This window comes from Gigantopelta aegis, chromosome 7, assembly GCF_016097555.1.
Source record: "Gigantopelta aegis isolate Gae_Host chromosome 7, Gae_host_genome, whole genome shotgun sequence".
Taxonomy (NCBI): domain Eukaryota; kingdom Metazoa; phylum Mollusca; class Gastropoda; order Neomphalida; family Peltospiridae; genus Gigantopelta; species Gigantopelta aegis.
In genome coordinates, this window is record NC_054705.1 from 1,192,922 (window position 1) to 1,248,815 (window position 55,894).

General features: G+C 37.3%; 1 long non-coding RNA gene across 1 annotated transcript; it reads right to left on the reverse strand.

Moving 5' to 3' along the window:
• Positions 1–14,957: 14,957 nt before the first annotated feature.
• LOC121376800 lies at positions 14,958–17,447 on the reverse strand. Its single transcript, XR_005958530.1, has 4 exons — positions 17,333–17,447; positions 16,806–16,879; positions 15,509–15,553; positions 14,958–15,023 (listed from the first exon to the last, which is right to left on the reverse strand). It is a non-coding gene; the product is annotated as an uncharacterized LOC121376800 (long non-coding RNA).
• Positions 17,448–55,894: the final 38,447 nt, after the last annotated feature.

Sequence of the window (55,894 nt, forward strand, 5' to 3'; positions counted from 1 at the left end):
CATTCATGAGTGGTCAATGCAAATTGATTATTACTGTTAATCATAATAAAATTCGAACTGATTCCTAATATGCATGCACATAGCAATTTATAACCAAATCATGTATGTTGTGTTTACACACTCCAGAAAGAAAACAACAAAACTGCATATATAATGTTGAACTGTATTGGAAATGCCAGATTTGAAAAGTTGAAGTGAAAACCGCCATGACTGAAAATTTCTACATTAAAAATGTATGAATATTTCAGTACCGGTACTTGTAAAATTGGATTGTTTTCTATATGTATATATTTTTTAACATTTAATGAACACTGTATAATCACATCATTATTTAATGGAATAATGACGCCTTGATTTGAACTGGGGTTTTTAAATGTAAAATTCCAATAACTACATTGTATTTTTATTAATGGGTGAAAATGTGTTAGACTATTATCACTATAAATTGATGAATATTACAAAACTAATTAAAATATAAATAATAAATCAGCTAAAACAATCATTTCTATTTTCGAAAAGAAAAAGAAAGAAAGAAATATTTTATTTAACGACGCACTCAACACATTTTATTTACGGTTATATGGCGTCAGACATATGGTTAAGGACCACACAGATTTTGAGAGGAAACCCGCTGTCGCCACTACATGGGCTACTCTTTCCGATTAGCAGCAAGTGATCTTTTATTTGCGTTTTCCACAGGCAGGATAGCACACACCATGGCCTTTGTTGAACCAGTTATGGACCACTGGTCGGTGAAAGCGGTTTACACCCACTGAGCCTTGCGGGGTACTCACTCAGAGTTTGGAGTCGGTATCTGGATTAAAATTCATGCCTCGACTGGGATCCGAACCCATTACCTACCAGCCTGTAGACCGATGGCCAAACCACGACGCCGGTAAAATCACAATCAATAACGGACACAAATAAAAATAATAAACCAAACTGTCATGAGGAAATCTATAACAAATAATCAGTTTGATTACTTGTTATCACCTGATGAATGAATGAATGTTTAATGACACCCCAGCACGAAAAATACATCGGCTATTGGGTGTTAAACTATGATAATGGTGATGAGACCATACTGAGAGGTCGAAACAGTTGATAACTAAATGATGCCACACTTACACTTGTATACAAATACCCATACCTTTATCACAATAAAATTAGAGCGCAGCTAAACAAAATAGACACACAAACAATAATACAACTAAAGAACAAATACAACTAAAGAACAGACACAACAAATCCCATCCCTATAAATTAAACAATTGTTGGTGCCTGCTAACCCTAATTCGTAGCAGGGACCTACATATTGCTTTTCAATTTTAGTATGCCGAGAGTAGCTCGTTACTGGGACCTCGCCCTAAGTTGCCGATAGTGGCAGTCATCTTATAGTGGCAAACTGTTTGATCGCAGTTGTCCGTCCTATACCACACGCGGCCCCCCAATCACATTCAGTGCCCATACAGTAAACCTTACTTCCATTACTAACGGCTACTATGCCCTCACCCTACTCCAATCACATTTGTATAGTGCCCATAGAGTAAAACCTACTTCCATTACTACCGGCTACTACACCCTACCCACAATCACCATCGGTGCACAAACAGTAAAATAGGCTACTTGATATCAGTGGCAGTCCTCTTAGATTGGCAACCTGTCTGATCAGTTAACCGCCCTACAGCCCACATCATATTCAGTGTACAAACAGTAAAACTGTCTTATATATGTACATGGCGAATAGTCAAACTAAGATGTGTATACATTACCACTGGCTACGAGATATGTTTATGGTTCATAGTTAAACTGAGAAGTGCATACACATTGGTGAACAATGGCGGTATCGCAGTCTGTTCTACTTTAAAGCAAAAGCGTAACAAAAACCGGTCGTTTCCCTCTCTCTGTCCTATTTATCATAAGTTATATTCTCGTCGTTGATTTTTCATTTGCGGGTTACGACCAGTTTGTTGCACAATTACTACTAATATATTAAAAATATATGTTTCTAAATATTATAACATGCTTCATATTAATTGCGGGATATTTACATCATTTTTGGTAAAATCAGATGTGCTATATTTGTGATAGAAACTAGGTCATACGCCGTTAGTACATGGCTTTCCGCAGTGGCTGTATATACCGTACCGTGTCTATTAGCTGACGATGGATGGCTATTTACACGGCATGCATGCACATTAACTAAGCAAGTGTAATTAGTAGGCTAGTCTCTTGCCGGTCCATCCCGAGGAGAGGGGATATAGGTAATTAGTAGGCTAGTCTCTTTCCGGTCCAACCGGAGGGGTGGGGATATAGGTAATTAGTAGGATAGTCTCTTGCCGGTCCAGCCCGAGGGGTGGGGATATAGGTAATTAGTAGGCTAGTCTCTTGCCGGTCCAGCCGGAGGGGTGGGGACATAGGTAATTAGTAGCTAGTCTCTTGCCGGTCCAGCCGGAGGGGTGGGGACATAGGTAATTAGTAGGCTAGTCTCTTGCCGGTCCAGCCCGAGGGTGGGGATATAGGTAATTAGTAGGCTAGTATCTTGCCGGTCCAACCGGAGGGGTGGGGATATAGGTAAATTACTAATTAATAGGCTAGTCTCTTGCCGGTCCAGCCGGAGGGGTGGGGACATAGGTAATTAGTAGGCTAGTCTCTTGCCGGTCCAGCCCGAGGGGTGGGGACATAGGTAATTAGTAGGCTAGTCTCTTGCCGGTCCAGCCCGAGGGGTGGGTATATAGGTAATTAGTAGGCTAGTCTCTTGCCGGTCCAACTCGAGGGGTGGGGACATAGGTGATTAGTAGGATAGTTTATTGCCGGTCCAGCCGGAGGGGTGGGAACATAGGTAATTAGTAGCTAGACTCTTGCCTGTCCAGCCGGAGGGGTGGGGATATAGGTAATTAGTAGGCTAGTCTCTTGCCGATCCAGCCCGTGTGGTGGAGATATAGGTAATTAGTAGGCTAGTCTCTTGCCGGTCCAGCCCGAGGGGTGGGGATATAGGTAATTAGTAGGCTAGTCTCTTGCCGGTCCAGCCCGAGGGGTGGGGATATAGGTTTCATCTCGGTCTGTCTGACCCACATAGTTATTATTATTTATTTTTTTAACGACACATTTGATTATCTGCTATTTTTGGAACCGGCGTGACCTCACACGGCCTAATTGCCTAATTCCGATCATCCGGGTATTTGGGGGTAAAGCAAAGCCTTGGTGATTACAGGTTTACAGAGAATAAAGACACTATTAACCTTTTGCATGCCGGTGTCGCGAATATATTCGCCCCCCTAGAAAATCGCCGGCCGGCGGATTTCGCCCCCCCCCCCCCCCCGCCCCCCCCATAGGGATGTTCGCCGAAGCAGGAAATGACGCAGTACGGCGCATGCGCGTAAAACTGGTTGGCAAGAACCATTTCTTTCATTACAGCAAATAGTAGTCGGTTCACAAAGGAATTAGTTATGAATGACCCTCTATCACCGTATGCGAGTTCCTTGGGCAACGAAGCGAAACAACGGTATTACAAGAAGCTGCTTTATAATGGCGAAACGAAAACGTTGCCAGATCCATACATTTTAACTGAAAAATGGAGCACGAATCCCAGCAACTGGCCAGATTTGACTTTTGGTGATATTTACCTGTATTTAATCGACACGCCGTCCATTTACAACAAAGATTCCATGAAAGCCAACAAATCGTTGGACGCATACAAGTAAGTATTAACGTAAATATTTAATATGTCCGTTTATTAATTTGATTTTAATGATTTTTATAATTTCATTTCCATAATGTCTATTTTAAGTACTTGGTTACACAAATTATAGTAGATTTTATACATAATTGCAGGAAAAAGATGTAGATACATGTGTAACACACTTTGTTAAAGATACATAACCTCTCCCCCCCCCCCCCCCCACACACACACACACATTGTACTAACCTATTACTAAATCTAGCAGCCAACTTCAAATACCAACGGCATGTGCGTTTTGAGAATTATTAAAACATGCTCTTTTTTTTGGGGGGGGGGGGGGGGACTGAATATTCTAAACAATACACTGTAAGTTGAAGTATAAAAAAATGGCTCTGATCTTGAAAAGTTCTTGGTTTGCAAATATTGTATTTAATTTTATGTTTTCATTTAACTTGTATTCAATTAATCGTTATATATATAATTCTTTTTATAGGTATGTTGTTAGTGGGCATGTGCGTGCAGGTTGTGCTGTCGAATCCAGTGGACGATAAATTCCCATTCATGGCAATGAAAGCAAAGGTGACTCCTTCACAGAGAGCGAGAGACAAGCCCCATGAGCCATGAGTTTACTTGGAGAAAAACAGTGGCACAGTTTACTGTGCACATTGTACCTGTATGGCCGGGTATGATCTTTGTTGTCTAAATACCATAGAAAACATATATGTGTTCTGAATATTTTATTAACAAAATTAACAGGGTTACACAACACTATAGACCACATAAGATATTTACAGCAATGATAATGTATACATAAATCACTTAATATTACATGTAGTACATTTATTGTCAACATTGTTTTATGGTCTTTTTTAAAATTATAGTAAAAGTTCATTTATTCTTTTGTTAAACTTTCATTCCTAAATGGATAAAATGAGTGTCTTGCTTTTTTAAAATAAATATCATTTGTATCTTTTCTCTTTGAAAATTTTGTTCCATATAAACTGATATAATAATAGGTATACATTTTATGTAGCATATACATATATCGAAAGTGTTATTAGTATGCGAACAAACAAGGTTTTACATATATTTTCTTATTGTATTTTAGCTTAGGTGAAGTGTGCAGCCATGTTGGAGCACTCTTGTTTAAGATTGACATGGGTGTCAAGATGGGTATGACTCAAACCAGCTCAACTAGTCAGGCCTGTCAGTGGAATAGTACTTTCCGAAAAGAGGTAATTTGAGCAGAAACTTTCAGGGTTGGATATTTTATATTTGACTGATTGCCCGAGGGCTGCAATGTATCTGAAATGTTATAGCCTAGCAACATGTTATGCTAATCTAAATTTTAAAGATATTCAAATTCATAGAGCACTCTTTTACCATGAACTATAGCATATGATAGCCCACTGGGCTTACAACCTTTACATTAGTGTTTGCTGGGTCATATATCTGGTAGGCCCCAGGCATTTTACAAACTATGTTGTTAAGGTATATTGTAGTATTTGGTTAAAATATAGTATTGTTTTTTTCTTTGATATTGGATTTACAATGTATTCCTCATGTCTTTGTGGGTCATTTATTTTCAGGTAATTCCGACAACAATCACTGACATATTTCACGACATTAAAGGCAAGAGGACAAAGGAGATCCAGACAGTTCAAGCAAGTGGATCTGCAGCTTTACCACCTTCCGAAGATCTACACAAGTTGTTTTCCCCGAGTCCCAAATGCTTCTTTTTTCACATCAGTCTCCATACCCGGTCTAACAGATAAAAATCCCCCTATTGATCAGAATCCCCAAACTGCAAAATACCCTAAATTGCTAACAAGTTTCAGTGAACCAACTTCAGAAAACAATACCTTTGATTCCTACAGGATTACTAAGCAGCAAGCTATCAATCTGGAAATGGCAACCAAAAATCAAGCTATCAGTCCCCTTTGGTTCCAGCATAGAAAAGGCAGGGTTACTGCATCTAAAGCGCATGATATTTTGACCCGTAGAGAGAGCACATCCCCAGATAATCTCGTAAAACGTATTGTCGGTTATTCAACCTATGATTTATCCAAAAAAGAGGCGGTGAAGTGGGGAATTGACCACGAGGAAGAATGTAGAATAGACTGGGTCACATGTCAATTTTCATTGTAATGCATCGGGCTTTATTATTAACACTGATCACCCATTTCTTGGAGCTAGTCCTGACGGCATGATCAATTGTCAGTGTTGCGGTAAAGGTACGTTGGAAATTAAATGTCCTTTCAAACACAGGGACAAGACTATGCAGGATGCAGCAACAACCGATAAGGACTTTTGTCTAGACACCTCACTGCACCTTAAAAGAAACCATAGGTTTTACAGTCAAGTGCAGCTTCAGATGTAGATTGCTGAATGCCAGTATTGTGACTTTGTTGTTTTCCTTAAGTGTAAACCAGCTCCAAGTATGGTCATCGTAAGATTATCCATTGATGTAGACTTGTCAAAGCATGATTACAAAATGTGAGCAATTTGTAAAGAATTTCATAATAAATGAATTGGTTACTTGCGAACTTGAAAACCGGACTGTATCTACATCAAGCATTAAGCAAGTTGACAATGGTGATCAGACATGGTGTATCTGTTCCGAACTGGAATATGGTAGGATGATTAAATGTGATAATGACGACTGTCCCTACCAGTGGTTCCACTACAAGTGTGTGAACATTCACAGAAAGCCTAGGGGAAAGTGGTTTTGTGCCAGCTGTGACTAAATCATAACAATAGCAAATGAAATATGCCAAACTATTTATTTAATTTATATTTAAAAAAATGCAATATATTCTTTTTCTGTTTAAGTTACATTTATTTAGTCTCATTTCATGCAACTAAAAAGGAGAATTACAATATGTACCATTTGAAAGCATAATACAGGTAAAAACCTAAGAAAGAAGTTTAGGTTGTAAATTACATAATGCTGAACAGATTGCGACTATGCTGTCTGCATGTGGAACCATGTATAAACTCATGCTGCTACTCAAAATATTAGTTTTTCAGTCTTTCAATGGCTCGTTCCACATGTATCCGCACATTTGCTATTTTTCTGGTCTGCTCAACCTCTCTGGCACTAAGTTGTGACTTTCCCCTAGTGAAGGCTGGTATTACTAGTGTTGCATTACGGTTTGCTAAATCTTCTGCTATCAGAAATCCTCTGTCTGCTAAAACTTGATCCCCATACTCCAATTTATCCAAATAACCACTTCTCTGAGTAATAACTTTATCCGATGTCCTACCCCCAAAAGCCCGTGATACATAACAATTTGCCCCCGTTGGTGTTATAGACACAAGAAATTTAATGGTGTTGTTATGTTTATAATTTGACCATGTTTGAGCCCTAACTGTAAGTTGACCGGGTCTCTGAATAAAAACTTCAAAACAATCAATGATGCTCACACATTTTGGGTAGGTTATTTTAATAGCATTAGGCATGTTTCTTATGAGACTGTCTTTATCAGGCCACTGAATCAGAAATGAAAGTTTTTCTGCTAATTTTGGCAGTCCCTGGTTAAGAATGTCGGATATTGTGGTCACAGACACACTGAACCTATACGCCAAGTCCTGGTGCTGGAGATTCAACCTAAGTTTCATCATTATACACATCATTACACATGTTGGGCTTAGAACTTTGCACACTGGAAGTGCCGGGGAGCAAAATGACAGCAGCCATACAAATAGAGCTTTTGACTGTAGACCTGTATAAAACTGAATTCTTTGATCACTGGATGTCGATCTGCTCCTCAAAACTCAGTCGACTTTCATTCTGTTTTAAAATCGCATTCTCTGTTTGAAGTCTCCCTAACTCTTCATATAGCTGCTGGTTTTCTATTCGCAGGATAGCAATTTTTTTAATACAGCCACTGTGTATGTCGACATGTGGCTGCAATTCTGAAAAAAGAAATGTATGTTATGGGATTGATAAAGGTAATACTTCAGTATTATGCAAATCCTAAAATACACCTCAAAATACCTATTATACATTGTATATTATTCTACATTTTCACCATTTTGTTAATAAATGAACTATATACATGTTACTTACTCACAAATGTATTATCCCTTCCTGGTATCTCGTCGACGGTTGACTATCGCCACGTGATCGCAAATCTGGTAATTAAAATATATTAAATTTAGTAAGATGTAGTCATTGCAAACATTGATCATTTCGGTTGAACCCTGAGAAAGCCTACAGGCCTTGAACTTAACTTTTTACAGGTAGCCACCCGGGCTACCAGCTTATGCCTTTTGGTAGCACTGAAACAACATATTAAGTCAGTGATTTTAAAAATGCACTGGCTCAGACTGAAAATTCACTGACCCATAATATATTTGATCATATGCATGTATACCAAAAATAATTTTTAAACTAATACAACTCAATACAAAATGTATCAGTTAATATACGTTTTGATAATATAATGCTCTTTTTTTTACCAAGGAATATTTTAAAATATATATATTTTTAAGAAATGTTTCGGGTTTTTTTTTTAATTGTATAGTTACGTATTACAGCACAATGCTTGTCTACGAAGCAGCAAGGCATACCATAAATTAATTACCTCAAATATGGATCCTCTGTGCTTAATGTCGTATCGTTTCTTTTGTTTCTTCTGGGCATCTGATATGTTGTCCTGGGCGGTGTCACGATGCTTGGTCAGGTCTGCCAGCTGCTTCATTCTGGTGCCGACATCATCCATGTCCACATCACATGTTGCATCGTCTACCTGGTATTCTAGGTCGACGGGGAGTCGGGGCTTCTGACCATAAAGCAATTCAAATGGCAAATACTTTGTAGAACTCTGTTTGTTTGTACGGTAGGCGAAGGCTATGGCATGTATGTACTGATCCCAGTCGTTGCACTCATCGTTTACCAGCTTCATAAGTTGAGTAACCATGGTTTGATTAAATCGTTCTGTTAGACCATTTGTCTGAGGATGATATGCCGATGTCACTGTTTGGTCCATGTCCATGATATCGCACAACTCTCGCACTAGTTTATTGCAAAACTCCCGTCCTTGATCGTGCAGCAATACCTCGGTTGAGCCGTATCTGTATACCAAACTCAATAGAAAGGCATGGATACTCTCGGCAGATTTGTTTTCTAATGCTACCTCGACGCATCTTGTCAGATACTCTGTTGCGACGATGACGTAACGCTTTCCGTCGGAGGTCTCCTTCAAGGGTCCTACAAGATCAATCCCCCACCTGTGAAACAGTCCTTTCACAGGAACAGGGTGAAGCTTATTACTTGCATTCGATCTCTGACATCTTTGGCACTGTTGACAAAATGTTTTAATATTTGCCGTCATCGTTTTCCACCAGAACCTGTCAGATAATTTCTTGATGGTCGCGTTTTGGCCAAAGTGACACCCTCCTATAAGGTGACTGTGAAGGGATTGCATTAAGGTCATTTTTTCTTCTTCTCCGATAACCTTCTGACGCTTTCCATTGTGTCCTATGTGGTACAGCGTACGGTCTTCAAGTGTAAACACCTTTGCCTTTTCTCGCAGACGTCGCTTTTGACTCTCGGTATAGTCTTCTGGATAGTAGGACAAAGCAAGATAGTTGATCAAAACCCGAGCAGCAGTGGAGTTCATATTGCGTAAGATAATTAGCTTCACATACAGCAGCAGCAAACGTTGGCAAAATTACATAAGAATGAGTGATGTATTGTGAACAAAATTTTACCTTCCTTATATAGGAAAATATTAAATAAGTTTAGTTACACTGTATCAGTCATTATCCTTGATATTTTCTAATTACTACATTGTATATCTAACATCAAAGTGGACAGGAGTGTTCGTGGGTGTGAAATTGTATTTATTGTATCACGCTTTGGAGTCGGTACCTTTGATCTTACCCGTGGTGTATCCTATAGTTAAACAATGTGCGCGTCTAACCTATTTTTAACATTGTTTCAAAGTACGCTAGGAACTCATGAATGAAAAATAACATAGTAATACAAATCCCATTGAACATAACTGAGACGTGAAATAGAACATTGCTTTTAAATGTAACAATGACACCGACATTGCACAACAATATAAATAGGTAAATGATTTATGTTTTAAAAAAACATTAAAACACAAAACATTCGGTCAGATGAAATCCAAAATTAACGGTAAACGAAAGTTCAAGGTTTAATTATTACACTTCAAACATTGTACATGTATTCAAATGTGATACTCATTTCCTCCTGTGGGTGTTAGAAACCATTCTTATAGTTCTCATTTTTAATATGTACTTTTAGTTCGCTACATCTGACCTTAAACAATACTCATGGAATTATACTTATACATGTACGCTGTAAAATATCATCTAAGAACATCATTTTAGTAGCGTTATAACAGATATAAAATGTTTAGTACCACCACATTAAGACAGGTGTTTGCAGAAAGGAAACAAACAATTCTTGAAGAAGTATCTAGCTATAAACTTTCATTATATTTGCTTACAAATATTTGACAATTCAAATGCATAATTAATAGGCTACATTATTCCAGTAACTGAAGTTGGATGTGTGCGTGTGTTTATCTTTGCGAGGGTCTGTATCATATGTGTATATGTATGTATATGTGCGTGTGTGTGTCTATGTATGTGTGTGTGTGCGCGTGTGTGGCATGCTCACGTGTATAAAACATAACAGTGATATAAATATGTTCAACAATAATTTACCTGAATATTGTTCATTAAATGACAGAATAACTAAAAATGAGTAAGGGGCGAATATTTTATGGGGGTGATTCTATTTCGTGGGTCAGGGCGATTCTATTTCAAGGGGGGGGGGGGTTATTTCGAAATAGATTCCATGTGTGTACCATGACCATCTCATTTGATGTTTTTATTTGAGTATATGTTACCCCTGCGCGTGCTGTAACCTCACCGTGGTGCAGGGGTGTAACATTCTCTTTGAGAATGGCCAATACAGCACAAATTGAAGTTTAGAGTAAAATTCGGTGTCCGTAAAATTCTGTGATATTTGTATTTGTATTTTTGCACAGTTCTTTACACTGTTTTTGTTTAAACCTTGAATTTTTATATTGATGTTGATCATCACTTTATTTATTTGCATTACCATAGTTTGACACCCAATAGCTGGGGTGTCGTTAAACATTCATTCATTCATTCATTGAGTATATGTTAATTTACAATGCAAAAGTCAAATAATAAAACACAAGTACTCCAACTAAATAGCCCAACAAATTGAGCACTGAAACACACTATGTCTCTGACTCCGAGCTACTGTCCTGCTCCTGCTGAGTGGTGGGAGGGGGTAACGAGATGTCGTTGTTCTTATCATCGAGCATGTCACAAAGGCCTGACAGCGATGATGGGCTTGCAATGTTCTCACTTCTAGGCGTCGTTAGCTGAAACATACATGAAATTCAGCATATATAATATTAATTACATAAACATATAGATACCTAAATTAATCTTCAAAGCATGTGTATTATAGTGCAAGAGGTTTAATTAGTATTTATCTGTGGACAGACATCTGGTGGGGTGCTGTGCGACCATGGCTGCAGCGGCACAACCATAGTTTGACACCCAATAGCCAAGGTATTTTTCGTGCTGGGGTGTCGTTAAACATTCATTCATTCATTCATTCACAGAAAACTAAACTGTTCGGTGTTAAAGCCTGATTATTTGGGGGAGGTGAAGGACATGGATTATCATTATTCCCTAGGTCTCATAACTGTCCTCTACAATTGTCACCTAAAAGGTCCCTTTATTTTGGCGGGAAAATGAGTTACTGGGTTTTGCTATTGCAAACTCTTCGGAACATCAGTTGAATTACAAAACATTGCATATTGGAAACATTTAACTGAAATTGGATGCATTAATTCAAAACATATTAAACACAGACATAACACTTATAATATGAGCAGGGTTGCAGGTTGTTGCAAACCTAAACCAATGTTTTACCCTAGAATAATAGCTTTATAAACACTCCAAACTCATAATTAATTAGGTTTTTTTTAGTTGAATTCTGTTTTGGGGTGTTCAAAGCCAGGACGTCCATCATGTCCAATGGAACAGAGTGATGTCTACAATTAATTCTCTTGCGTGTATTTTGGGGTCTAGTCTTAGTGCCATTATCTTCAAATATGGTACATGTATATGAGAGCTGGACGTCTAATACTATCAGCAGGACTAACCTAGACTGAACCGAATAGCGACTCAAAAAGATCAGCGACATCGTTTTCAGGTAAATCCATCCAGAACAATGTTTTTTTGTGGAAGGAGCAGCATGCATCAACTTAAGGATGGCTTCTATGTTTGAAGTAGGGATGCCTCTAGGTTCTTTCGTTTTGGTAAGACTTCACAAAATCTACTTCCTTGTATTCCTCCTCGAAATCTTCTTTGTAGAACATGCAACGTTTACCTTTAACAAACTTGACCTCACACAGCTTGCCTAAGATCGGCATCTGTGTTCTCTTGCCACTTCGAGCTCGCTGCTGGCCACTGAACTCGAATAATTCTTTGTGACTTAGAAGAATTGGTGTGATAGTTTTTGAAGATTTGAAGCAAATATCTACGAAATTATCAAATGAATATATATATATATATATTATCAGTTGATTTCATCCTTTTTCCAATCGAACCATGAATTGAATCGGCTTTCATGCACGTATGTCAATTTAGGAGGGTATATTTCGTGAATTTTACCTTCTTTTTTTTTTAATATCGCGTTTTTGCCAAAATCGTTAAAACACTACCACTTTAAATTGTTATTTTGAATGAGATACCTTTAAGATATTGTCTACAACATAGTGATACAAAGATAAAACCAGAATATAAGTCTGTCATCCATTGGCAGAACCTAGTAATTCACATTTTATCAAAATTAAGTTCACAACAATTTTGTAGTTACTAGCTTACGTGCTAAAAAAATCGTTATTTGGCTCTTTTTTAATTTTTATTTAAATTCACACACATTTTTTTATATATTTTTTTAATGTTTTCACAACTTGTTTTCCTTTTTGCCTGCATCGACCCAAACTAAAATAATAATAATAATAAAATTTCACAGACGGCCGCTGTTATCATCAGTATCCAAGCTGAAGAATCACTCACCTCACTTTTTCTAAGGCCAGGGCCACTAATCTTTCACCCCTGCTTGACCAACAAGTCATTCTTTCTAAATAACTTGATTAAGTTGCTTAAAGAAACACAGATGCCTCACTGTACCACTTCATGGGGCTGTCATCTTGAATTCAAATGACCAATGCTCTAATCTGATTGGTCGGAATAGTTACTAGGTTTGGACATGGCATGAGTACCAAATGAAAGCACTTGCTAGGTTTCAACAGGTTGATGCATGGAAAATGAGTGATACATTTGCAATAAGAATTATGTAAATATGCAGCACGTAACCTAGTAACTAAAACGTTGATATCAACTTAATTTTGATAAAAATGTGAGTTACTAGGAGTAGTATATTTTGTACGTAGCGGGGACAACAACGGGAATACAATAGAAATGCCCCCAGTACAATGGATATGCACCTCCGGAACAATGGGTCCCCCATTCCGGAACAATGGATGTGTGCACCTATTGTTTTTCCGGTTCAGTGGAGCGTATAATTGGTTTTTCCGCTCCAGTGAAGCGGATAATGGGGTTTTCCATTTCAGTGGAGCGAATAATGGATTTTTGAACAAAAGAAGTGCATCTATTGTGCTAGTGGGATGACTGGCATTTTTTGTTGGGTGCGATGGGGTCACTGGAAAAGCGCGTTTTTGACATAAAGTGGCTTTTGAAAGGTGGTATTTATAAATATGTTATTGGTTTATTTATAGGTGTTATGAAATATTATTTTGCATAGGAAATACACGTTATTCAAGACATGTATGCGATAGACCTAACAATTGTGTATGGTATATAGATTAATGATCATAAACATTATGTTTAATTTACGTCAATGCTTTGTATGTAACAATTCTTTCAAAACCATGACCGAACAAGAATGTTTGATAAAGATAACGACGCCTACAACAATTACGATAGTAGATGAAGTGGCAGCGGGAAAACGTTTTTTTTTTTACAAAGCGTCTTTTGGAGAATGCCAAGTTTGTGTTTGATGTAACACCTAAACGCATTGTTTATTGTTACGTGGTATGGCAGGATATGTACACCGACATGCAACACTCCGTTCCTAACATACCGTTTTACGAGGGACTACCAACAGGATGAGCTGTACACGTGGGTAGACGAGGCTCAGCACCATATGGTGTTTGTCTTGGACGATCTGATGATGGAAGTGTGTAACAGTGGGCTCATGTTGAAAGTTTATTCTACTCTTTCACATCATTTGGGTATTACATGCATTAGTTTACAGCAAAGTCTTTACCAATGAGATCAATCTATAGCAGAAGCATATTTTTTTTTAATGGGCATGGATTTATTGGCATTTGTATTATTAAGAGATGTTAAATTATTGGATACCCTATATTATAACGATAAACTACACTTTAAATTATATAGGTGACTGTTAAAACTAGATACATGTTTAAAATAATTTTCAAGTAGTAACCATAAAATTAAAAGAAAATATATAAATTTAAATGATTTTATATTCTGTGTACATTATATATGCTATTTAAAAGGCAGTTGCCTGTGTTTTAATGAATTCAAAGACATTGTGATCTACCTAAACTAATACCATATTGTGTAATATTTGCAGAAAAGAAGTGCTTTCTTCAAAACTTTTATAAAAATATTAATGTTTCATCATTATAATCCTCAAGTATGATATAAAATAACTTCAAACCAATCCATAACCAGTAAAGTAATTTACACAAACTAATAATCCTAAGGTTTTATGAGTGAAATAAAAAATTCAATTAGTTGATACAATAATGAAATGGAAGAATAATATTAATAACTTACATTTCCTCTTTCGGTGTCTGACAACTGTAACTGAAAATCAAATTAACTCAATTTAAAACATATATATTATAATTTCGGTTTACTTGTGATTCAAGCCTATCATTCAAACAATTATCAAATAATAGAATTTATAATATACCAGTAATTGTCTATGTATTTCTAAATATCTTCTTGTTGTTTTTTTAAATATCTAAGCCTCATTTTATTACTGAAGTAATGACAAATTTAGCCATTATTATTTATTTTACTTGTGTACACTTATCTTCATAAGTGGCATACAGCAATTGATAAATTGATTTAAGTGCAATAGAAAGTCAATTTTTTTTAGTTGTTGTGATATTTAAATACTTGCCTGGAATGTCATCAGTTTCTGGTTTGTTTATAATCAACACATTTGCTTGATCACTTGTTTCTTCCAAACCTATAAAATGAAAAATAAAATAAAGTAATAATTAGACGAGGCTAAAAGAAATTGTAAGTAATTTGACTCAAGTACCACATGACAAGCAATATGAAAAATGTCATAAACCTGCTAAATCTTAAAAAAAAAAATTATGGTATTCCTTGAAGAAAATGTTATGACTGTTTAAATCTATCATTCTGTTTATGGAAGCTTGTTGTGGATTAAGTATATATTTTTGGACAGAATAAATAATTTTATTGGTTATTTTACCTAATTGTGTAAGTGTATACAAATAACACTGCCAGAATATATATATATTTTTAAACAGTATTGTATTAGATTGCAAATGTTAATAATTTAGTAAAAATATGTCTACTGGAAAGGTAATACCTAGAAACTTTGAATATTTTCAAATTCCAAATGTAAACTTCAACGTAGCAAATACTGTATATTAGAGGATCTATCATTGTTAATCTATACTGCATGTAAATGCTCTGGCTTACCAGAAACGTCCTCAGTTACTTAGTTTTGTCCACCATTTGCTAGTTCTTCCAAAACTAAAAAAATAAACAAGTGTAACCATGTGGGTTTTGTTTTCATGATTTTATTATGCACAAAACACATGGACCTAAACCTTTGGCTAGGAACTGTAGGAACATCCATTTACTTATCTAAATATCTAACCTCTGACCAGGGACAGTGCCGATCAGCTGTGTTTGACCCACTTGGTCATTGTCACTCACCTGACATTCTTTCACCTGTCACGATTTACACAGGCTACATACTCTTGATCTGCATTTGAACTATACAGGGATAATTGACGTTTTGACGGTTTTGATGATGTTACAACCCTAAAGCCCACAGCTCAAGGGTTTGTTTTGACTATAAAACCATATTCTCCAGAATAAAGAAACCTATCTATACCAATCTTCACCGAGTCCAGTTGTCTCTTCGGGAGAAGTAACATAAGCAACAATGACAATTCATTGAAATGGTATTTGTTAGTATGTGCTAAAGTATGTGCTAAAATAGTGATCTGTTTATTTTATCTCACACAAGGCTGAGTGAGAGCAGCAGTTGAGAGAAAATGGGGTATGTACCACTTTTTTGGAGTATGTATTACACTTAACTGCAGAACTCGACTGTCTGAATAAATCAAAGAAAAATAAGGTTATATATTAGTTGTATTAGAATACATTATTTTAGCTTTCTTACACACCCGTTGATGAGAACACCATGCGTTATTTTTTGCAACACATAGTTGTTTACAAATATGTACATGTGTTAACAATTTCAAGACATATGACTGGCTGCTCCCAGGTCGCCAATGCCATACATCCAATAAAAAAATGCACAATTGAAATTGATTATATTGGGACATATAGTTAACCTGACAATCATGGGTCTGTGACGCGTAATGTAACAAATAGAATAATACATTTGTGTCCGGTAGATACCATTTATCTCACAAATCATTTAAAAAACATAACAAACTAGCTTTCGCTCGTTAAATACATTTTAAAACAACTCGTGAGATAAATAATATCTCACGGCCACTCATGTATTATTCTCTATGTACATGTCAGCCTGATTTGTACATCTCTTCTTTGCTCACTTAAGATATAACTAAGGAGTTACAAATTATTCTTAATCACTGACCAATTATCTGTAAATTCTATTGTAATATTTAACATTATCCAGGAAAGCCATTCAAATTTTATGAATATATATATGTACAAAAAAAAGAGTGTGTTTAATTTTTGTTAGTTCATTGAAAACCAAAAATTAGAAACAAATTACTGGAATTTGCTGCTGCTGTTGTATCAACCTCTGTTTCCTGTGGAGCTCTTGCCTTTGATGTTTCAGGTCTGACACTAAAAACACACAAAACATATTGGTAGTCTGACACTAATGTTATATACTATAAAATGCAACCATCACATGGAGTAAGTATGTGTAGAATTTCTTTGCAAACCCTCCCATGTGATAATTTTTGAAACAGCTCTTACATTAGACATCTAAATAATGGACTGTGAAAGTTTAATGTAAATCTTCTTTAAAGTTTAAAGCTATGATCTAGACTTGCCATTTGTACAGCAATCCTGTTCTGTCTTACATGCTTTTCATTTGTGCATCTCAATAATTACTGTTGCATATTAAGTCCATTGTAATAATTAAGGTATTGTAAAGTCATCAATCTTTAAAGATATAAAATTCATTTTTTTTGTGTGAAAATGTAGAAACATTAAGTTTCAATATCCCAAATTATCAAACTAAAAGGAAAAAAAAGAAAAATAGAAATAAACGACAGCCAACAAATTACTAACCTCACTTCAAACTTCAATGTTGAAGAGAAGATTTTCTTAAGTTGAGGCAATGAGTACATACTGGGATTTTTGAATGAAATACCTTTTGGAAGCCCACAAACTTCTACATCAATTGTTTTCTCTAATATGGCTTTGTAGGGTATAGGGTTTTTTTTAATCCAGAGGATACCACTATAAAGAAAAAGAAATTAAAAGTTAATAATTATATCAGTATATTAATATGGACATTAACAGATGCATATGTGACCCAGTTTTGGTAGCACTAACATGTAAGAGTTTATTTGAAACAAGCTAAATGCAGAAACTGAAGTTGACCTAAATACATAAAAACAACTTAATTTTTAAAGTCTGAGGTGAACAAAAATGCCTTTCAACTCAAAACTATTTCTACATGTAATCAGAACTATACCATTTATATTTTATGTACCGTAATTAGGACATACCCAAACAAGACTCAAACTTTCTTTGAATGAATGAATGAATGAATGAATGAATGTTTAACGACACCCCAGCACGAAAAATACATCGGCTATTGGGTGTCAAACAATGGTAAATGCAAAAACAATTGGTTTATGATCAACATGAATATAAAAATTTAACAGTTAAATAAAAACACAGTGTAAAGGACTGTGTAAAAATACAAATATCACAGATAGATATAATTAAAATTTAGAATAAAACTCGCTGTCACGTAAAAGTTGTAAAATGCGTTCAGGATGGAATCGAAATGATTCCATCACATTACTTTGGCCAAAAATATCTTTTCGAATTTCATGAAGATGCTTACACTCCACCAAAATGTGGTGTACCGTCAGAGTACACTGACAGTACTCACACTGAGGTGGAGGATCTTTCTTTAAGATAAATGAATGCGTCAAGTGAGTATGACCGATGCGGGCACGACACAAGACTACTTCATCCTTCCTGCACTGTCTATAGGAGGACTGCCACTCTCCCAAGACTGGCTTGATAGCATGAAGCTTGCTCGCAACCTCACCGTCCCAATCACGTTGCCAAGTCGAAAAGATAAATTGTTTGATATTATTTTTAAAATCAGTATAAGGCACACCAACCCTGGCATGAGGCAAATCCAAAGCAGACTTGGCAGCTGAATCTGCCTTTTCATTACCCCTGATGCCAACATGGCTGGGTACCCAACAAAATACAATGTCTTTATTGGCAATAGATAAAAAGACACACTTTCGTATCACCATCCCAATTAAGGGATGCTCCAGCTTCATATTACGTAAAGCTTGGAGACACGAAAGTGAGTCTGTAAAAATAATAAATTTGGATGCTATTGAATCTTTGATTTCTTCTAAGGCTTTAATGACTGCCCAAACTTCAGCACTAAAGATTGATGCTGAGTCAAGTCGCATGGAAAGTATTGTGTCTGATGGAAAAACTGTGGCACAAGCCACAGAATTTCCATCCCGTGATCCATCTGTATACACAGGAATGTAATCACGGTACTTGTCTTGAATTTCCATGAAAAACTGTTTATAAATAACAGCATCTGTGCGATCTTTCTTCAGATGCGCCAGATCAAATACAATTTTAGGTGGTCTAAGACACCAAGGTGGTAAAACAAAATATGAAGGAGTTTCCAAAGTGTCATTTAAATCAATGTTGGAAAGCGACAAAAAAACGCTTAATGCGAAGACCAAATGTACGAATAGCATTTAGCCTTGCATCAAACAACTTCACATATTTGTTGTCAAACACCGCATCATGTGCTGGATGTTTCGGTAAAGATTTAATCTTGGCAGCATACTGCAGAGAAAGCTTGGCACGTCTAGCACCCAAACAAGGTTCGTGTGCATCAACGTACAAGCTCTCTACAGGAGATGTTCTGAATGCACCAAGACAAAGCCTAAGTCCCTGATTGTGTATAGGATCTAGCATCTGCAAGTAAGACTTGCGTGCCGACCCATACACAATGCATCCATAATCAAGTTTAGACCTGACAAGAGATCTATACAGACGGAGCATAACCTTGCGGTCTGCTCCCCATTCCGTATTACCAATAACTTTTAAAATATTGAGAGCTTTCAAGCCCTTCTTTTTAACATATTTGAGATGGGGCACAAAAGATAGTTTCCTGTCAAATATAACCCCCAGAAATTTAGTCTCCTCCACAACTGGAATTGGATTTTTGTCCAGAAACAACTGTGGATCTAAGTGGAGACCTCTTTTCTGGCAGATATGCATACAAACCGTTTTTGCCTTTGAGAATCTAAAGCCATTGTCAGTTGCCCATTGATGAAGTTTATTCAAACAAAGCTGCAACTTACGTTCAATGATACTCATATTGGACGATCTGTAACAAATTGAAAATCATCGACATATAACGAGCAATCCACACCAGGTGTTAAACACTGGGAGATGCTGTTAATTTTCACAGAAAAATAAAGTTACAGACAGGATACTACCTTGAGGCACACCCATCTCCTGTGGTGAATGTCGGACAATGTCGACCCCACCCGAACTTTAAAAGATCTATCTTTTAAAAATTGTGAAATAAAAACAGGAGTCGACCTCTCAGGCCCTTGCCATGGAGGTCGTTTAAAATCCCATACTTCCACGTGGTATCGTAAGCTTTCTCCAAATCAAAAAACACTGAAATGCTGATTATGGATGAAAGCTTCCCTAAAAACGTTTCAAATCTAACAAGATGATCAACGTGCTACGTCTAGATCTGAACCCACATTGCACGTTAGTGAGCAATTTGTGAGATTCAAGATACCAGACAAGTCTACGATTGATCATGCGTTCCATGGTTTTACAAATGCAACTTGTCAAAGCGATAGGGCGATAACTAGTAGGATTGGTTGGATCCTTACCAGGCTTGGGAATAGGAATAATAATAGCTTTCCTCCAATCAGAAGGAAAGTCTCCAGAAATCCAGATGTTATTAAAAATATTCAAAAGAACCATCAAAGATGATTCAGGTAAATGTTTTAATAACTGATAATGAATTTCATCCGGTCCTACTGAAGTATCATGGGCTCTAAGAAGAGCATCCTGCAATTCCTCCATAGAGAAATGCCTGTTGTACACTTCAGCATTTTCGGATGAAAAATTAATGGACTGCTTTTCAGCTTTAGTTCGGACAGATTTAAAGGCATCTGTACTGAAAGCAGAAGATGAGTTATGAGAAAAATTGTCTGCCAATGCATTGGCAATGTCACGATGAGACGTGACATCTGTGTCATTAACAGACAAATGATGAACTGTATTACTGGAATCTTTACCTTTGATTTTACGGATCCTATTCCAGACAGATTTTACTAATGTTTGTGAATTCAACTTGGAGACAAAAGTTCTCCAAGATGATTTCTTACTCTGTCTAATCTCTCTTCGAGCCTTAGCCCTAGCAATACGAAATGCATCCAGGTTGTCTGCTGTAGGTTCACGTTTGAACCGCCTTTCTTTGAACTTCACGTCTCAAACTCTTTCGATCATCTTGCTGATCACTTGTTTCTGTTGTGCCTAAGTGTGATACAACAACAACATACTAAAATTTACAAATTGCAAAAAGCAGTTGCATCCAAGAACAATATAATTATATTATAAAATATATTAAACCAGTGTTTTGGCGTTGTTGTTTTTTTAAGTTTCCATATTTATTTTTTATTTTTATCTCAAAGGCGATAAAACAAAAACCTAACCCAGAAATATTTGTAACAGCTCCTCATTGTCTGTTCTAGAAATTGTGAATTGTAATTTGATTGAGTAATAATGAAACATTGTCTGGTGAACATAGGTTCACAATGAGTTCGCAGTCACTGGCACTTTATAGAAATATTACTGGTTCTTACCGTTTTCAATTGATTTAACATTATGTGCACACTATTCTAGCAAGCTTGCACTAGCAATTTGGTTCTAAATGAAAGTCTGTTCACAAAGATGTTAGCATAAAATAGTAGATGGCTGAATTGAACTTCTGTCTTAATGCAAATAATTTATTTAAAGGTCAACCTATTGTCTTCACACACTGACAGTGACTCAATAACTAAAGGTTAATCTAGTTTTATCTATGAAAAATAAAATAATACAAACAGTAATTAAGACAATTAATTACAAATCCAAAAATTAATTATGGCTTAACATGTATTCAGATGAACATCCATGGATGTAACTATGACTCAGGTTTCAATGACCTAACACTAACAGTTAGTCACAAACAGATTTTCAAGCAATCTGACTAAAATTAGCTCTAATGGGTCTACCAGTAGATCTAACAGCATTGTGTGGACTCTCATGTCCAGGTGACATTTCATCGCCAAATAACAATTTAAATATCGACTAATTACACTTCGCCTTTTATAGCGTTATTCGGGAGCATACCTAAAAATATCGGGCGAGACTAGGTGAACTTGTTGGTCTATTTCAACATGAAAAAACAAGGGGGAAAGTGCAGTAATAGACTCTGGATTGTATACTAGTGTCACGGGGATTCTATAATTCCCGTAACTGAATAAACACGATTATATCTATTAGATCTGTCTGTAACAGGCTGTTAAACCCTAGTATGGCTCGTCTCTAGGTATGATCAGAGATACGATCTTATATAAAGTATATATTAATATAGCACGTTAGTTCTCTAGAAAACACAACAAAAACACAATACACTTTGGAAACTGTATTAATCTACGCTGACAAATGTACAGCCGTAGTAGTTAATTAATAACAGCAATAATAACAACCCAGAACTGATCACTTAATTAGTTAATCTCTAGGTGTCTAGTTACACAATATGCGAATCACTTCACCGTTACACCACATCCACACGTGTGATAATTGAGAAACGCTTCCCGGAGAAGTTAATTAATAAAGGAATTACAGCTCTATTCCTAACGGGTTAATTTTTAATTAACCCTTAACTACTCTTTCAGTAATCTTGTAACACCGAATTAATACTTATCACAATAAAGACAATAACCTACAGTGTACCTAGGTCCGCTAGGATGACTGGCTAAGCTTTATATTACCAAATACTCGTATAATGTTAGAACAAAAAAGTCTACGATTTACTTCGTCAGATGACCGAAGACACTGTCTAAAGAATATTGGTATAATACAGTATAAAAATATTTAAAGTCACATCAATCACACCAAGGTTATACACAGAGCAGAAAATATATTTACCAAAGTCCAAACGGACTAACGTTCCCTCGGAGCCTTCCTATTCGTTCTCCTCGATATCTCTAAAACACTAGCTATTTATTATAAATCAGGATTTTGCCTGGGGGTACAAGGCGGTACCTCACGTATCATCTCATATTCTACATCTACTAGAGTGTATATTTCTCTCTGATCGTCAGTCTGGCTGTCGCCAACCGCGAGCAATCTCCTGGCCATAAACAGCACTACCGGAGATATTACGTAACTACTAGCCACATGGCCTCCGTACCTGGCTGAGGGTGTGTATTAGGCGTACCGATCGAGGACGGTCGCGCAGAAGTCTTACGTAACAAGTTGCCCATCTGGGCTACGGGCAATAAACTGCACACGGCCCTCTAACACAATTAAAATCGCCACAGGCGAAACAAATTTAAGAGCATGTTCCGTGACAACTAGTATAAACAGATTTTATGGCTATACCATCACAGGGCTTTTTGTTTTTTTCGTCTTCAAACAAATTTTATATTGAAATTAGTTTCCGGCATACTTCGTAATTCACCCGAATCATTTTGTATAACCTTGGCATAATCCCGAATATTTTTAAATTCTTTTCAAATCACTGGCATGATTTTGCAAGTAAGGTTTTGATTGGTCAAATGAGAGGATATGAGCTCCAATGGGGTACTGTTAGATCCACAGGTAATTAATCAGTGGAGCTAATTTTAATTAGATTGGATTTCCAATACTGTTGTTAGGTGTGAGATAAAAAATAAATCACCTAAACTATTAGTGACAATTTCAGAATTCTTGGATGCAAGCCACTTCATTCCTTTTTGTGCCCCTGCGTGTGCATTAACCTCACCGTGGTGCAGGGGTGAACATTCTTTTTATAGAATGGCCAATAAATGCACACCCCTCGTATGAGGTGCCTTGTTTAGCGTGAGGTGCGCCCCGTGAAGATGGATGATGGGATCCTGGTGATTGAGTTGGGGCATACCTGCGGGTATGACTTCTGACAATACATCAGTTCAAATAGACGGGCGGTCAGGAAGATGAATAATTGATGAGGAGTTCACGTTAAATGTTAATAACAAGAAAACAAAAGTTATTTCTGGTGATTCTTGGCCAAGGTTCCTCGTTGTCGAATATTCGGATGATGGGGCCTTGCAAAGGTTATCACCATTTGCTATTTAGAAAGGAATTCATCGATTGGCTGGTGAGCCAAAAACTGTAAAGAAGTTGCGGAATGGATCGCTGTTGGTAGAATGTTCCAATGCGAGCCATTCCAGGTGCCTTTTGAAATCAAAGTTGCTGTGTAACATTTTAATTAAGGTCAATGCACATGCGTCCCTTAACTCATCAAAGGGCGTCATTCGATCTCGTGATCCGGAAGGAGTTAGTGAAGATGAGATTTGTGAAAATCTCTCTTCACAAGGTGTCCAGTTCTCAAGCGGATTAAAGTTCTTCGAAATAACGAGTTTGTTTCGACCAACACTTTGATTCTTACATTTAACAAACCATTTCTACTTAAAAATACCCGTTGTACCTTTTGTCCCCAACCCTTTACGGTGCTTTAAGTGCCAAAAATATGGTCATGGACAGAATACTTGCCGTGGTAGGGTGACATGTGCTCGCTGTGGTTAGATTGATCACGATAGCAAGACATGTCAGATTGACATGGTATGTACAAATTGCAAGGGTAAACATTTTGCGTACTCTCGAGAGTGCCCAAAATGGAAACTTGAAAAACAGGTACAACAGATCAAGGTTGAAAAGCATCTGTCTTTTCCCCAAGCCAGAAAGTTTGTTGAGACCACGACTCCTGCTGTATCAGGAAAGTCCTATGCTGTCGCTGCAGCGTTTTCCACAACAAGCACTTCGGTTCAGACAGATCTTACCTGGCCAAATAACGCTGATCGATTTAGAAAACTTTCAGACATTGAAAAGGCACTAAAACAAGCAACAAAATCTGTTAATACACAAACTGCTAAATCAACTCGGTTTTCCTCGGATTCTTTAAATCTGCCAAAAGGTTCTAATACTGGGCAACCAGGCCCCAGTAAACCTTCGACAATAAAACACCCCAAAACACACAATAAAGATGAATGTTCGGGGCGATTAAAGAAATCTGAGCAGCAACCGCTGCCACTTCCAAATATTTATGAGGCTTTGGATGAGATGGAAATCTCTTCACAAGATAGTCCACACTCAAACAGACCACCTCCAAAGCCTAAGATAACGCCCATACTTCTACCTAATGGCAAATAAATTCCTACAGTGGTACTGCCGTGGGCTTAGGCCCAATTTTGATAAATTAAGTCTTCTAATTCAAAAACATAATCCTCTTGCAGTGTGTCTTCAGGAAACTTTCCTGAAGGACACTGATCATATTATTATGAGAGGATTTAACCTCCATCATAAATTTCATGAAACTGAAAATAGAGCATCTCGGGGTGTTTCCATTCTTGTTAATGAAAACATTCCTCAGAGTATAGTATCATTAAATACAAATTTACAAGCTGTGGCACTAAAAGTCACAGCTCATAAAACTATTACTCTATGTTCAGTTTATTTACCTCCTCGAAACCATTTTAATTTTAATTCTAGAGATCTTCAAGATCTCATTAACCAGCTCCCTACTCCTTTTATTATTATGGGAGATTTTAATGGCCACCACACTTTGTGGGGATACGAGCATATCAATATTAGAGGTAAACAATTGGAAGACTTAATTCTCAAAAACTACTTACTTTTATTTAATGATAAAAGTCATACATATTTTCATTCTGCAAGAGGATCTTTCACTTCCATAGATTTAACTCTTTGTAGTCCATCACTTTTTGTTGAAAGTTGGTTCAGACCTTTGTGGTAGTGACCACTTTCCCATTATTTTGGAGAATGATGGACCACCATCACTTGAAAGGGTTCAAAGGTGGAAGTTGGCGAAGGCAAATTGGGTTCAATTTCAGCATATATGCAGCACTCGTCTGCAACAATTTGCCATTACTGATGCTGATGATCCCATGTCTTTCTCAACTTCCATCTTGAAGGACATTGCAGACAACCTGAAACTATTCCTAAGACTCTCGGCCAGTGCCAAAGAAGTTTCAATAAACCATGGTTTAATGATACGTTTTTGCAAAGACGCTTCAAAGAGCGAAAATAGGTTGCTTGAGCGGTTCAAACGTGAACCTACAGCAGACAACCTGGATGCATTTCGTATTGCTAGGGCTAAAGCTCGCAGAGAGATTAGACAGAGTAAGAAAACATCTTGGAGAACTTTTGTCTCCAAGTTGAATTCACAAACATCGGTGAAATCTGTCTGGAATAGGATCCGTAAAATCAAAGGTAAAGAATCCAGTAATACAGTTCATCATTTGTCTGTCAATGATACGGATGTCACATCTCATCGTGACATTGCCAATGCATTGGCAGACAACTTTTCTCATAACTCATCTTCTGCTTTCAGTGCAGATGCTTTTACATCTGTCAGAACTAAAGCTGAAAAGCAGTCCATTAATTTTTCATCCGAAAATGCTGAAGTATACAACAGCCATTTCGCTATGGAGGAATTGCAGGATGCTCTTCGTCGAGCCCATGATACTTCAGTAGGACCAGATGAAATTCATTATCAATTATTGAAACATTTACCTGAATCATCCTTTGATGGTTCGGTTGAATATTTTTAATAACATCTGGATTTCTGGAGACTTTCCTTCTGATTGGAGGAAAGCTATTATTCCTATTCCCAAGCCTGGTAAGGATCCAACCAATCCTACTAGCTATCGCCCTATCGCTTTGACAAGTTGCATTTGTAAAACCATGGAACGAATGATCAATCGTAGACTTGTCTGGTATCTTGAATCCCACAAATTGCTTACTAACGTGCAATGTGGGTTCAGATCTAGACGTAGCACGGTTGATCATCTTGTTTGATTTGAAACGTTTTGTACATCACCACTGAAAAGAAATTGAATTGAACTGAACCAACTGACTGAAACTAAAATACCACAATATTTATACTTCGTCCAGCTCTTTACTTTTTGGTTTAATTTTATACAAGATGAGACACCCAATAGCCTATGTATTTTTCGTGCTGGATGTCGTTAAACATTCATTCATTCATTTTTTGTTTTTGCTGGGGGAATCATTACACATTTATTAATTTATTCGTTTGCACGACTAAACGATAGCCAACATCACACATTGACATATGCTAGCTTACCTGAATCAACATAAAAATGGTAACATTTGTTGGGGGGGGGGGGGGGGGGGGGGGGATATATGTAAATTGTTTAATGTTTTAGTACAACTGAATAAGAGTACTGGTGTGACAAAATATAATAATTTGCAAGTTATCTTATATCTTTAAACAACAGCAACAACAACAGAATAATAATATTCGGTTTTCTGTTCATACTGTTACTGCAATATTACATGATGCAAGATCGATAAAACTCTTTTTTTCATACTGTGCTATACATACAACATGATAATATACTGAACGGCGTTAAAAACGCAGCATTTTTACGATTTTATTTTGTATTGTTCATCCATGTTTTATTGATGCTGTTTTGCACAAGTACGTTGTACAAATTGTCTGTAAAGCTTTTGGTGAACGTTTACTTCAAGCGAATGAAGCAACACATTTTTAATGACACCCCAGCAAGAAATATACATCTGCTACCAATTGCACATAATGTTGTTAGTCATCATAAGGCCCATGCAATTGAATCATGCATTGAATTTTGTTAACATTTATTATAGTGACAGGCACAGGATTGCCACACCAGCAAACAATCACATGTTTGTAAATATTTAGAAACAAAATGACTAGACTTACTAAAATGAACGAAAGTGGACGATTGGGGTTTTACTTGCTATCGTATCTATACATTAGGTAGCTAGACACTTCCGCCGCCACCCACCAACTGTTTTGAGATGTGCGAATGGCATATAACAGACAAGTTTAATCAGATACTGCCCTAGACCCGGCCAGCCAATGATAACAATTCAGTGCCAGGGCAATTTTCATGTAAACGTGGCACCCGCGAAATCGTTTCCTTAATGCAGCTTCTAGTGTCAGCAAGTAATAGGACTTCTCGGGTATGATCTTCAGGGGCGTAGGCAAGGGGGGTTCGGGGGTGGGTTTCGTCCGACCCCCCCCCCCCCCCCCCCCCCCCCCCCCCACACACACCCCGCTGAAACATACAGGTTTATACATATAGTTTCTGGTGGTGCAAAAACAAAATAGAAAAAGGTCCACTTGGTTCATATTGGAAACCCCCCCCCCCCCCCCCAGGTTCAGATCATGCTACGCCCCTGATCTTACAAGTGTGAGACAATAACATGTTTTCACTGTCCATATCTTCACGGTGTACTCAAGTCAACTATTCTGCTTTCAGATGTCCAATTCGCCTGGATACTGTGCGGCGTCGCCTGATGGAGAGATCGATCTACGCGAGCCGACACTATAGAGGACCTATCCTTACTCCTAGACATCGAACATAACGTACCGGCCTCGGTGGCGTCGTGGTTAGGTCATCGGTCTACAGGCTGGTAGGTACTGGGTTCGGACCCCAGTCGAGGCATGGAATTTGTAATCCAGATACCGACTCCAAACCCTGAGTGAGTGCTTCGTAAGGCTCAATGGGTAGGTGTAAACCACTTGCACCGACCTGTGATCCATAACTGGTTCAACAAAGGTCATGGTTTGTGCTATCCTGCCTGTGGGAAGTGCAAATAAAATATCCCTTGCTGCTAATCAGAAAGAGTAGCCCATGTAGTAGCGACAGCGGGTTTCCTCTCAAAATCTGTGTGGTCCTTAACCATATATTTGACGCCATATAACCGTAAATAAAATGTGTTGAGTGCGTCGTTAAATAAAACATTTCTTTCTTTTTTCTTTCGAACAAGACACGTACAGTGGACCATGAGGTATGTTCGATTGATAAGGAACCAATGGGCCAACGTTCTATTTTCTGATGAATCAAAATTTAATTTGATATGGCTGATGGACAGAAACGCGTACGTCATCTATACTGAAACTTTTAACATCGGCTTACACTATACTGAAACTTTCAACAATCTCTTTGCACTATATTAAAACGTTTTTTAAACAATAGGTTTCCACTATGTTCACTTTATTTAGTGATTGGTTTGCACTATAGTGAGAGTGTTTAACATCGGTTTATGCTATACTGAGGCTATTTCAACAAAACCTAAACCATAAGACTAACGTTACATTACCGTGAAGTACATTAAAATGTATGGTTTAACAGGAAATATAATTGATTTCAATCTATGAATTAAATTAAATATGAAATGTCTGATATAATGAGTGTTGCTTTTTAAAAGTGGCTTAGTATAATTTGCAATCATAGTATATTTGAAATATCTGTATTATATATGGCGTGAGTTTCACAATATTCATAGCAAGTATGTAATGCCAGTATAGGTACCATTTCGCGAGGGTGTAGACAGTAACAGGATAATGTTAAACACATCAAAATCAAATGCACAAATGTCTTGTTAGTACATGGTGTACTCTTTAAACTGTTATTTCCTTAAATGTTTCAAAACTTTATTATTATTATTATTATATTAAGAGAGGAATTTAAAATGACTGTTTAATTATGTGCTCACAGTCAAGGTCAACTATATTAGATACATACAGCAATGTAGTGTTCTTAGACAAAATAATTTCATTGAACAATTTAACATTTTATTTTTCATTTGTGTATATCCAGAAACCCTAACAGTAAGGACCCAAAATATGTATACAAAGAAATCAACTGAGTTGCCACATCCAAACGAATTGAAGTGGAAATCCCTTGAAGGAAGTACATCAAGAGCAGGTTGGAGGGATATCAAGTATGCAACATTTAGTATGCTGGTAGCAATATGGACATACATGTAAGAGATGCACATATTTAGTTAAACATTCCTAAACTGTAATTATCTGAAATATATTTTCACAGAAAATAAGTTAAAGAATAACAGATTTTAAAACTAAAATAAATCGCGATTAATTTTTGGGGATTGTATGAAATTTACAACAGACTTGACAATCTGTATTGTGGTTCAGAAGTGGCAGCTGTACTTTCCTGCAGATAACGTGTAAGTTTCTGTAGGGTAGAACGCTTGTTGCAGGTGCTACACAGACATGTACTGTTTCGTCATATAGCTATGTCGATTGGGTTCGTTGTATCAGACGGCTCCATGTATAAGCCAGCGACACGTGGCTAAGAACTTCGAACATATAAATGAATTAGGCGGTGTGTCCACAATGTTCCACCAGATTAAATAATACAACTGTAAATGCTTTGTTTATGACAAAAAATTATACTGACGTCGGCCGATGGCCTAGGCCAATATAAATTCATTGTCCATAAAACCTCATTTTGCCCGAACTTGGTCAATAATTGTTTTATTACATAACATCAATTGAAACTATAAGTGTGTCTATATTTTACATTAGTTGATGATATTAGGATATGGTGAATTGAGATTGAGTTAATAAAACTATAAGTGTGTCTATATTTTACATTAATTAATGATATTAGGATATTGTGAATTGAGATTATGAGTTAATAAAACTATAAGTGTGTCTATATTTTACATTAGTTAATGATATTAGGAAATGGTGAATTGAGATTGAGTTAATAAAACTATAAGTGTGTCTATATTTTACATTAGTTAATGATATTAGGATATGGTGAATTGAGATTGTGAGTTAATATAACTATAAGTGTGTCTATATTTTACATTAGTTAATGATATTAGGATATGGTGAATTGAGATTGAGTTAATAAAACTATAAGTGTGTCTATATTTTACATTAGTTAATGATATTAGGATATGGTGAATTGAGATTGTGAGTTAATAAAACTATAAGTGTGTCTATATTTTACATTAGTTAATGATATTAGGATATGGTGAATTGAGATTGTGAGTTAATAAAACTATAAGTGTGTCTATATTTTACATTAGTTAATGATATTAGGATATGGTGAATTGAGATTGTGAGTTAATACAAACTGTAGGTATGTTTCTATTTTGAATTAGTAAATGATGTAATATTGTGAGGTGAGATGGAAGTTATTAGAAATGTAGGTGTGTTTATATGTTGCATTAGTAAATGATGTAATATTGTGAGGTGAGATGGAAGTTATTAGAAATATAGGTATGTTTGTATGTTGCATTAGTAAATGATGTAATATTGTGAGGTGAGATGGAAGTTATTAGAAATATAGGTATGTTTGTATGTTGCATTAGTAAATGATGTGACATTGTGAGGTCAGATTGTTAGTTAATAAAAACTATAGATGCGTTTGTATCTTGCATAGTTAATTATGATGTAATATATTGAGGTAACATTGTAAGTTCATTAAAACTATACCGTGTTTGGGTAGGGTTTTTTGTTTGTTTGGTTTTTATTTGTTGTTCGTTTTTTGGGGGGTGGGATTAAATGATAATTTATATATGGCAAATATCACATTCTTGTGATTGAATTATTAGCATTTGAATTACTAGGGCACTATACGTATCAGACAGATAATTTAGCTTTTAAATGATGTAGGCATTAATCTGAGTTTCTGTCCTGCATTTTAAGTAATTCCACTGGATCATAACGTGATAGGGATAAAGTATAATAGCATTATGATCTTAATTCCAGAAGGGCGGAACGTAACCCAGTGGTAAAGTGCTGTCTGATGCGGTGTCGGTCTACGATGGATCCCCGTCGGTGGACTCATTGGACTATTTCTCGTTCAAGCCAATGCACCACCACTGGTATATCATCGGCTGTGGTATGTGTTATCCTGTCTGTGTGGTGCTGCAGATAAAATATCTCTTGCTACTAATGTAAAACAAAATGCAGCTGATTTTCTAAGACTACATATAAAATTTACCAAAATGTTTGACATCCAATAGCCGATAATTAACAAATCAATATGCTCTAGTGTTGTCTTTAAACAAAGCAAACCCTAACTTTAACATAATTCCAGCGCTTAACATTGATGCCAAATCCTGCCATTGTATTGCATTCCAAACAGTTGAATTTTGTTTTCCCTCCATTTCGCATAGCCGTCTAATGTAACCGGCGGCAAGCATATGGCAAAATGGCGTACACAAATAAGAATACACTTCCTTCCTCGTGCACATGAGTCGTGGAGACCCTACTGTACTTGTCCACCAACTGCCGCAGCACACTGGAAGACTTTTTATTTTTATTTACTAAATTGTATGTCAATTTTATGTCAATTCCAAGCTGGAGATCGCATTGACGTGCGTTTGGCACAGACGACGGACAGAGATACATTGTAGGTCGCGGTTTCTCCTGTAGTGCAGCTAAACTCTCTCTTCCCCTGCGCGTGCTGTAACCTCACCGTGGTGCAGGGGTGTAACATTCTCTTTGAGAATGGCCAATACAGCACAAATTGAAGTTTAGAGTAAAATTCGGTGTCCGTAAAATTCTGTGATATTTTTTTTTTTTGGCACAGTTCTTTACACTGTTTTTGTTTAAACCTTGAATTTTTATATTGATGTTGATCATCACTTTATTTGCATTACCATAGTTTGACACCCAATAGCCGATGTATTTTTCGTGCTGGGGTGTCGTTAAACATTCATTCATTCATTCATTCTAAACTCTCTCTTGTACATAGAGGTGCGCTAGAAAATCAATTAACTGAATCTGATACTAAGAGACTGTTATGACGGATTCATGACGGCTTTTTGGGGAAGTAAGTTTTAAAATGGCTTTGAGGTGTCAACCTATATTGGGGGAGGATGGGTGCAATCCACACTATGTATGTAGGTAGTTAGGTAGATATGTAGGTATGTATGTATGTATATATGTTTTATCATTTTATAAAATTTGGTGATGGGGGAATATGCATCCTGGTCCCTCCCCTTGCTACGACACTGTCCTTCCAAATTCGTGGACGTTTTTTACGATGTTATTTTGTATTGTTCATCCATGTTTTATTGATGCTGTTGTGCACAAGTACGTTGTACAAATTGTATGTGAAGCTGTTGATGAAAGTTTACTTGAAGTGAATGAATGCATAAATGTTTAACAACACCCCAGCAAGACATATACATCTGCTACCAATTGCACAGAATGCAGTTAGTCATCATAAGGGCCATGCAATTGAATCGTGCATACATTTTTGTTAACATTTATTATAATGACAGCCAAAGGATCGCCACACCAACAAACCATCCCATGTTTGTCAAATGTTTAGAAACAAAACGTCTAGACTTACTAAAATAATCAGACGCTTGGGATGTTACGTACTAACGTATCCATACATTAGGTAGCTAGACACTTCCGGCGCCACCCACCAACTGTTTTGAGACGTGTGAATGCCATTTAACAGACAGGGTTAATCAGAGACTGCCCTAGACCCGGCCAGTCAATGATAACAATTCAACGCCAGGGCATTTTTTCAAGTAATAGGACTTCATGGGTATGATCTTACAAGTGTCAGACAATAATATGTTTTCACTGTCCATATCTTCACGGTGTACTCAAGTCAACTATTCTGCTTTCAGATGTCCAATTCACCTGGATACTGTGCGGCGTCGCCTGATGGAGAGATCGATCTACACGAGCCTACCCTATAGAAGACCTATCCTTACTCCTAGACATCGAACATAACGCGTAGAGTGGACCATGAGGCATGTTCGATTGATAAGGAACCAATGGGCTAACGTTCTATTTTCTGATGAATTAAAATTTAATTTGATTATGGCTGATGGGCAGAAACGTGGATGTCATCTATACTGAAACTTTTAACATCGGCTTACACTATATTGAAACTTTCAACAATCTCTTTGCACTATATTAAAACGTTTTTTAAACAATCGGTTTGCACTATGTTCACTTCATTTAAAGATCAGTTTGCATTATGTTGAGACTTTTTAACATCGGTTTGATGTATTTTTCGTGCTGGGGTGTCGTTAAACATGCATTCATTATTATTTATTTTAACATCGGTTTATGCTATACTGAGACTATTTCAACAAACCTTAAACCATAAGACTAACGTTACATTACCATGGAATGCATTAAATTTGATATTCTAACGGAATGTAATTGATTTCAATCTATGAATTAAATTAAATTTGAAATATCTGATATAATGAGTGTTGCGTTTTTAAAGTGGTTCAGTATAATTTGCAGTCATAGGATATTTGAAATGTCTGTATTATATGGCGTGAATTTCACAATACTCATAGAATGTATGTAATGTCAGTATCGGTACCATTTCGAGAGGAATGGTGTAGACAGTAGCAGAATAATGTTAAACATATTTTATCAATTATGTACACAAATTCAAAATCAAATGTAGAAATGTATTTTTAGTACATGGTGTACTATTTAAAACTTATTAATTATTATTATTATTATTATTATTATTATTTATTATTATTATTATATTTATTATTATATTAACAGAGGAATTTAAAATAACTGTTTAATTATGTGCTCACAGTCAAGGTCAAATATATTTGATACATACAACAACGTAATGTTCTTAGACAAAAAAACATTCCTTGAATAATTTAACATTTTATTTCTCATTTGTGCATATCCAAAACACTTATAGTACGGACACCCAAAATGTGTATGCAAATAAATCCTCTTAGTTACCACATCCAAACGAACTGAAGTGGAAGATACCTTGAAGGAAGTACATCAAGAGCAGGTTGGAGGGATATCAAGTATGCAACATTTAGTATGCTGGTAGCAATATGGACATACATGTAAGAGATGCACATATTTAGTTAAACATTCCTAAACTGTAATTACCCAGAAATAAAATTTCGCAGAAAATAAATTAAAGGATAACAGATTTTAAACTTAAAATAAATCGCGATTATTTTTTGGCGGTTGTATGCAATTTACAACAGACGTGTTAATCTGTACTGTGGTTCAGAAGTGGCAGCTGCAATTCCATGCGGATAACGTGTACGTTTCTGGAGGGTAGAGAGATTGTTACAGGTGCAACACAGACATGAGGAGAGCACATGTACTGTTTGAATCCTTTCGATTCCATCCAGAACTTCTATTGCAATTTTTACGTGATACTGAGTTTTATTCTAAATATTAATTATATCTATCTGTGATATTTGTATTTTTACACAGTCCTTTACACTGTGTTTTTACCATTTACCATGGTTTGACACCCAATAGCCGATGTATTTTTCGTGCTGGGGTGTCGTTAAACATTCATTCATTCATTCATTTTACTGTTTCGTCATACAGCTATATCGATTGGGTTCGTGGTAGCCGACGGCTCCAGGTGTGAGACCGCGACACGTGGCTGAAAACTGCGAATATGTAAATGAATCAGGCGGAGTGTTCAGAATATTCTAAAAGATTTAATAATGCAACTGTAAATGTTTTGTTTATGATCAATTATTGACCGACATTGAGGGCAGTATCAAGTTTTATGGACAAAACAAAAATATATACTGACATAAAACGTCATATTGCCCGACATTGGTCAATAATTGTTTTATTACATAATAACATGAATAAGACTCGTTCATTACTCTTTTGTTTCTAAGACGAGAAACACGTCAATGCTTATAATTTCCCGCAATGCGTTCCAACTGATGAGATTTAATGACGTCAGGTAACCTTTTTAATAAATAAATAACAAAATAAAAATAAATTCTGATAAATTTGAACATACATTTATACTGAACAGTTACCGATTACCTCCAAATGCATTCTTCATTTGTAGGGGCGGGACATAGCCCAGTGGTAAAGAGTTCACATGATGCGCGGTCGGTCTAGGATTCATCCCCGTCGGTGGGCCCGTTGGGCTATTTCTCGTTCCAGCCAGTGCATCACGACTGGCATATCAAAGGCCATGGTATATCCTACCCTGTATACGGGATGGTGCATATAAAATATTATTTGCTACTTGTGGAATATATATGTGTATATATATACATCTATCTGGGCTGTTTGTCCAGGACAGTGTTAGTTGTTAGTGATTAATGAGAGAGAAAACGTGTAGTGGTCTTACACCAACCCATCTAGTTGTTAAAACTCGCTCTGGGTGGGAGCCGGTACGGGTTGCGAACGCAGTACCTACCAGCAGCCTTATGTATGATGGCTTAACGACGAGACCAGCATATAAAAGAGGTCAGTTCTTGCCAACAAATTTGTCGTTTATATCTGATTATTTTACAGAAGTAAACGATGAAATTAATCCACGCATTCTCATCGTGTCTTACACAGCAAGTAAGTAACTAGTTTAACGTGCTCATACACCACTGGGGTTTGGTAAGTAACTAGTTTAACGTGCTCGTACACAACTGAGGTTTGGTAAGTAACTAGTTTAACGTGCTCGTACACCACCGGGGTTTGGTAAGTAACTAGTTTAACGTGCTCGTACGCCACCGGGGTTTGGCAGGTAACTAGTTTAACGTGCTCATAGACCACTGGGGTTTGGTAAGTAACTAGTTTAAAGTGCTCCTACACCACTGGGGTTTGGCAGGTAACTAGTTTAACGTGCTCATAGACCACTGGGGTTTGGTAGGTGACTAGTTTAACGTGCTCGTACACCACTGGGGTTTGGTAAGTAACTAGTTTAACGTGCTCGTACACCACTGGGGTTTGGTAAGTAACTAGTTTAACGTGCTCGTACACCACTGGGGTTTGGTAAGTAACTAGTTTAACGTGCTCGTACACCACTGGGGTTTGGTAAGTAACTAGTTTAACGTTCTCATACACCACCGGAGTTTGGTAAGTAACTAGTTTAACGTGCCCATACACCACCGGGGTTTGGTAAGTAACTAGTTTAACGTGCCCATACACCACCGGGGTTTGGTAAGTAACTAGTTTAACGTGCCCATACACCACTGGGGTTTGGTAAGTAACTAGTTTAACGTGCCCATACACCACTGGGGTGTGGTAAGTGACTAGTTTAACGTGTTCGTACACCACTGGGGTTTGGTAAGTAACTAGACACTCCACCACCGGGGTTTGGTAAGTAACTAGTTTAACGACACCACCGGGGTTTGGTAAATACATCGGCTATTTGGTAAGTAACTAGTGTGCTCAAACTATGGTAATGCAAATAAATAAAGTGATGATCAACATCAATATAAAAATTCAAGGTTTAAACAAAAACAGTGTAAAGAACTGTGCAAAAATACAAATACAAATACAAATATCACAGAAGTTTACGGACACCGAATTTTACTCTAAACTTCAATTTGTGCTGTATTGGCCATTCTCAAAGAGAATGTTACACCCCTGCACCACGGTGAGGTTACAGCACGCGCAGGGGGTAAGTAACTAGTTTAACGTGCTCATACACCACCGGGGTTTGGTAAGTAACTAGTTTAACGTGCTCATACACCACTGGAGTTTGGTAAGTAACTAGTTTAACGTGCTCATACACCACCGTGGTTTGGTAAGTAACTAGTTTAACGTTCCCATACACCACTGGAGTTTGGTAAGTAACTAGTTTAACGTGCCCATACACCACTGGGGTTTGGTAAGTAACTAGTTTAACGTGCCCATACACCACTGGGGTGTGGTAAGTAACTAGTTTAATGTGCTCGTACACCACCGGGGTTTGGTAAGTAACTAGTTTAACGTGCTCGTACACCACTGGGGTTTGGTAAGTAACTAGTTTAACGTTCCCGTACACCACTGGGGTTTGGTAAGTAACTAGTTTAACGTGCTCGTACACCACTGGGGTTTGGTAAGTAACTAGTTTAACGTGCTCGTACACCACTGGGGTTTGGTAAGTAACTAGTTTAACGTGCTCGTACACCACTGGGGTTTGGTAAGTAACTAGTTTAACGTGCCCGTACACCACCGGGGTTTGGTAAGTAACTAGTTTAACGTGCCCGTACACCACCGGGGTTTGGTAAGTATCTAGTTTAACGTTCTCGTACACCACCGGGGTTTGGTAAGTAACTAGTTTAACGTGCTCGTACACCACCGGGGTTTGGTAAGTAACTAGTTTTTCGCAACCACCGGGTTTGTAAGTAACTAGTTTAACGCACACCACCGGGGTTTGGTAAGTAACTAGTTTAACGTGCTCGCACACCACCGGGGTTTGGTAAGTAACTAGTTTAACGTGCTCGTACCGGGGTTTGGCACACCACTGGGGTTTGGTAAGTAACTAGTTTAACGTGCTCGTACACCACTGGGGTTTGGTAAGTAACTAGTTTAACGTGCTCGTACACCACCGGGGTTTGGTAAGTAACTAGTTTAACGTGCTCGCACACCACCGGGGTTTGGTAAGTAACTAGTTTAACGTGCTCGTACACCACCGGGGTTTGGTAAGTAACTAGTTTAACGTTCCCACCACCGGGTTTGGTAAGTACACCACTGGGGTTTGGTAAGTAACTAGTTTAACGTTCCCGTACACCACTGGGGTTTGGTAAGTAACTAGTTTAACGTGCTCGTACACCACTGGGGTTTGGTAAGTAACTAGTTTAACGTGCTCGTACACCACTGGGGTTTGGCAGGTGACTAGTTTAACGTGCTCGTACGCCACTGGGATTTGATAAGTAACTAGTTTAACGTTCTCGTACACCACTGGGGTTTGGTAAGTAACTAGTTTAACGTGCTCGTACACCACTGGGGTTTGGTAAGTAACTAGTTTAACGTTCTCGTACACCACTGGGGTTTGGCAAGTAACTAGTTTAACGTTCTCGTACACCACCGGGGTTTGGTAAGTAACTAGTTTAAGGGTTTGGTAAGTAACTAGTTTAACGTGCTCGTACACCACCGGGGTTTGGTAAGTAACTAGTTTAACGTGCTCGCACACCACCGGGGTTTGGTAAGTAACTAGTTTAACGTGCTCGTACACCACCGGGGTTTGGTAAGTAACTAGTTTAACGTGCTCATACACCACTGGTGTTTGGTAAGTAACTAGTTTAACGTAATCGTACACCACTGAGGTTTGGATCGCGTTCATCCCGAGTCCGTCCTCCGACACTAATTACTTAACAGATAACTTGGACATTTTTATTTTAGCAAAAATACAGAATAAGGGAAATGGGCTTTTAAATTTTTTAACTTAGTCTAAACGAAAATATAATTTTAATTTAAACTATACTATTTAATCAATTTTTAATAATTGGCGCCAATTGTGAAGGACTAATATAAATTATTTATTTATAAATTATATTAACAGCTGAATCAATTAAATTAAGCCAAGGAGTTTAGGTGGAAAGGCTGCCCTAAGCCGTACAGGAAATGTTCGTTAAGGTTGTTAAATGAGAATTAATATTTGTTTCTTTATTAAACTAAGAATACAAAATAATAATTAAAAACAGGTTAGAAATACACAAAATATTAAGAAAGAGCGGCCTTCTAAAATCAATTAAAGGGACATTCCTGCGTTTGTTGCACTTTTTAAGATGTTATTGACTGACCGAGACTTTTTTACGATTGTAATTACATGTGAAATGTATTTGTCTCCATAAATTATTAGTGGCTGTATATTAAACGTGTTTCTGATTGTTCTAATAGTTGTCCCCTGCGTGTGCTGTAACCTCACCGTGGTGCAGGGGTGTAACATTTTCTTTGAGAATGGCCAATACAGCACAAAATTGAAGTTTTGAGTAGAATTCAGTATCGGTAAAATTCTGTGATATTTGTGTTTTTGCACAGTTCTTTACACTGTTTTTGTTTAAAACTTCAATTTTTATATTGATGTTGATCATCACTTTATTTATTTGCATTGCCATAGTTTGACACCCAATAGCCGATGTATTTTTCTTGCTGGGGTGTCGTTAAACATTCATTCATTCATTCTAATAGTTGTCGTACGTTACATTTCATTTTATTTCCTAAAAAACATTTTTCGAACGTACGAAATTATTTGAAGAAAAGAAAATCCAGTTTGGCCTTCTTACAAATATAAGATTATCAGAAACACATTGAATATACAGAGACTGATATTCTAAACGAGAAAATATATTTAATTTCATCGTAGAAATATTTTATTAGTCGAAAACATCTTACAATATCAGGCAAAATCAGGAATGTCATGTTTAATCTATAAAATAGCATAAGGCCAAATTAAAAAAACCCCACAAAAACAATAATATTAATAGGAAGTATGGGAGCAGGAGGGGTTTACTGCCAGGTAAGAATATAAATATCGTACTTAGTAAATATATCAGATTAAAATTAAATAGTAGATATCCATCAGTGACAACAAAGAGAATTGTGTATATACAATTAATATTTAAAATATTATAGCTAAAATACGTTAACAAAGAAACAATAGCGTGAAACCGATCGATACTCACTGGATGGGATTTGTGTGGAATGCAGGCGAGCTATCGATCGATAAGTGGCCAGACTGCTACTAACAGTCGCGGCTGAGCGCTTTTTGTTAGAAACAAATACAGTTTTTAATTAACTGTATTATTGTAGTAGTTAAGATGCCGATACAGTAAATACTCCTTATTAATTAAAAATTGATATTGTTATTATCGAATGATGAATGAATGAATGTTTAACGACACCCCAGCACGAAAAATTGTTATTATTGATATTATCAACTAAAATGGTGAAATATTACTAAAAATGTCAGCATTTTCAATCAGCATTTTACATTAATGATTACTAAAAAGTTCTACCCAGGCAGTTAAATTACAAATTTTTATTTAATTTAATAAAACATCATTTATTATTTATTAATTAATTTAATTTATTAAAATACCTATCATTAAAATGTAAATAATAAATATTTAATTAACTGTTTACAATTTAAATATAATCGTAATTAAATAATTAATTATTCTTCTTTGTCTCCAGCACAAAGGCAATTAGCAGTCTCTCAGTTGTTTGTTTCAGTTGTTTATCAGGGTTTAACAAATTAGTAGAATTGAAAACAATTTTATTTTTAGTAAAAAATAGTTTTAATTGATTTCTAGGTTTATCAAATCTACTAAAAAAACGAAATAATAATAACAAACCCTAAATAATAATAATAATAAAAAATAAAATAAAAAAAAAAAAAATGGCTAACATTTTCAGGAGTAGTACAATGTGTACAGATGGGAGATTTAATTTTATTCATTTTAAATTTAATATTATTTAAACCAACTGTTACCCCCACCCTGACATGGGCTATTGTTGTAGTGGCATTTTAAGTTACAAGGAAGGAATAAATATTGTATTTAATCACGCACTCAACACATTTTATTTAGGGATAAATGGCGTCAGACATATGGTTACGGGTCACACTGATACTGAGAGAGGAAACCCGCTGACGCAACTTCATGGGCTATAGTTTCCGATTAGCGGCAAGGGATATTTTATATGCACTATCCCACAGACAAGATAGTACATACCACGACCTTTGATACACACGTTGTGGAGCACTGGCTCGAACGGGAAGTAGCCCAATGGGCCCACCGACGGGAATCGATCGCTCATCACGCAAGCGCTGTACTTCTGAGCTAAATACTGAAATACAAGGGAGTGAAGACACTGTACACTAGATACTGAAACACAAAGAACTAACACACTGTACACTATATACTGAAACACAAGGAACTGAAGACACTGTACACTAGATACTGAAATACAAGGGAGTGAAGACACTGTGTTTCAGTATATAGTGTACAAAGAACTAAACACACTGTACACTATATACTGAAACACAAGGAACTGAAGACACTGTACACTAGATACTGAAACACAAGGAACTGAAGACACTGTACACTAGATACTGAAATACAAGGAACTGAAGACATTGTACACTAGATACTGAAACACAAGAAACTGAAGACACTGTACACTAGATACTGAAATACAAGGAACTGAAGACATTGTACACTATATACTGAAGACACTGTAAACTATATACTGAAACACAAGGAACTGAAGACACTGTACACTATATACTGAAACACAAGGAACTGAAGACACTGTAAACTATATACTGAAACACAAGGAACTGAAGACACTGTACACTATATACTGAAACACAAGAAACTGAAGACACTGTACAGTAGATACTGAAATACAAGGAACTGAAGACATTGTACACTATATACTGAAACACAAGGAACTGAAGACACTGTAAACTATATACTGAAACACAAGGAACGAAGAGACACTGTGCACTACATACTGAAACACAAAGAACCGAAGACACTGTATACTACTATTCTGAAATACAAGGAACCGAATGAATGAATGAATGAATGAATGAATGAATGTTTAACGACACCCCAGCACGAAAACTACATCGGCTATTGGGTGTCAAACTATGGTAATGCAAATAAATAAAGTGATAATCAACATCGATATAAAAATTCAAGGTTGAAACAAAAACAGTGTAAAGATCTGTGCAAAAATACACATACAAATATCACAGAATTTTACGGACACCGAATTTTACTCTAAACTTCAATTTGTGCTGTATTGGCCATTCTCAAAGAGAATGTTACACCCTTGCACCACGGTGAGGTTACAGCACGCGCAGGGGACAAGGAACCGAAGACACTGTGCACTAGATACTGAAACACAACGAACCGAAGACGCTGTATACTATATACTGAAATACAAGGAACTGGAGACACTGTACACTATATACTGAAACACAAGGGACTGAAGGCACTGTACGCTAGATACTGAAATGCAAGGAACTAAAGACACTGTATACTAGATACTGAAATACAAGGAACTAAAGACACTGCATACTAGATACTGAAACACAAGGAACTGGAGACACTGTACACTAGATACTGAAACACAAGGAATTAAAGACACTGTACACTAGCTACTGAAACACAAGGAACTGAAGACACTACACTAGATACTGGAACACAAGGAACTGAAGACACTGTACACTAGACACTGAAACACAATGAACTGAAGACATTGTATACTAGACACTGAAACCAAAGAGACTGAAGACACTGTACACTAGATACTGAAATACAATGGACTGAAGACAGTGCACACTAGATACTGAAATGCAAGGGACTGAAGACACTGTACACTAGATAGTGAAACACAATGGACTGAAACACTGTACACTAGATACTGAAACACAAGGGACTGAAGACACTGTACACTAGATACTGAAACACAAGGGACTGAAGACACTGCACACTAGATCCTGAAATACAAGAAACTCAAGGCATTGTACAGTAGATACTGAAATACTATGGACTGGTGACACTGTATACGGTACACCAGATACATTAGGCGGCTAGACCCTTCCGGCGCCACTCACCAACTGTTCTGAGACGTCTGCATGGAAGATAACAGACAGGGGTAATCAGATACTGTCCTAGACCCGGCCAACCATTGGACTGTGAGGCATGTCCGATGGATAAGGAACCAATGGGTCAACGTTCTATTTTCTGATGAATCAAAATTTGAGTATGACTGATTGGCGGAAAAACGCGTATGCCGTCTATATGGAGACTTTTTAACATCGGCTTACACTATATGGAGACTTTTAACATCGGCTTACACTATATGGAGACTTTTAACAATGTCTTTGCACTATATTAAACCATTTTTAAAAATCGGTTTGCTCTATATTCACTATATTGAGACTATTTAAAATTGGTTTCAACAAAACAATTGTCGTGCAGGCATAAACCATAAGACTAACGATAACATCACCGTGAAATACATTAACAATTAATTTATAGTCTAACAGGAAATATAATTTATTTCAGTCGATGTATTAAATTAAATTTGAAATGTCTGATATAATCAGTGTTGCGTTTTTAAAGTGGTTCAGTATAATTTGCAGTCATATGATCTTTATAATATATGTAGTATATGGCGTGAATTTCACAATACTCATAGCAAGTATGTCATGTCAGTATAGTTACCATTTCGTAGGAACCGTGTGGACAGTAGCATGATAATTTTAAACTTATTTTGTTAATTATGTACACAAATTCAAGGTCAAATGTAGAATGCCTTGTTGGTACTCGGTGTGCTCTTTAAAACATAATTTCCTTAAATGTTTCAATTTTTTTTAATTATTATTAACAGAGGAATTTCAAATAACTGTTTAATTATGTACTCACAGTCAAAATAATTTAACATTTTGTTTCTAATTTGTGCATATCCAAAATCCCAAACAGTAAGAACACCCAAAATTTGTATGCAAAGAAATCATCTAAGTTGCCAGATTCAAACCAACACAAGTTGAATATCCCATGAAGGAAGTACATCAAGAGCATGTTCGATAAATATCAAGTATGCAACATTTAGTATGCTGGTGGCAATATGGACATACATGTAAGAGATGCACATACTTAGTTAAACAATCCTAAACTGTAATTATCACAAATACATGTTCGCAGAAAATAAGTTAAAGAATAACAGATTTTAAAATTAAAATATATCGGGACTAATTTTTGGCGGTTCTATGAAATTTACAACAGACGTGTCAATATGTATTGTGGTTCAGAAGTGGCAGCTATGCTTTCTTGCAGATAACGTGTAAGTTTCTGGAGGGTAGAAAACTTGTTGCAGGTGCTACACAGACATGAGAAGTACACATGTACTGTTTCGTCATACAGCTATAGCAACAGAGGTCGCTGTGACCGACGGCTCCAGGTGTGAGACCGCGACACGTGGCTGAAAACTGCGAACATGTAAATGAATCAGGCGGAGTGTTCAGAATATTCTAAAAGATTAAATAATGCAACTGTAAATGTTTTGTTTATGATCAATTATTGACCGACATTGAGGGCAGTATCAGGTTTTATGGACAAAAAAAAATATACTGACGTCGGCCGTTGGTCTAGGCCAATATAAATGAATGAATGAATGAATGAATGTTTAACGACACCCCAGCACGAAAAATACATCGGCTATTGGGTGTCAAACTATGGTAATGCAAATAAATAAAGTGATGATCAACATCAATATAAAAATTCAAGGTTTAAACAAAAACAGTGTAAAGAACTGTGCAAAAATACAAATACAAATATCACAGAATTTTACGGACACCGAATTTTACTCTAAACTTCAATTTGTGCTGTATTGGCCATTCTCAAAGAGAATGTTACACCCCTGCACCACGGTGAGGTTACAGCACGCGCAGGGGAGGCCAATATAAATTTCTTCGGTCCATAAAACATCATAATGCCCGAAATTGGTCAATAATTGTTATTACAAAATAACATCAATAAGACTTGTTCATTACTCGTTTGTTTCTCAGACAAGAAACACGTCAATGCTTATAATTTCCCGCAATGCGTTCCAACTGATGAGATTTAATGACATCAGGTAATCTGATAAATAAATAAATAACAAAATAAAAACAAATTGTGATAAATTTATACTGAACAGTACAGATCACCTCCAAATGCTTTATTCACTTGTAGGGACGGGACATAGCCTAGTGGTAAAGCACTCGCATAATATTATTTAAACCAACTGTTACCCCCATCCTGAGATGGGCTATTGTTCTAGTGGCTTTTAAGTTAAAAGGAACAAAGGACTCAACACATTTTATTTAGGGATAAATGGCGTCAGACATATGACTAAGGGCCACACAGATATTGAGAGAATGAATGAATGAATGAATGTTTAACGACACCCCAGCACGAAAAATACATCGGCTATTGGGTGTCAAACTATGGTAAAATGCAAGAAAAGTGTGATGATCATCATCAATATAAAAATTCAACAATTAAATAAAAACACAGTGTAAAGGACTGTGTAAAAGTACAAATATCACAGATAGATATAATTAAAATTTAGAATAAAATTAAAATTTAGAATAAAATTCAGTATCTCGTAAAAACTGCAATAAAAGTTCTGGATGGAATCGAAATGATTCCATCACATTTCTTTGTCCAAATATATCTTTTCGAGTTTCTGACAACTGCTTACACTCCACCAAAATGTGTCGCACAGTCAGAAGACACTGGCAGTGCTCACACTGAGGTGGAGGATCTTTCTTCAAGATAAATGAATGGGTTAAGTAAGTGTGACCGATGCGGGCACGACACAAGACTATTTCATCCTTCCTGCACCGTCTATAGGAGGACTGCCACTCTCCCAAGACTGGCTTGATAGCATGAAGCTTGTTCGCAACCTCACCGTCCCAATCACGTTGCCAAATCGAAAAGATAAATTTGTTAATACCATATTTAAAATCAGTATACGGTACACCAACCCTGGCATGATGCAAATCCAAAGCAGACTTGGCAGCTAAATCTGCCTTTTCATTACCCCTGATGCCAACATGGCTGGGTACCCAACAAAATACAATGTCTTTATTACCAATAGATAAAAAGACACACTTTCGTATCACCATCCCAATTAAGGGATGGTCCAGCTTCATATTACGTAAAGCTTGGAGACAAGAAAGTGAGTCAGTAAAAATAATAAATTTGGATGCACTAGAATCCTTTATTTCTTCTAAGGCTTTAATGACTGCCCAAACTTCAGCACTAAAGATCGATGCTGAGTCAGGTAGTCGCATGGAAAGTATTGTGTCTGATGGAAAAACTGTAGCACAAGCCACAGAATTCCCATCCCGTGATCCATCTGTATACACAGGAATGTAATCACGGTACTTGTCCTGAATTTCCATGAACAATTGTTTATAAACTACAGCATGTGTACGATCTTTCTTCAGATGCGCCAGATGAAACACAATTTTAGGTGGTGTAATACACCATGGTGGTAAAACAAAATATGAAGGAGTTTCCAAAGTGTCAGTTAAATCAATGTTGGAAAGCGACAAAAAACGCTTAATGCGAAGACCAAATGTACGAATAGCATTTAGCCTTGCATCAAACAACTTCATATATTTGTTGTCAAACACAGCATCATGAGCTGGATGTGTTGGTAAAGATTTAATCTTGGCAGCATACTGCAGAGAAAGCTTTGCACGTCTAGCACCCAAACAGGGTTCATGTGCATCAACGTACAAGCTCTCTACAGGTGATGTTCTAAACGCACCAAGACAAAGCCTAAGTCCCTGATTGTGTATAGGATCTAGCATCTGCAAGTAAGACTTGCGTGCCGACCCATACACAATGCATCCATAATCAAGTTTAGACCTCACAAGAGATCTATACAGACCCATTCCGTATTACCAATAACTTTTAAAATATTGAGAGCTTTTAAGCCCTTCTTTTTAACATATTTAAGATGGGGCACAAAAGATAGCTTCCTGTCAAATATAACCCCCAGAAATTTAGTCTCCTCCACAACTGGAATTGGATTTTTGTCCAAAAACAACTGTGGATCTAAGTGAAGACCTCTTTTCTGGCAGATATGCATACAAACCGTTTTTGCCTTTGAGAATCTAAAGCCATTGTCAGTTGCCCATTGATGAAGTTTATTCAAACAAAGCTGCAACTTACGTTCAATGATACTCATATTGGACGATCTATAGGAAATCTGAAAATCATCGACATATAACGAGCAATCGACACCAGGTGTTAAACACTGGGTGATGCTGTTAATTTTCACAGAAAAATAGAGTTACAGACAGGATACTACCTTGAGGCACACCCATCTCCTGTGGGTGAATGTCGGACAAAGTCGACCCCACCCGGACTTTAAAAGATCTATCTCTTAAAAACTGAGATATAAAAACTGGAAGTCGACCTCTTAAGCCCATGCCATGGAGGTCGTTTAAAATCCCATACTTCCACGTGGTGTCGTAAGCTTTCTCCAAATCAAAAAACACTGAAACCAAGTGCTGATTGTGGATGAAAGCTTCCCTACAAAACGTTTCAAATCTAAGAAGATGATCAACCGTGCTACGTCTAGATCTGAACCCACATTGCACGTTAGTGAGCAATTTGTGAGATTCAAGATACCAGACAAGTCTACGATTCATGCGTTCCATGGTTTTACAAATGCAACTTGTCAAAGCAATAGGGCGATAACTAGTAGGATTGGTTGGATCCTTACCAGGCTTGGGAATAGGAATGATAATAGCTTTCCTCCAATCAGAAGGAAAGTCACCAGAAATCCAAATGTTATTAAAAACATTCAAAAGAACCATCAAAGATGATTCAGGTAAACGTTTTAATAACTGATAATGAATTTCATCTGGACCTACTGAAGTATCACGGGCTCTACGAAGAGCATCCTGCAATTCCTCCATAGAGAAACGCATGTTGTACACTTCAGCATTTTCAGATGAAAAATTAATGGACTGCTTTTCAGCTTTAGTTCGAACAGATGTAAAAGCATCTGTACTGAAAGCAGAAGATGAGTTATGAGAAAAGTTGTCTGCCAATGCATTAGCAATGTCACGATGAGACGTGACATCCATATCATTGACAGACAAATGATGAACTGTATTACTGGATTCTTTACCTTTGATTTTACGGATCCTATTCCATACAGATTTTACTGATGTTTGTGAATTCAACTTGGAGACAAAAGTTCTCCAAGATGTTTTCTTACTCTGTCTAATCTCTCTGCGAGCCTTAGCCCTAGCAATACGAAATGCATCCAGGTTGTCTGATGTAGGTTCACGTTTGAACCGCTCAAGCAACCTGTTTCGCTGTTTGAATGGTTTACTGAAACGCTTTGGTACTGCCGAAGTCTTAGGAATAGTTTCATCTGCAATGTCCTTCAAGATGGAAGTGAACAAAGACATGGGATCATCAGCATCAGTAATGGCAAATTGTTGCAGACGAGTGCTGCACAGATGCTGAAACTGACCCCAATTTGCCTTCGCCAACTTCCACCTTTGAACCCTTTCAAGTGATGGTGGTCCATCATTCTCCAAAATAATGGGAAAGTGGTCACTACCACAAGGGTCTGAACCAACTTTCCAGGAGAAATCAAGAAAAAGTGATGGACTACAAAGAGTTTAAATCTATGGAAGTGAAAGATCCACTTGCAGAATGAAAATATGTACGACTTTTATCATTAAATAAAAGTAAGTCGTTTTTGAGAATTAAGTCTTCCAATTGTTTACCTCTAATATTGATATCCTCGCATCCCCACAAAGTGTGGTGACCATTAAAATCTCCCATAATAATAAAGGGAGTAGGAAGCTGGTTAATGAGATCTTGAAGATCTCTAGAATTAAATTAAAATGGTTTCGAGGAGGTAAATAAACTGAACACAGAGTTATAGTTTTATGAGCCGTGACCTTTACAGCCACAGCTTGTAAATTTGTAGTTAAAGCTACTATACTCTGAGGAATGTTTTCATTAAAAAGAATGGAAACACCCCCAGATGCTCTATTTTCAGTTTCATGAAACTTATGATAGAGGTTAAATCCTCTCATGGTAATATGATCAGTGTCCTTCAAGAACGTTTCCTGAAGACACACTGCAAGAGGATTATGTTTTTGAATTAAAAGACTTAATTCATCAAAATTGGGCCTAAGCCCACGGCAGTTCCACTGAATGACTGAATTAGTCATTAGGGGGAAGTACAGGAGTTATCTTTGGCTTATGAGATCTCTGTGGGTGTGGACGGTCATCTGGCACTATATCCATTTGATCATCCACATCAGCCAAAGCTTCAAATGGATTGTTGGTCGAAACCAACTTTTTTTCAGCTTTCTTCAGTCGTCCTGAAGAAGAATCCGTATGCTGCTTTTTGGTGTCTTTTCTTGACGGAGGCTTACTGGGACCTGGCTCCCCAGGCGATGAGCCTCTTGATGGATTCCTAGAATCCAAAGACACTTGAGTAGATGTTGAAACTTGTTTATGAACAGTCTGTTTTTTGACATCTTTTGGATGAGAAATCTTCTTAAATGTATCCTCACTGTTGGGCCAAGTTAAATCAGTTTGAGTAGCTATACTCGTTGTATAAACCTTGACAGCCGTGGCATATGATTTACCTAATACCACATTTGTCGAAGACTCTACAAGTTTTCTAGCATCAATGAAAGTCAGGCGCTTTTCTACCTTGACCTGCTGCACCTGTTTTTCCACTTTCCACTTTGGGCACTCTCGCGAGTACGCAGTGTTTCCCTTTACAATTGGTACATATCATATCATTCTGACATGTCTTGCTATCATGGTCAAACTGACCACAACGAGCACATGTCAATCTGTTGCGACATGTATTCTGTCCGTGTCCAAACTTTTGACATTTGAAACACCGTAAAGGGTTGGGGATGTAAGGTACAACTGGTATATTCAGGTAACCTGCTTTAACTGAAGATGGAAGTGTAGGAACATTGAATGACAGGATCAAGGTGTTTGTCGGCACAAGTTCATTATTCCGACGAACCTTAATCCGCTTGACTGATGTAACCCCTTGTGAAGAGAGATTTTCGCAAATCTCATCCTCACTAACTCCTTCCAAATCCCGAGATCGAACTACTCCTTTAGATGAATTTAGAGTAGCGTGAGGACTCACAATGATAGAAATGTTGCATATCATTTTAGATTTAAGAAGATTTCTGTTGAAGATTCTCTGTTGAACATTCAACCAACAATGAGCCATTCCTCAATTTCTTGACAGTTTTGGGCTCTCCGGCCAAGCCTTCGAGCCCTTTCTGAATTGCAAAGGGCGACAGTTTTTTCAAGGCCCCTTCATCGGAAGAACCGATGACGAGAAACCTTGGCCAGGTTTTCAAAGAAATCACTTTGGCTTTCTTAACATTCAAAGACTTAGATTCTTCATCAGATGATGAAGAATCTGAAACTTTGGTGTGGACCCTTTTCAGGGTCCCATCAAAAGATTGAGATTGGTTAATATCCATATTAGAAATCAAATGGTTCATCAACCATGCCCCCACCCACCACGGAGTCCAACAAGGGGACATGATGCTGCGGATAACCAGCAGGCACTCATGCCAGGGATACATGGTTGATATACTCAGGCAAGAAAAAATTAATCACCTGATTGACCCTAGCCACCGCACTAAGAGCAACAAATACAAAAGGTAATTAAAACAATGTTTTTTCTTGGCTATATAAACAAAACAAAGGTTGTTTGCTCTAGAGCTTGGCATGACCAGCCGATTAATCAGGTCGGGCCTTCCTGACCACCCGTCTGGCTGAACTCCAGGCCAAAGTGGTGTGTTGTCAGAAAACATACCCGCAGATATGCCCCCAACTCAACCACCAGGATCCCATCATCCAGCATTACGGGATGCACCTCACGGCCAACAAGGTGCCCCAAAAGGGGATTTGTGCTGTATTGGCCATTCTCAGAGAATGTTACACCCCTGCACCACGGTGAGGTTACAGCACACGCAGGGGAGATATTGAGAGAGGAAACCCCCTGTCACAACTTCATGGGCTACTGTTTCCGATTAGCGGGAAGGGATATTTTATAAGCACTATTCCACTGACAAGATAGTATACACCACTACCTTTGATACACAAGTTGTGGAGCACTGGCTGGAACGGGAAGTAGCCCAATGGGCCCACCGACGGAAAACGATCGCGCATCACGCAAGCGCTGTACTTCTGAGCTAAATACTGAAATACAAAGGAGTGAAGACACTGTACACTATATACTGAAACACAAGGAACTGAAGACACTGTACACTATATACTGAAATACAAGGAACTGAAGACACTGTACACTATATACTGAAACACAAAGAACTGAAGACACTGTACACTACATACTGAAACACAAGGAACTGAAGACACTGTTCACTAGATACTGAAACACAATGAATGAATGAATGAATGAATGTTTAACGACACCCCAGCACGAAAAATACATCGGCTATTGGGTATCAAACTATGGTAATGCAAATAAATAAAGTGATGATGAACATCAATATAAAAATTCAAGGTTCCAACAAAAACAGTGTAAAGAACAGTGTAAAGAACTGTGCAAAAACACAAATATCACAGAATTTTACGGATACTGAATTTTACTCAAAACTTCAATTTTGTGCTGTATTGGTCATTCTCAAAGAGAATGTTACACCCCTGCACCACGGTGAGGTTACAGCACGCGCAGGGGCTGAAACACAAAGAACTGAAAACACTGTACACTAGATACTGAAATACAAATAACTAAAGACACTGTACACTAGATACTGACATACAAATAACTAAAGACACTGAATGAATGAATGAATGAATGTTTAACGACACCCCAGCACGAAAAATACATCGGCTATTGGGTGTCAAACTATGATAATGCAAATAAATAAAGTAATGATCAACATCAATATAAAAATTCAAGACTTAAACAAAAACAGTGTAAAGAACTGTGCAAAAACACAAATATCACAGAATTTTACGGATACTGAATCTTATTCAAAACTTCAATTTTGTGCTCTATTGGCCATTCTCAAAGAGAATGTTACACCCCTGCACCACGGTGAGGTTACAGCACACGCAGGGGCTATATACTGAAAGACAATGAACTGAACACACTACACTATATACTGAAACCCAATGAATTAAATACAATGTACACTATACTGAAACACAGGGCAGTGAAGACACAGTACACTAGATACTGAAACACAAGGAACTGAAGACACTGTACACTATCTACTGAAACACGATGAATTAAATACACTGTACACTATATACTGAAACACAAGGCACTGAAGACACTGTACACTATATACTGAAATACAACGAACTGAACACACTGTACACTATATACTGAAACACAAGGAACTGAAGACACTGTACGCTATATACTGAAACGCAAGAAACTGAAGACACTGTACACTAGACAATGAAACACAAGGAACTGAAGACTGCACACTAGATACTGAAACACAAGGAACTGAAGACACTGTACACTATATACTGGAATACAAGGAACTGAAGACACTGTACACTATATACTGAAAGACAAGGCACTGACGACACTGTACACAAGATACTGAGACACAAGAAACTAAAGACACTGTAAACTATATGCTGAAACACAAGGGACTGAAGACACTGTAGACTAGCTACTGAAACACAAGGGAGTGAAGACAATGTACACTATATACTGAAACACAAGGGAGTGAAGACACTGTACACTATATACTGAAATACGAGGAACTGAAGACACTGTACACTATATACTGAAAGACAAGGAACTGAAGACACTGTACACTATATACTAAAAGACAAGGAACTGAAGACACTGTACACTAGCTACTGAAACACAAGGAACTGAAGACACTGTACACTAGACACTGCACACTATATACTGAAACACAAGGAACTGAAGGCACTGTACTCTAGATACTGAAGGAAGGAATGAATGAATGTTTAACGACACCCCAGCACGAACAATATATCGGCTATTGGGTGTCAAACTATGATAAATGGAACTAAAATTTGATGATCAACATCAATATAAAAATCCAACAGTTAAATAAAAACACAGTGTAAAGAACTGTGTAAAAATACAAACATCACAGATATATAAAATTAAAATTTAGAATAAAAGTCAGTATCACATAAAATCTGCAATAAAAGTTCTGGAAAAGATTCCATCACATTTCTTTGTCTATATAACCCATTCGTGTGCATTAACCTCATCATGGTGCACGGGTGAACATTTTTTTATGGAATGGCCAATAAATGCACAACTCCTCGTATGAGGCGCCTTGTTTTCCGTGAGGTGCGACCCGTGAACTGGATGATGGGATCCTGGTGGTCGAGTCGTGGTTAATGTCTGCAACTGAGTATATTGCCATTGGCAATACACCACTTTGACCTGGAGGTCATGTAGACGGGAGGTCAAGAATGGCCCGACCTGATCAATTGGCTGGCCAAGCTCAAGAGCAAACAATCTTTGTTTTGTTAATATTGTCAAGAACAAACATTGTTCAATTTAACTTTTGTATGTGTTGCTCTTGGGGCGGTGGCTAGGGTCAATCAGGTGCTTGATTATTTCATTGCCTGAGTATATCAACCATGCATCCCTGGCATGGCTACCTGCTGGTTATCCGCAGCTCCATGTCCCCTTGTTGGACTCGGTGGTGGGTGGGGAGCATGGTTGATGAATGTTTTTCCCTACATTATGGCTTCATACCATTCTCAAACTCTTGATGGGGCCCTGAAAACGGTCCGCACCGAGGTTTCAGATTATTCATTATCTGATAAAGAATATATGACTAATTCTTCAGTTGTGAAGAAATCGAAGATGGTAACGTTAGCTTCCTGGCCACGGTTTCTGGTTATCAGTTCATCTGATGACGGAGCCTTGAAGAGGTTATCACCTTTTGCTGTTCAGAAAGGGCTTGTTGGCTTAGCTGGCGGGCCTAAAAGTGCTTGTTGAAATCTACCAGGGTGTTTCTGCTGTCAAGAGGATCAAGGTTCGTAGGAATAATGAATTAGTTCCTACGAATACCTTTATCCTAACTTTTGGAAAACCAATCCTTCCACAGTCGATTAAGTCTGGGTATTTAAATATACCTGTTGAGCCTTACATACCAAATCCCTTGCGTTGTTTTAAGTGTCGTTAGTATGGTCATGGACAAAACACTTGTCAAACTAAATTGACTTGTGCTCGTTGTGGTCAGGCTGATCATGAGAGCAAGTCTTGCAATAATGACATGAGCTGCATCAATTGCAAGGGAAGTCACTTTGCATACTCGCGAGAGTGTGCAAAGTGGAAGTTGGAAAAAAAGGTTCAACAGGGAAACTGGTGGAGACTGCAGCACCTGTCAATACAGGTCAGTCATATGCTGCTGACGATGAAAGTAAATACAAAAAACTGTCAGATATTGAAAAAGCTGAAAAACAGACAGCGAAACAGGTTCAAGGACAACATGCAGCTGTTAAAAGAATGAAAGATGCTGTTGTAAAACAGAAATAACGCAAGTCAATTCAAGTGTCTTTGGATTCTGAGAATCGATCAAGTAGGTTGAACACTGGGATGCCAGGTCCTAGTATCCTTCAGACAGGAAAATACACTAAAAGTAATAAAAGTAGTTCTTCGGGACGGATGAAGAAGATTGAGCAGAGATCCGTCCCAATACATAACCCTTTTGATCCTTTGTTGATGGATGATTGTGACGATATGGATGATTCATCTCAGGATCATTCTCAGTCGCAAAAGCCATCACGACCTAGGGCAAAGGAAAAGGTCAAAATAAAACCCATACTTCCACCCAATGGAAAATAAACTCCTACAGTGGGACTGCAGTGGGCTTAGGCCCAATTTTGATGAGTTAGGTATTTTAATTCAAAAACATAATCCCCTTGCAGTGTGTCTTCAGGAAACGTTCTTAAGGACACTGATAATATTACTATGAGAGAATTTAACTTCTATCATAAGTTTCAAGAAACTGAAAATAGGGCATCTGGGGGCGTTTCCATTCTTGTTAATGAAAACATTCCTCAGAGTATAGTAACATTAAATACAAATTTACAAGCTGTGGCTGATAAAGTCACGGCTCATAAGACTGATACCCTATGTTCAGTTTACTTGCCACCTCGTAATCATTTTAATTTTAATCCTAGAGATCTTCAAGATCTTATTGATCAGGTCCCTACTCCCTTTATTATAATGGGAGATTTTAATGGTCACCAGACTTTGTGGGGATGCGAGGATATCAATATTAGAGGTAAACAATTGGAAGACTTAATTCTCAAAAACGACTTACTTTTATTTAATGATAAAAGTCATACATATTTTCATTCTGCTAGTGGTTCTTTCACTTCCATAGATTTAATTTTTTGTTGATTTATCCTGGAAAGTTGGTTCAGACTTCTGTGGTAGTGACCACTTTCCCATTATTTTGGAGAATGATGGACCACCATCACTTGAAAGGGTTCAAAGGTGGAATTTGGTGAAGGCAAATTGGGGTCAGTTTCAAAATCTGTCCAGCATTCGTCTGCAACAATTTGCCATTACTGATGTTGATGGTCCCATGTCTTTGTTCACTTCCATTTTGAAGGACATTGCAGATGAAACTATTCCTAAGACTTCGGTAGTACCAAAGCGTTTTAATAAACGATGGTTTAATGATACGTGCAAAGATGCATTCAAAGAGCAAAACAGGTTGCTTGAGCGGTTCAAACGTGACCCTACAGCAGACAACCTGGATGCATTTCGTATTGCTAGGGCTAAGGCTCGCAGAGAGATAAGACAGAGTAAGAAAACATCTGTCTCCAAGTTGAATTCACAAACATCAGTAAAATCTCTGTATGGAATAGGATCCGTAGAATCAAAGGTAAAGAATCCAGTAATACAGTTCATCATTTGTCTGTCAATGACACGGATGTCAAGTCTCATCAGTAGAGAGAAAGTAGGATGTATCCGCACCTCCGGACGGAGGTGCTGTGGGCGTGGCCTGGTGATTGACAGGGGGCGTGGTCTAATGTATCACGTGGTCATATGATTGACAGATGTAGGTTAATTATGCATGACGTCGTTTGATTGACAGGTGGCCTTTAGCGAATAATGATTGGATGACCTACTTGTTTTTTTCAAAAGGAACAAGTGGATGTGTACAAAAGATATTTATTGAAGGAATGTTGTTGGTTTTTTTTTTTTGGTTTTTTTTTTTAATAGTT